This window comes from Panicum virgatum, chromosome 7N (genome assembly GCF_016808335.1).
Source record: "Panicum virgatum strain AP13 chromosome 7N, P.virgatum_v5, whole genome shotgun sequence".
Classification (NCBI taxonomy): Eukaryota; Viridiplantae; Streptophyta; class Magnoliopsida; order Poales; family Poaceae; genus Panicum; species Panicum virgatum.
Window position 1 is genome coordinate 7,322,325 of NC_053151.1, and position 72,089 is coordinate 7,394,413.

Genomic DNA, 72,089 nt, shown 5'->3' on the forward strand with positions numbered 1-72,089 from the left:
TAAGTGAAATTAGTTGTAACAATGTAATATTGAAGTATGTTTTCTAGTTAATATTCTAAATTTTAAGTATTCAAGATTTCTTTAAGCCTATATTGAACAATCCAATATTTTATTACCTATCAACTTATTTTTTATATAGTATTCGATTATTGTAAATAGCGATGAAAATGGACAGAAAAAAGCCTCTACCGTTTCCATTTATATATTATATCAAATCGGAAGGGGGGTTGAAAAGATCAGAAACGGGAGCTTGTTTGGAATATACGGATATCCGAAAACGGGCGGGAGGCAACACCAATGAAATTTAGTGAATTTATTTTATAACTTATATGATAGTCACCAAAGAAAATAACTAAAAATAAAAGGTTGTAATTACATATTTGTATCATTTATTAAATTATATACTTTAATATGTTGTTGTACATATCCCATATAAAATAAAAATAGGACAAAATGGGTTTATCCCATCTAAAAACAGTATATCCGAAAACAGACGGAAAATAACCCACCCGTTTTCAACCCTAATTGTAATTACCTGTTAATCCAAATTTTACATTGATAATTATTGAAAATGTCTTTTGCAACTTCACAAAATTTAAACAATATAAACAAGATTTTTATAGCTCAGCCCACTTCTTCATCCCATACCACCCGCAAAAGCCCAGTCCAGCCCCTTTTATCTATCATCCACTCTATGGTGCCCTACCTTATCTGTTCCTCTCGCAACCTTCTCAGCAAACCTTCTCAGCTAAGTGTAAAAAAAGGGCTGTGGCCGCCGGTCGCGTCTCCGAGCATGCTTAATTTGCTTATAGACAATTAACTTTAATACAATAGTTTAAGTCATAAAATAAATTATATAATCAACAGCTATGAAATTCACATTATTCCACTACTTGATATTGTATTTGCCATAATATAAAAGCAAACTATAGTTACGTGGTGACCCGACGGCAGCAGCACCAGAGCCCAGCCCCTTAGGCCATCCTCACCCGCACTGTGGGAATGGACTTGCAAAGGACGCTTTTGCACTGTAGCTGCACTGTTCACAGAGTGGAGTGTGGGGTCCGTGGTAGGATAGAAGGTGTGGGTGAGGATGGTCTTAGGTCATCCACACCCCTCTCCTCCTAAATTTCAACTCTAAAAGGAATATTTCTGCCTGGTCAATGCTATTCTCCCCTCTATACCAACTTCTCCCGCACTCCATCTACTTGAAATTTTAACTCCATACCCCACCACTCAATATTTTACCCATTTATCATCAACCGCCCCCCATCCCACCCCACGAGCACTTCGTCTTTCTCAATCCCCTGCCCCGTGCCGCGCCGTGCTCTCCTCCCTCCGCTCCGCGCCGCGCATCCTCCTCCCCGACATCCGCTTCGCCGTCGCCTGCTCGCTGCCGTTTGCTTCGGCGCCGGAGCCGACGCTGCCGTTCTCCTCCAGCTTGGGCTTCTTCTCCGCTTCGCCGTTGCCTGCTCGTCGCCGGAGCCAGCGCTGTCGTTCTCCTCCAGCTTGGGCTTGTGCCTCCTTCCCCGACCTCGCGGATGGCCGGCTGCTAGACATCGTGGATGGCCGGCGAGCTGCACCCTGCCATGGCGCCTGGAGCCTTCTCCCCCACCTCCGCTGCCACGCATCCACCTCCGTCCCCGTCGCGCCATGGCTGCACCACCCGCCGGCGCCCCTCCACCTGCCGCCCCCCACCACATACTCCTACTCCGCCTCTGCCCGCCCGCTCGAATCCTCCCTCTCCGCCTCCCCTCCCCCCACCACCTCTGCCTCGTGGTGGCGGCGACCGCACGGTGGCCGCGGCCTCCGTCGCCCTCCCCCTTGTCTCCCCACGTGGACACCGCCCAGGCCGAGTCTGCGGTTTAGCCTCCGCCAGCTCCACGGGGAGGGAGGCGAGGACGAGGCCAACGGCGGGGAGAGCATGAAGAAGGGGTTGGTGGCGGGGAGCTCGCTCAGGCATCGGGTGGACCCGCGGGAGATCAAGCCTAGCGAGTACGTCGTGCACAAGAAGGTCGACGACGGCGGTCCCTCCCCGGCGAGCTCCGTCTCTCCTCTCTTTCCGGACGCTAGCCGCGCCACCCTCTCCGCGCTCTGGGGCCGAATCCGTGCGCTGGCGAGCTCCACAGCGGCTCCCGCACCTCGCCGGCCTCCATCGCCCTCCATCTCCACGGGGTCGCCTCGTCCGTCGTCGCATACCTCCGTCCCGCCCACAGCGCGCGAGGGAGCTGCCATGGGGCCCACGAGCGCGGTAGAGGGGTGCCTTCTGTCACCACAGGAATGGAGGGACGGAGGCCCTCCCCCACCGTGGAGTGGACGGTGGAGTGGTGGGCTGCACTCTTTTTTGCTACTCCAAATGCATGAAGGGGAGATGGAGGGGTAGGGTGCAGATGGTCTCACGGCCTCCCCCTGGTGGCCTAACAACCACATGGATGACTTCTCCTTTTCGGCCTGTGATGACTGGATGACCCGCAACACCTGTGAGGCGGCCTGGCTACCGAAGTCCCGCATCCCATTATTCAGCCCAGCTCACCGCATGTGCCCAGTGCCCTCAATACAGACGGCTCAAATCGCACCGTCTTCGGATCATCATCTAATATAAAAGACACGGCTGCAGCATGGCAAAAGCGAAACCCTAGCCCACCGCATTCCCCAAATCAACTCTCTCGCTCATTGTCGGTCTTCTTCTCCCTCTCTCGGTCTCTCCCCATTCTGCTCATAAAGCCGCACTATCCGTGTTTGCATCCCCTAGCCACGGCCTCCTGCTGCGGTCAAGGAGAGATCCAGCCACGGAGGCCGGCCTTTTGCGGTCAAGGAGAGATCTGGCACGGAGGCCGGAAATCTGAAGTGAGCCGCCGCCGCTATGTTTTAGCGGCTCTCGCCAATCTTGCTCGCTATGTTTCAGCGGCTCTCGCCAATCTTGCTCTCATTGATGCGCTTCTCTTTTTGCTGGGCGTGAATCTTTTTTTTTCAAAGAAGTTCTCAACCATGCGCTTCTCTTTTTGCAATATGCTTTTAACACAAGATTTGCTTTGAGCAGATTCACTCTCTTTTCTGAAGCGCGCCTCCCCCAACCCTCTTCCGGGATCTGATCCAATGTGTTTGTTGATGATTTATGAGTAGGGTAATTCAATGTTCGATCAACGATTTGGTATCAGGTCAACCTCACCAGTGACTTGTATATGGACTTGCAAAATACTGTTCGCACTGTAGATGCACTGTTCACAGAGTGGGAGCGCGGGCCCGAGTGAGGATGCAAAAGTGGATACACAAAGATGGTGAGGTTGGTCTTATTGTATGGTGGTATTTGTATTTTGTACCATATAATTATATACTGTTAGGCTGTTAAATTATTGGCAGAGTTATCGGGCCGTATTTTTGTGGACTAGTTTTGTTTTCGATCTTTTTCTTTTTTTGAAACTGGAAAGCGTTCCATTAAACTATCCTCTAGTCCCAATCAAATCGTTGGAAACTAAGGAGAAACAAAGTCTGGCATGTGGCTCTTATAGAGGGATGAGCCATCATCCAATTAAAGTACACTCATAACTAGCTAAACAGCCAGCGATGCTAGGCAAAATATTCAGTGCAAACCATCTTCTCGGTGGAAACGTGAAAAGCCTTTAAAAAATTATAGTTAGAAGTTCCTAAAAAAATTCAAACGATGCACATCCATAGTGCATCATTAAGTGTGCTTTGTATCAAAAGTTGAGATACAAAGTCGTTTTGGAAAAATTCATATGAAAATAACAAATTTCATATGCAAGTGCACTACAGGACAAAATTGTCTTCTAGTGCTTTATGCACTTTGAGTTTGTCGTTTTTGTTTGAATTTTTATAGATTGAGTATGCATCTCAACTTTTGATACAAAGTATATCTAATGATGCACTATGGATGTGCATCGTTTGAATTTTTTTTGAATATTCCAACTATGTTTTTTCACAGGGTTTTCACGTTTTCACCGAGAAGGTGGTTTGCACTGAATATTTTGCCGCGATGCTATTACATACTCTTGAGCAAATAGATACATAACAGTACTGAAAATGGAACACAATAAACTCCCGAATCTGTCTAAACAAGCATCCATTAGAACTTCTAGCTAAGCAAGAAGAAGTAAGCGCCTTTCCCAGTGTTACTGCATCAGTTTCAAGGATAATCCTTGTCATTCCTAGATCAGCCGCACGTTGCAGAAATTTTTGGACTCCAATAGTTTCTGCTTGTAGAGCATTTGCCACTCATACAATTTTCCCAGCTCCTCCTTCCAGAAAAGATCCTTCACTGTCTCGTACAATGAAGCCCCAACCACCCTGCTTTGTGGAGTCAAAAAAGGAAGCATCTTGTAAACATCTATAGGAGGAGGTTTCCACTCTGGGGGTGCAGCACCACAATCAGTTCTACCTTTTTGAGCTAGCTTCCACTACTGGAAAAAGGCCCTTAGGCACCGGTTGAATAGGGCCTTAGGTACCGGTTTTTCCAACCGGTACCCCGCAACCGAGACCAAAGGCTCTTGGCTTTAGCACCGGGTAACACAACCGGTACCAATGGCATTCATTTTTGTCAAAAATATGCATGCGGTGGTGGCTGGGATTCGAACTTGTGACTTCTTGCGTCACGTGCACTTTTCTTACCATCTCACCTACACATCACTTGTGATGAGAAGAGAGATATTTTCCTTTTGAAGTAACCATTGGATGAGCCTTAGGTACCGGTTGGTAACACCAACCGGTACCTAATGCTCTTAAGGTACCGGTTGGTGTTACCAACCGGTACCTAAGGCTCATCCATAGATTCCATCAACCCCAAAAGTATCGGTATGAAGATGAACCGGTACCTATGCTAGCATAGGTACCGGTTCATTTTCATACCGGTACTTTTAGAGTGGACATTTGGCTTGTTTTCTACTAGTGTTCTCAAACTCCTGGATGTAGAAATGGACGGAGTTGACAATCTCTGCATTGGAGGCCATTTTTTCACCTGAATTAACTTTGTTGCGCGCCGACCACCACCTCCACATCCATATACATACTTTGTACAACTCCTTTTCTTTCATCTTAAGATTGTCATTACAGTTTCCTTTCCAGATTTGCATGCCTCCAAAATAGCATGAACATGCTCCAAATTCATCTCCTCCCAGCATTCTTTAGATCTCTTTCATTTAAAAAACACATGACCACAATCTTCATCTAACCGGTGACACATAGGGCAAATTGTGTCAATTTTAACTCCTCTCCTAGCCAAATTCCTTCTCACCGGTAGGCTATTATGATCTAGTCTCCAAATGAACATTTTAACTTTGTTTGGCAATTTTAGCTGCCATAACTTATGCCACATAAATTCATCATTATTACCTGATACAGCAGCAGCAGATGAGGACGCATCCTTCCCTAAATCCCGGTCCCGGATGTGTACAGCAAGCTTGTAGGCCGATTTCACTGAAAATTTTTCCGTCGAGTCGAAGTACCAAGCCGGCCAGTCGGCCACATCAGTATCAACTGGGATTGTCAAGATTTCTTGCACATCTTCCAGCCAAAAGGTATCCCTATCAACTGCTCATCCCAAGACCCTGTAGCAAGATCAATTAATTCTGAAACTTTGGTAAGAAGTGATGATCCACGTGGTGTGATTGGTTTCCTTGTAATTCCTCGTGGAATCCATGGATAAGACCAAATATTAATGTTAGTTCCATCTCCAATGCGCCAAATCAGTCCTTGTTTTAGAAGCTAAATCCCTTCCAAGATGCTACGCCAAGACAAAGTCACAAGATTGTTCTTGGATGCTTACCAAGACAAAGATTTTTATATGGCAAGGATGATAAGGGATAGAGATGACTATGAAGAAATGACCCCTCATCAACTATTTGCCAAGCTCAACTCAAATTAAGTAGCCGAGGCAAGGAGAAAGGCCGTAGGACAAGATCAAAATGCATTAGTTGCTCATGCTAGTGCATCCACCAAGGAAGTGGCTTTCAAAGCCGTAAAGGATGATAGTCAAGTCAAGACAAGATCATCCAAGCACAAGAAGGCGGCGAAAGATGATTCATCAAGTGATGACTCAAGCTCAAGTGATGATGAGCTTGAACATACCGCCATGTACATGAAGAATGTGAGAAGATTGGTGAGAAGTGAAAGATTCCTACGCAAGAGCAAGAAGAGGCCATGCTATAGGTGTGGGAAGGTGGGCCATTTCATTGCGGATTGTCCTTTCCAAGAAAGCAGTGTGAACAAGAAGGAGGACAAGAAGGAATACAAGAAAGATAGAAGCAAGAGGTGGGACAAGAACAAAAGCTACTTCAAGAAGAAGAGTGGAGAAGCTCACATTGGTCAACAATGGGATTCTGATGATGAATCCTCAAGCTCCGAAGATGAAGGGGTGGCAAGCATCGCCATCCATGAATCACAACACCATCCCTCTTCACCAACCTCTCCGACAATAAGAACGACTACTCTCCTATTTGCCTCATGCCAAAGGGAGCAAAGGTGATAGACGATTCCCCTCCTCCAACTAATGATAATGAACAAATTGAACTTAAAGAACCAATGATAAAAGAATTTGGTATAAATGGCTATAGGATAATCACTAAACTAACGGAGAAGCAAGAGAGAAAGAAAATGACTGTAGTGGCTCAAGAAGACTTGCTCATCCTTGAGAAGGAGAGAAACCTTGAGCTACAAAAGTCATTAGCTAGTGAGCGTGAGAAGATGGAGGCTTTGACTAAAGAGTTATCTTTAGCCAAGGCCGCCATGGAAGCTAAGGATGTTGAGCTTGCCAACACTAAGGCTTCCATGGTTGATCAAAACAACGTCAACGATGTGCTTAAAGCAAGCATTTCATGCTTAGAGGTTGATAACAAGGACCTTAAAGCACAAGTTGACTCTCTTTCGACCATCATCTCCTCATTCCCAAAAGCTAAACTTGACTCTAGACCATCCACAAGTAATGGTTGTGCTAAATGCTATAATCATAATATGGATGCTTTTTAGGCTAACCTTGTGAAGCTAGGAAAGCTAAAGCAAGAGAACGAGATATTGAAGATGTCCATGAACATGGACATGTTTGTGAATTAGGATGGGTTTGTGAAGGAAAGGTTGAACATGAAGTACCCATCAAATGGAAACAAGAGCAAGAAGGGGTGTGGCTACAGTCCACACACAACCCAAAAGACCAACCCTTTCATACAAAACAACAAGGGTTGGAAGTCACCCAAGTTTGTCAAGGGACTCAACTTGTATGACGTGTTGGGCAAAACTCATCACTCCACACCCAACACGCCTACTCCACAACCCAAGGTGGAAAAGAAGGAAGCAAGCAAGTCTATCACAAGTGCACAAGTTGATGAGATCACAACTCCTATTTCTAGGTCTTACTTGTGTGACTATATGTTGACTTGGGACCATGGTATGATGGTCGTCAAGTATGTGGGCACTTGCAAGAAAAGGGAAATCATAAGGAAGAGTGTTTGGGTGCCCAAAATGCTCACTACTAACACTCAAGGACCCAAATCTTTTTGGGTACCTAAATCCAAAGCTTAAACTTGTTTTGTAGGCTTACTCCTCCGGTGGATCAAGTTGGGTACTTGATAGTGAATGCACAAATCATATGACCGAGGAGAAAAGCATGTTTACCTCCTTGCAACTTAATGATGATGCACAAGAGATCGTATTCGGTGATAGTAGCAAGGGGGATGTCATTGGTGTCGGTAACATTCCAATCTCAACTGACCAATCCATTGCTAATGTTTTACTTGTTGATTAGTTAAGTTACAACTTGTTGTCCGTTTCTCAACTTTGTGGGATGGACTACAATTGTCTCTTTACGGATGATGTCACACCCGGTTTTAAGGACAAAACCAAATGCATAACTATATGTATGCCAGGATCAAGTTTCATACATATAGAGATATTATAAGTGAATAATCAGTAACAGTATCACGAAAAAGGGAACTAAAACAAATAAAAGACTACCAGAGTTATACAGCTTATCCTGGAAGCGAAGACTCCAAACTTCACAGGCAATCGACTGGGGGTTGCGTACGCCTAGAACTCAGCATCATCTTCAAAAGACTTCACAACAACTTTCTCTTCTGAGCAGCAGTAAGCAAGAGTGAGTACACTTATGGTTGGTACTCAGCAAGGCCACAAGAAATAACCAGAATATAATTTATATCCATCTTTAAGTTTATTAATCATGTGAGGGTCCAAGCCGCTCTTGACCGTGAGCATGGCTAACCGGTTAGTTTTAACTATGCAGAGGTTGTACACTTTCACCACAATTCGCGTAAAAGTTCCGAAGAACTTTGAACCCAACCATGCAAGTGCGGGCCAAGCACCATATCACACTTCCTTAGGTATGACTGCATAGGGATGCTACGAGCCTTTTCCAAAGAATCACTATATGTACGCACTGGTCCCTTGTTTTCTGCGGTACCTCAGAAGACGAAGCTTCCTTCACCCGCTCCTCAAAGCTCGATAACCCAAAAATCCACCAATCAAACGCCCCAGGCACGACATATAGATCATCTAGTTACTTAGCCAAGACCAGAGCCATATGATATTGTGGTCATACGGTTTTCTTGGGTGGTTCTCCATGTTCTAATTAAACATAAAATTATTGTATATAAGCATAGAAAGAAAGATGGTTAGGGTCACATGCCTTTCACCAATGAAAAGCTACTCTTACTGCTCTTCACTGCTCTTCAGTTCTTGCTCAATTGGAATTCTTGATTCTTCAAGCTTCAAACAACGATCCTTCTACTCAAAACAATCATCGGGCAAACATATAAAGCAAACAACAAGTACAACTAAGAACAATACACTAGACAAAAGAAAAGCTTAAAAGAGCACACGGAAAGATAGGGCTCGTTGCTACGGTTATGATAGCGCAAGAAATACGGAAAATGGAGTTATGGTTGAAAAGAAACAGCTATCGGAAAATTTGTATTGATAGAGAAACAAAATAACTACAAACTTCATTTATTGTATTTGAAAAATAAATGTAAAGGATATTTAAAAGAATTATCCTAGATTATATTTATCTCATATTACACTTGCATTTATAAGAACAAAGTAAGTCAAATTTTATATATAATTGTCTATGTAGAAATTACACTAATTGAACAATTAATTAGAGAACAGATATGTGAGAGCATCTACACATATATTTATAGGATTTATGTGAACTAACAAATTAAATTACAAACACTTTTGAGTTCATATTAGTCAAGTTAACATTAATTAGGAAAACAGGAGTAGAACTCTAGTTTTCTTTTAATTAGAAAAGCTAATTGGAATAAACAATAATCAAATTAAATCTATATTTAATTTTAAAAAATAAGAACTACGATACAACGATCCTACTAAACGATAGCTTAGCCTATTAGAAGACTAATGCAACAAAAAACGAGTCGAAACAGACCTAAAACTGTGGAAACTGTGGAGGAAACTAGTTTTCAGGGACCTAGTCACGATTAACTATAGACTGCGAGGGCTAGCAGCTGATTTTTTTTCCATGCACATCAAACAGTGTTAAAAAAAAAGTTAGGGTTAGATCTGAAAAAGAATCGATTAGGATTTATGTGCAGGAATTGAATAGATCTAGGGGGTTGTTGGTAAAATTTACAAGACACAAGAAACTGAATAAAAGATTATAGGCTTCTATGGGGGTTTTGCTCAAAAGCTCATGGATCTCCCATGGCGTATAGAGCATTTGGTGGCTCTAGCCACTGGCGTTCCCGTGCACGGTGGACCTCGGCGCGTGGGGGAAACGAAGGAGGAGATGGAGGGGGTTCCGTTTGATGTCTTACCCAGGGCGGAGACTCACCACGGCGATCGGGAGCGAGGTCGGAAGAGGAGCTCTGTTCTTGGAGATCGGGGGCGCGCAGGGCTGGGCGTCGTCGGGATGGGCACATGGAGTCGCGTGCAGGGGCATCGGGTGGCCTGGGCACACAGCTTCCTTTTGGCGGCACTGGGTAGGGGCGGCGTGCTGGCGCAGGGGACGAAGGTGCTGCGAGAGAGGCGACGCGCAGGGAGGCGATGAAGGGAAACGGGGGCTCATCTCGTGGAAGCTAGGGCCGGCGATGCAGAAGGGCGACGCGTGGGGCCTGGGTGCTCGGCCAGGTTTTATAGGGGGCTCGAGTCCCCGGCTTGGGTTGCTGCACATGCCCAGAAAGGTGGTATGCTGGGCTAGGAGCTTGGGACTCAACCTCGAGTCCAGGTCGGCCCACGAAAGAAAAAAAAAGATTGGGTTGAGCTATGGGTGGGTCAGTTCAGGATCTTGCATCCGTGATGCAGGTCACCACAATGGGCATTTACGACACTAGAGATATCATCGGAAAACATTGAAATCGGGTTACGACTCCATTGCGAGCGGATTGATCGGGAGACAAATTAGAGAACGGGAACTTGAACGGACATTTTTGGGCATCGAATACGATAAATAAAAAGAGTGGATGGTGATATAACGGATCAGTCCAACTATTTATGACAAGAATTTGAGGGCACCAGAATGACAAAAAGATAGAAAAGGTAAATGTCCTTTGAAGTTTCTTCATATCACAGGGAAACCACTGGATAACTCCACCTTGGTGAAGGAAAATGATCGACGTTGATTGTGGGTCAGCTATCTTCGACAAGAAAGCGAACTTCTTGAAGGAAAACAAAAGGCAAACGACGAAAATAAGAGTGTTTGCTTCGGACCTTCGGTACATCACGAGAAGTTTTGGTTGTACTTTTAGTGGTGAAAACGCGATGGATGATGAGATCGTGGTAGTGGCCAAGCTCAAGCTTGCGCGCGGCACGATTCTGGGATTTAGGGCGGACTAGAGCCAAAACAAGTTGAATCTAGCCGGAGGTGAAAAAGAAAATGAATTTGTTTTTCATAATATATTTTCAGGCTTAAAATAAATTTAGAAAAGTCTAGATAAATATTTTAAATTAAACCGTGAAAAATATAATCCGAAGATCCGCAAATTTCCTAACAATTGTTGAAGATAGTTCGGGACACAAGAGTCCAAATAAAATATTTGAAACTCTTGGCAAAGATTTTAGAGCCATTCAAATAAATGAAATTAGCTCACAGGAAAATGAGAATAAGTGTCAGAAAAAATCTGGAAAATCTCAAAAACTCCAAAGATGGATAAACTCATTCTAAAAGATACTCACATCCTAAAATTAAATATTTTAGGGTGTGACAGATGAGGTTGTGCAAATCCTTAGAAGGCTGGATTCCTCTGTTGCATTTACGGTCGCTTGAAGGGCAAGCTCTATCTAGTTGATTTCACCACTAGTGGAGTAACGCCCGAGACTTGTCTAGTGGCAAAATCAGACAAGGGATGGCTTTGGCATTGCCCGCTAGCCCATGTTGGCATGAGGAACTTGTCCAAACTTCTAAAGGATGAACACATCCTTGGACTAACAAATGTTATTTTTGAGAAAGACAAAGTTTGCAGTGCATGTCAAGCGAGGAAGCAAGTTGGTGCTTCCTCATCACGCCAAGAACATCGTCACCACCAAGAGGCCATTGGAGCTACTACATATGGACTTATTCGATCCGGTGGCCTACATAAGCATCAGCGGTAACAAATATGGTTTAGTTATTGTTGATGATTATTCTCGTTTCACTTGTGTGTTCTTTTTGAGTGATAAAGGTGAAACCCAAGAGATTCTCAAGAAATTCATGAAGAGAGCACAAAATGAGTTTGATGTGAAGATCAAGAAGGTGAGAAGCGACAATGGATCAATGGATCGGAATTCAAGAACACCGGCGTTGAAGAGTATCTTGATGATGAAGGCATCAAGCATGAGTTCTCGGTTCCTTACACTCCCCAACAAAATGGGGTGGTGGAAAGGAAGAACCGAACACTCATTGAAGTTGCTAGGACCATGCTTGATGAATACAAGACGCCGGACAACTTTTGGGTGGAGGCCTTCAACACGACATGTCATGCAATCAACCGCCTCTACCTCCACAAGATCTACAAGAAGGCTGCCTACGAGCTCCTAACCGGTAACAAACCTAAGGTGGACTACTTTAGGGTTTTTGGATGCAAGTGTTTCATACTTAACAAGAAATCCATAAGCTCTAAGTTTGCCCCTAAGGTTGATGAAGGTTTTCTTCTTGGTTATGCCTCAAATGCTCGCGGCTACCGTGTTTTCAACAACTCCGATTTAGTTGAGATTGTGGTAGACATGACATTTGATGAATCTAATGGCTCGCAAGGGCATTTTGATGGCAATGTTGTAGGAAATGAACAACCACCTTGCGACACGATCAAGAAGCTTGTAATTGGTGAAGTCAAGCCACAAGAGGGCAATGAAGAAAATGATCAAGCTCAAGTTTGGGTGCCAAGTGTGCAGCCATCATTGGTTGTATTGTACCACAAGCTAGAGATGAGGTTCCTCAGGTGGAGGTGCCAACACCACTTGATGGATCGTCTGCACCTCATGTGGACGCCCAACATGAGCAAGATCAACATGAACACCAAGATGCAGCCCAAGGGTTCGATGATGGCGATCAAACCGCAAGGATGGTACAAGAACAAGAGGATGATGGGCCTATTCAACGCCAACATCAATTACCCCATCCTCGTGTTCACCAAAGCATTCAACGTGACCACCCCGTCGACAACATCCTTGGAAGCATAAGGAGAGGGGTAACTACTTGTTCACGTTTAGCAACCTTTTGTGAATTTTACTCATTTGTATCCTCTTTGGAGTCAATCAAGGTTGAGCAAGCATTAGGTGACCCGGATTGGGTGATGGCCATGCAAGAAGAGCTCAACAACTTCTCTAGGAATGAAGTCTGGTCCTTAGTGGAAAGACCCAAGCAAAACATCATTGGAACCAAGTGGGTCTTCCGCAACAAACAATATGAGCATGGCGTGGTAACAAGAAATAAGGCACGGTTGGTGGCACAAGGTTTCACACAAGTGGAGGGCTTGGATTTTGGAGAAACTTATACACCGGTGGCTAGGCTTGAGTCAATTTGGATTTTGTTAGCCTATGCCACCCATCATAATTTCAAGCTCTACCAAATGGATGTCAAGAGTGCCTTCCTCAATGGGCCAATACAAGAGGAAGTATATGTGGAGCAACCACCGGGCTTTGAAGACCCCGAGAAGCCATACCACGTCTACAAGCTCCATAAGGCGCTGTATGGGCTCAAGCAAGCTCCTAGAGCATGGTATGAATGCCTTAAGGAATTCCTTCTCAAAAATAGTTTTGAAATAGGCAAAGCCGACTCAACCCTCTTTACTCGCAAGCTCAATAATGATTTATTTGTGTGCCAAATTTATGTCGATGACATAATATTTGGTAGTACTAACAAAGTGTTTTACGAGGAATTTAGCAAGGTTATGACTAAGAGGTTTGAGATGTCCATGATGGGTGAACTCAAGTTCTTCCTTGGTTTTCAAGTGAAGCAACTCAAGGAAGGGACTTTTCTATGCCAAGCCAAGTATACATATGATATTCTCAAGAAGTTTGGCATGGAGAATGTAAAACCCGCAAAGACACCCATGGCGGTAAATGGACATCGAGAACTCAACAAGGAAGGTAACAATGTCGATCAAAAGCTTTATAGATCCATGATAGGTTCTTTGCTTTACCTTTGTGCATCTAGGCCTGATATTATGCTTAGTGTGTGCATGTGTGCAAGATTTCAAGCTAACCCGAAAGAGTGCCATTTGATGGCCGTTAAGAGAATCTTGAAATATTTGATTCACACCCCTAACCTTGGCTTATGGTATCCCAAAGGCTCTACTTTCGATCTCATAGGCTATTCAGACACCAATTGGGCCGGTAACCCGGCCGATCGATAGAGTACATCGGGGACTTGTCAATTTCTTGGTAGGTCTTTGGTGTCTTGGAGTTCTAAGAAACAAAATAGTGTTGCACTCTCCACAGCCGAGGCCGAGTACATAGCTGCGGGTGTATGTTGTGCCCAACTGCTATGGATGAGGCAAACATTGAGTGACTTTGGTTGTGAGTTTAGGAAGATACCACTTTTGTGTGACAGCAAAAGTGCTATCCAACTTGCTAACAACCCGGTGCAACACTCACGCACCAAACACATAGACATCCGACACCATTTCTTGAGAGACCACGAAGCCAAGGGAGATATCGCCATTACCCATGTGAGCACCGATGACCAACTGGCTGATATCTTCACCAAACCCCTTGATGAGACAAGGTTTTGTGCATTAAAGAGTGAATTAAATATTTTGGATTCTCGTAATGTCTTTTGAAGTCTTGTGCACACAAAATTGTATGTTATAGTTTTTTGTAGAGATCTAGATAACCCATGCTTTATTCATGCTAAAATGATAACTTGTTGCTTGCTAGGATCCTCGATCCATTAATCAACTAAGTGTTGCTATTGTGATTGTTTATTGATTTGTGACTAGCCACATAAGTGTTTGAATACAAATATGTATGAAGTCCCTATTTAAAACAACTTTAAAATAGATTTCGAAAAATGCTTCAAAATGTGTTTTAAACTCGTTCTCTGGTGGGCGGCCGGTCCATCCGGCGGATGCACCGGCGGCCACCGCCTGGGTCCGGTGTTCGGTCTCTGCGTAAGTTTTCCAGGGACACTGGACAATCCGGTGGGCCGGCGGACCATCCGGTGGGCCAGCGGACCCCGTACTTCTCTGTCCTGCCTCTGTCTCGCACACTATGCGCGCATGGGAGAGAGGGTTGGCACGGTCTTCGAGGCCTGGATGGGGGCAGGGGGAGTAAAGGGAGTTTTTACTCCCCCCCTCTCTCTCTCACCCCTCATTCTTTTCACCTACCTCTCTCTCTTCTACCTCTCCACTTTCACCTCTCTCACACTCCATTGGAGAGTTCAAGCTTCTTCCTCCAAGATTCGGCGCACGTGGTGGGGGACCAGGTTGCTGCTCAAGAGGACACCTTCACCACGTGCATCTCCACGAGTTTCCCCTCGAGTTCCTCATCTCCTCGTTCTCTAAGGTATATAAAATGCCCAATCTCTCTCTCTAGACCGTGCTAGATTATTTCCTTTGGTAGAAGTACTCCATTATGGTCTAGCTTGCTACTCCTAAGAGCACTTTTACAATGGACTTCTAGTTTGGTAGATCGGGTAGTTTATTTTTGGATTTACCCTTGCCGGCGGCTCATCCGGCGGTGGCCGGACCATCCGGCAGCTCTGCCGACCGTTGGCCTGGGCGCGCGCGCGTGAATTTGACTGCATGGTTGCCCTAACTGGCGCCGGTTGCTCCGGCGGCAAGTGGTCCATTCGGTGGCTGGGTACTGCTCAAGCAGTTTTCTCACCTCCACTTCTTGGTCATCCATTCTTTTATCTATTATCTCTTGAAAAATGTTTTGTGAACCTATTTTGAGCGTATGTATCTCTTTCATACCAGCAATGGGAGATCGTCCTCGCCGTTCCTCATCAAGGAGACCTCCTCCCATTGATCTTCCGTCCGACGATGAGGACTTGGGAGGGGCTGAGATACAAGAAGAGAGAACTTCTCGTGGCGGGAGAAGAAAGGTTGCTGCAGTAAGGGTAGCAAGGGGCAGGCAAAGCAGAGCCACTTTTGAAAGAGGGTAGTCCAGCAGGAGTTCCCGTAGGCAGCCGGCCTACGATATAGACGAGGACACACAGTTACCGGGTGAGGATGCTGAGGTGATTCCTCTCCTTCAGATTAGACCGATTGCCTTCACTGTGCCGGTCTTTCATAGTCCTCTTGTTACAAACCTCTCTCGCCAGAACACCTGCAAAAGTCAGAAACTCCAAACTTTCAGAAATTCAAATCCTTTTGAGTATGAAGCTAGTGATGAGTTTGAGGACTAACGGTTCTACCACAAGATTCAAGTTGTTTATTATATTGAAGTCATCAAACGAAGGAAGAATCCAATCATTGCTCAGAAGTTTGTCAATTGGGCTGGGTGTAGAGACTTGGGAGAGCGTCCTCTAAACCAAGCTCTTAACACTTTGGATGATTTGAAATTCAGTGACATCATGGAGTTTAAGCATAGTTGAAACGAGGAGGTCATTGGCCAATTCTATGCAACTCTATGGTACAACAATGAACAGCTTGAAAATGATGAATTCAAGAGGTACCTCAACCTTACAATTGAGGGTGAGACATACAAATGCAGCTACAAAAGGTTTGCTCGCATTCTTGGATTTGATGATGATGACTTGAAGAAAGAGTGTGTGCATGCCTACAATGAACCCAAGCTGGGAGAAGAGATCGATGAGTTTCATTTGGATTTGGGTGGAAAGGGATGGGTCACCACAAATCTCAAGCTAGTGTCTCGCTACCTCTACTTGGTATCGAAGAACACCCTTCTCCCCAAGGGTGGTGATGCACAGGCCATTACTAAGGATGGACAAAGGTTTCATTCATTCCTCAGGCCTGATTCCGATCAGAAAATAAATGTCTTTGATTGGATTTGGAATGAGATTTATGATGTGTCAACCGACACCAGGAGGAGCTGTGTCTTTCCTTCATTCATCATGAAGATGATTGAAGTTTTATCCTAGAAAGTCTTTGAGAAGGATGGAAAGTGTGAGCCATACACTCCCAAAGCAATTCCGCTTCCTGGCCAAGCAGATGCTCAGGAGTCCAGTGATCCCTTCCCTAAGCCTCCTCGTCATGTAGAGTCCTCCAGGGCCACTTCAGCTGGACGTCCTTTTGTTCGCACACGTGACCGTCACAGTGGTCGACGTCATGGGGGCGCTATGGGTACTATGGTCAGAGGACTCAGGGCCATTTTCAAGATTTGTCGGGACACCTCTGTTGAATATGCTGTTTATCAAGCCCGTCAAAATGTGCTAGAGCAGAACTTTGAGCGTCATCGTCAAGGACAGGAACTTCTCCCTGTGCCTCCACCTCCAGCACCTAGAGATCCACCACCCACCACCTTGGATGACTACTATCAGGAAGAGTTGGGACAGCCCTGGTTCACCTTAGATGATTATGATGAAGGTGTGGGAGATGTAGGGGAAGTAAATCAACCTCCACCACCATTTCAGGCTAATGCAGACGAAGCTCATGAGGTTGTCTCTCCTCATCCTCATCTCAGTTGTTCACATGTTGCTCAGGAAGCTGGACCCTCCTATCCTCCTCCGCCACAGGATCAGGATAATCTAGCTGAAAATTTGTCTCAATCCATCTTTGGTCCTCTTGGAGATCTTCCCGGTGGACCATCATATTTCTATTGATGTGTGGTGCTTCCCTTTTGGGTGCTTGATGCCAAAAGGGGGAGAAAAGAAGATGATTGGTGGTCAGTGATTTGAAGCAGCAAGCTCTATCTATCTATTCTATTTGTTGTTCTAGTCGTATGCGAGTTTGAGTGAAAAACTATTGGGACATGAACCTTGGCTTGTAATAGTAATTAGGAAGTACCTTTATTTCCTATGCATGACTTTGTTGTGTGTTGTGGCATGATGATTTGCTTTATTTATGCTGTTCTTATTTTATTGTGCGAATATCCTGCCATATGCATCACGTACTTTATATGACACGTTTGTTGCACCCCTCGATTGCATGCATATAGTGTGGCTCATCACATCCCTTATGTGTGTTTGTTGGCATTTGTGGCTAAGTCCTTCCTATTCCAAAGGATGCACACATTTAGGGGGAGCTATATCTATATGGATGCTTTCAAAAGCCTTGCATTATATTCTTGCTTAAATCACTTTGAGTGTTTTTCATCAATCACCAAAAAGGGGGAGATTGTAAGTGCAATCAACCTCGTGAGGGTTTTAGTGATTGGTAGCAAACACTCAAAGAGCTACTAATACGTTTCATTGAGAATATGCATATATCAAGTGATGCAAGTGTGAATTAAGATGCTAAAGGCCTATTGAACCCCCCATTGCCTCTACTCAAAGTGATTGCGCTACAACGACAAATTAAGCTTGAAAGGATATTTTCTTTTATCCTTGAATTAGGAAAAACCGCACTATCAAGGGGCATCCAGTGGGTAATGCTTCATTCGCCACAAGCTCTCTTGTTCCTTGATGTTTTTCTTCGCAACATATCCACTACCTCATCAAAATGTCATACACATACTTCATATATACTCCACAAAGTCACTTCTTCACTCTAAGGTGTTCTGTGCCTAGGACCGGCGGCCACCGGTCCATCCGGCCGCCAGCCCCTAGGTCCGCCCTCCACTCTCTGGTGGAATTGGCACTTGGTGCCGGCAGGGCCACCGGACTGACCGACGCTGCCCCCCTAGGTCCGGCGTCCGGTCTCTGGTGCCCTAGGTCTTGCTCCGGTGAAGCTGTCGGACCATCTGGCGCCGGCCTCCCTGGCCCGCCGTCCACTCTCTGCGTAATTCCTCCCGGGCGGCCCTCGGGCCACTGGTCCATCCGCCCGCCACGTGTTTTCTCTGTAACGGTTGGATTTCGAGGGTCCGAGTATATATATTCCCTCCCCTCTTCCTCTCTAACTGTTCAAGCACTCCTAATCTTCATTCAAAGCTGAGACACTTGCTCACACTCACTCCCTCTCTCCTGAGCTCAACTCAACCCTTGCTTTGAGAGATCTCATGAGACATCAAGAGAAGCCTTGATTCACATCCTTCATCTCTTGATCCTTGAGCTCCATGGCTTGTGAAGCATCTCGGCGGATTTGTTACTCTTGGAGCTTCGTGATCCTAGGTGGCTAGGCGTTGCCGCGTGCCTCGCCCCCCCTCTTGTGTGGAGAAGACCCCGCAAGTTTGTATCACCCACGAGGATGTAGGGACTCCTTTGTGGGGTGCCCGAACCTCGGGGTAAATCTTGTGTCTCGTGTGCTTTGTGCTTGTTCCCGTTGTTCATATTGTTCTACTTACTTTTGTGGTAGTTTTGTATCTTGTCACTTGTGTTGTAGGTTGCTAGTGAAGCCCCTATCAGATCTACTGCTGGGTACATTCTTAAGAAGATCACAAGTGATGGTATTGTTCTTGCTTGCATAGATTTGGAGATCAATTCGTGCCTTCATCCTGTCCACCGGCTAGTTCGCCGGCCACCGGTCCATCCGCCGGCCACCGTACCAGCAGGTGTTTGTGCTCTAATCTTGGATTAAGTGTCTTTGGTTGTAGTTTTAGCCTACTCAGCCCCCCTCTAGGCAACTTTCAGTGAGCGGCTAAAATCATGGTGCACTGTTACCGTGTTATGGCTATGCGTACTCGTCGTACTCTATATTCATACTCTATCCATCCTGGTCATAAAAAATCCATACTCTATATCAACATCTGTATTTTTTTATTTCTTCCATTTCCTCCTTCCGCTCTCTATCTCTCTCCTTTCTTCTCTTCCCCTGCTCCCACCCCTGCCATCGAGCCTTTCTCCCCCATCGGTGTCGCCCCCACTCCCCACCCCAGTGCTGCCCTCCACAGCACGCCACCCCCACCCCTCCTCTCGCCTCCCCTAGACCCAGCTGGCCAAATCTCACCGATACAGAGTCCTGATCCAACTCAACTACTAGAAATCCTAACTAATCAAACCGACTTATAAATCCTAAACAGATTCTAACATATCCCTGAAAATCCTAACCAAAAAACAACCAACTCCGAATCCTAAACAAAACTCTAACTTATCTTGAATTCTATCTAATCTCTATCCCTTCTTCCTCCTTTGGTACCACTGTCCCCACATAACAGCTTAAGTGTTGCGCGCTGATCTCGGAGTTGGCCAGTTGGACATATGAATGGATCAAGATGTCCAAGGGGTGAATTGGACTTCTAATTTCGAAACTTGAAATTAAAACTATCGTCCAAGTCCCAATTCACCCTAGTGCCTAAACTAGTGTGTCTAGAGTTGCTACACGAAAACAAAAGTTTTGCAACCTAGAGCCAAGTATGCAATTCTAAGAAAGTAAAGTGCGGAAGGTAAATTGCATGAAAGTAAATGTAAAAAGTAAAGTGAAGAGATGACTCGACGATCTTTTTCCCGAGGTATCAAGGAGTCGCAACTCCCCCCTAGTCCTTGTCTGGTACCCCTCGCAAGGCCCCGCTCACGCTTAGCCCTCGCAAGGACTAATGCCCCGTTCTCGCAAGAAACCGGGGATGGCAAGATGACTCTCGCAAGAGTCAAGCAACCCCCATGACCTTTGCAAATATAAAGTGCTCGCTTCTTGGATGTCCTTCTCCGGTCTGGCGTGGTGGACTCCTAACCACGCACAATGCCCTCGCAAGGACCTTTTTGCGCTTCTTCCACAATATTTGGGAAGCTCGCAGAAGGCACGACTCGCAAGCCGTCTAGGTGATCGCGATCACCGAGTAACAAGCCTTGGTCTTCACTTGATTCAACCTCTCTTTTTGGTTCTCTCTCTCAAGTCTCTTGACCCAAAGCTCAAAAAATGTGTGGATTTTGGTGCTCAAGTGACCTTTGTGTGTATATGTGTTATGCCTAGTCTCAAAGGTGTGGAATGAGGGAGGGCGGTTCCTTTTTATAGAGGAGAGCTCAAAAACTAGCCGTTGGGAGCTCTCAACACAATTCTGCGAGACCATCGGACGGTCCGATGGTTGGACCGTCGGACGATCCGATATGTGTTAAATTTGAAAACCCCAATTTCACGCCACTGCTCGAAGGACCATCGGATGGTCCGATGTGTTGAAAGCTTGGAGAAGGTCAACGACATACCTCCCTGTCTAGTTAGTCCGATGGAGCATCGGACGGTCCGATGGTCCCAACCATCGGACGGTCCGCTGCACGATTAAGCACATGGATGCCCTAGATTGACTCCCTGTCTAACTGGTCCGATGGTGCATCGGACGGTCCGATGCACACTAAAACCTTGGTTTGCATTGTTTTTTAACCGTATTGATTTGGAATGAAAACAAGGGAGTTTCTTTGGTTTGTTTGAGAAAAGGTGAGCGTGTTTTAGCACATTTTAAGTGTTTGAGCTTTAGGACCAAGATGCACTCGAAATTGAGTATAACTTTGGGAAAGGTCTATCAAGCTACTTACCTCGATCCCCCTTGATAGTATGGATTATCTAGAAACTAGCAAAGCAAACTCTAAGTGTCCTTCTTTTGACTTTGCAACACTTAGAGCTAACAATCCTTGATCTTCTCGCTAGATGATCCAATCCATAGCCATCCTTTACGAAATCGAAGTTGAGGGGCCTCCTTTGGTCAACCAATGAGCACGTTCATAATAAATGTATCCTTCATGTCATGAACTCATTAGTAACACAATTAGGGTTGTCATTAATCACCGAAACCATTACCTCTAAGGGTCATGTTTCTCACAACATAAACCAAAGAGAAAAATAGATTTTGTTCTTTTTTCCATTTTGCTCGAACAAAGTAATTTATCAATTTATAATGATATGGATCTGGGCAGAGTAGTCTTTCTTTTTCTGCAAGGATATCAACCAAATAAATAATAGGTAATATGTTAAAAGATATTTACATTGTTACAATTACAACAGTTGTCACACAGAAACTTTAAAACAAATTGGCAAGAAACATGTCCATTTCATAATATCACTCTGATGCTTTTTGCTTAAATCACAGGTGTCGCCATGCATATTCTTGCCAGACTATGATTACTACGAGTGGCCAACAAGTAAATAATATTAATTTAGAGATACTAGATCTTAGTACTGGCAGCATTCCTATTCTAACACATAACCCTAATAAAAGTATAGAAAGTTTCTCAACTAGTGTGGGAGAATAGAGGATTGTTGTTGAAACAACCACCACAAAGATTGCAATCCAAGTTATAGCAGCAACTGGTGTAACCATGACATATAGAGCAATCATGAAAGCCGTGGCCAAGGATCCTACTGCATTCAAAGCTAAAAATATGGATAAATTATACTGTGTGTAGCGCATCTGCAACTCAACTGTAGGTGTTCCAGCGAACGAAAAGACTTATGATGGCTAATGTTGAGCACAAAAATGCTAAAGCATTTGCCATCAAGAAGCCTTGAAACTGTTTTGTGCGAGCAAGAGCCGGTGTTCCTTCATCAGCTTTGTAACCCCCGGGCAAGGCAAAAGTAGCACCAAATGCCATCGTTATAACAAGCACTATGCCAAAGCTAAGAAATTGGGTTGAATCTGATACTACTTTAGATCCTTTTTCGTCATTTGCTGCTTGTAATTCTGGATTATGTTCTTCTTCCACATTGTCATCCCGGCGACAAATATCACAAGTAGCATTGGCTGACATTAGTGCTTCTTGTATTAGAATTCGTGAATTCTACAAACAGGATAAAGCAATATTACTTTTCCTTTTTTTGCTCAAAGTTTATGAAATATGTTAGAACAGAAAGGAGGAAATATTACCAGAAAACAGTATAGCCCTGTTGGAATAGAGCTCATTGAAATTTCCCGCGGAGTATGCTGCTTGTTGTTTAGTAAATTTAAATTTACGTGTTTGTTCACAAACAGACAGGCAAAAATCCACAAATTCCCGGTCTCCACAGCTAGGTGTAGAGCAGAGTTGCCTTCGTTGTCTTGTGCGTTCAAAATTGATGAAAACATAGGTGTCTGGCAGGCGTACAGAACTATATCAAATCTCTTCTTCTTGACGGCAATATGAAGAAAAGTTCTTCCATCAGCGTCGCGCAAACTGGCACAACCGGGATACCTTGTGACTAAAATAATAATGGCTGAAAGTCTATTTGACGATGCAGCGATATGTATGGGGAATGACCCTTTTTTATCTGGTTCATATGCTGAACGTGCATCTGCTTCTAATAGTAGCCTGGTGACCTCCAACGGCGGTTCTTCTATATTCAAAAATGTTGTAATACCTTTTCCTTTCATAACTGGCACAGCATATATGGGAAGCATTCCATGTGGGTGACTTTCCAAAACTGATAGCGCAAAATGTAGAGGAGTGTTTCCATATTGATCTCTTTGTTTAATAAGCTGCGTGTTCCATCCTATTAATAATTCCACCATCTCTGCAAGTTCGGCCATGTCTGTGTTAAATAATACTATTGAGAATATACAAAAACAGCAACAACATAGCCTTTTGTCCCAACCTAGTGGAGAAAATGCAAGTATAAAGTTACAATCGTTCGATGGATATGTACGGTAAGAGAGATTTCCATTATTGTGCAATTGCTGGTGAAACTGATTTCTACTATTAATATGGATAATGTTTGTATTTGGTGAAACATGGTGGGATATTTACCCGCCAGATCATGCGTAACCAAGGATGGATCTGGGACGGATGTAGACTTATCATAAATACTAGATCAGATTAAGAGAATTTGATATTCATTACATACAAACTCAGGAGTCAGGACCATATATTGGGTGAAACTTCACATCGTATATCGGTAGTATAAAACTAATACTCCTACATTTTAGCTTGGAAATGTATAGCAAAAATCTCACAAAATATAGAAAGAAATAAGGGATGACTAAAATTTAAGCATTTGAACTAACCAAAGTATATTGTATCAAATGCTGGGATAGGGGCGTTGGTATGCCTGTACCTTTTTGATATGCTTATGTATGAACCTATCTGTTAGATATGTGTTGAATATGTGTACGGTTAGGTTATGACTGGACTTTGAGTTGTAATAGGGGATAGGTGGAGTCCTAATCTAACTCTATCCTAGGGGGCTATAAATATGAGGCCAACCCCTGCTGTAACCGAAAGACGACTAGATGGCTTGGCGTGGGCGTGCGGCGTTGCCATGGTGTGCCCGGGTGCCGGCATAGCCATGGTGATGGGGAGGAGCACCCATAGTCATGCCCCGGGGATGTAGGTTTCGGCTGAACCTCGTTAACAAACATCGTGCCTTCGGTGTCGTCTGTGATCGTCCATATTCGTCTCGGGTAGATCCAAAATACACTTTCGCATGCTTGTTTCCTAACAAGTGGTACCAGAGCTATGATTGAATTGGATCTTGGAGATTATTGCGGGTGATCACGGTGGAAGCACAAGGATCATGCTCGAAGGGCGCCAGAAAGACTACTGGATTTAGTGCAAGGTGGAGCATGGCGGCGATCGACGATTCGATCGGTGAAGTCGGACACATTAGGCGGGTGGCTTGAACCGTTCGATGGGCTGCAGTTGGCAAGGATTGATCAGACATGATAATCAGGCTGACAAGGTGCCCAGCGAGATCGTTATAGGCGACGACCTCGGTGCTCGCAATCAGACCGACGGTCTAGACGTGGGAGAAGGTCGGAGAGATTGGAGTGGTAGGAGCAGCGATGTGACCGGATGTTACATAGGGGTAGACATCATGACACGTCGAGTAGAGGTTGTGACATGGATGCCAGGCTAGGGTGTGACATGGATTCACCTTTAGGATTTACGTAAAGTTTGGCGAAGGATTACGAAATTGGTTTTGGCCCAGCGGGAAAACATGAACGAGGATACCGGAGTACGCGGCAGATCAAGAATCTGATCTGACTCCAGGGCGGTCGAGCGGCATCTGACATCGGTTGTCCAGGCGTGGGACCCACAGGGCATGAGTAGGTGGGCAGGCAGTGCCTCCAGGCTTCCGCGGACCTCGGGTGCTCAGACTATCCGCACCCCACACCTCCACCACTCCCCCACCCGTTTAGAGCTGTTATTTGGAGTGGAAAACGCTGCAGCCCACACCTCTACGATGAACTCCATGGTGGGGAGAGAGAATGGACACCTCCACGCTTGGAGTGAGAGAAAGACACCTCCACTGCCCTGGCGTGGGCCCTGCGAATGGTGCCATGCCGCACGCGCACCTGGACGGAGAGGTGGGGTGGTTGATACAAATGTATAGAATATTGAGTAGTGGGGTATGGAGTAGAAATGTAGAGTTGATGGAGTGCGGGAGAAGTTGGTATGGAGGGAAAAATCTCGATGACTAGGCAAGAATATTCCTTTTAGAGTTGAAATTTAGAGGGGATGGGGTGGAGATAGCTTCAGGGGGCAGCACGGGCAGATAGGGCGTTCGGCAGGGAGGTCTCCAGGAGTCTCACGGGCACAGAAGTCTGGTGGACAGGCTTGGGCGGGCCCGCTAGTCAACATGGGAAGCCTGCAGGAGCGCAAAACGGAGGAAGTCCGATCTACTCCCTCGGTCCCAAATTACAAGTCATTCTTGATTTCAGTGTAGTACTTTCAATCTTTCGTATTTTTCAAAAAAATTTTATAAATATCATTAATTTTTTTATGATTACATCTGTAACCTTAAGTACTTTTATATAATTAATTTTTTTAATCTTTGAATTAAATTTTTGAATAAAACGAGTGCCGGAACGTGCACGGAATTCAAAATGGGCGATTTGCTTTTGGGGACAGAGGTAGTAGTTTCTTGTTCTTCTCAGTACTGTTCAGGATTCTAGGTGGGAGAAGGTGTTTAAGGGAGTACAAAGCCAGAGGTAATCAAGCCAAAGGAAAAGATCAAGTCAAAGCGGAAGTCTAGAGGAAAGACATGGAGGAATGCAATGTTCAGAACAGGGCGGTCATGCAGGTTTTGAAGGACGGCGTTCAAGCGTGATTTCTAGTAATCATCTGTTCGGGAGGCAACTTGTAACGGTTATGGCGAACGATGGGCGACGATCAAGTGGATTGACTTCATCGTGTGCGAGCAATGGGATGGTCAACAAGGGCTTGCGAGGGATGCCAGGTGCAGTGACATACGGTGGAGTATAGTACAGGCAGCGTGTGCTATGGTGAAGTGTGTGCTGCAGAGGCGTCCAGGCGAGGTTGCAAGTGGGATGGAGACACAGATTTTTCCGACAGTTAAGCTATGGCAACATGCAGTTTGGCTGGTACGAGGTCGGCGGTTGAAGTCGATGACTGTGACAATTTCTAAAGGTTGACTCGGGCAGCAGCGGTGGTGTTTTCTCAGTGTCGGAAAACAGTCGGTTGAAGCAGGAATAGTTGATTCAATAAGCTATTTTTAATGTGACACGGAAGGAATTTGCTCACTTCGGACTGGGCTGGTGATTTTGGTTCGGACTATTTGGTGATAACATGATTCATCGTGTTATTGAAGTAGGTGATGTCAAGATCAAGATGCAGGAAGGAGTTGAGCGGATACTTCAGGTTGTGAAGCATGAGGTGGAGCTTGAGAAGAATCTAATTTTGCTTGGTGCGCCAGATGATGATGTTAGTGTTCTGAGGTGAGTCGGATAGGAATAACCATGAAGATCATGAAGGGAGGCACGACTGTTTTGATAGGAAGAGAGAAGGTTACGCCAGGGAGAAGCTGCAAAGTACACCATTGAAGGTGGATTCATGAGAATGAAATTGTGAAAGCAGTGTGTTCTGAAGGTGACGGGTCACGCACATGCTCGTGGGCTGTGTGACGCAAGCAGTGAAAGGAGAAGACTCAAGTCGGTGCACGGAGGTTCGCGCATGGACGATTTCAAGGTGGCGGGCATATTCGCCAAAGTGGAGTTTGTTAGATATGTATCGAATATGTGTACGGTTAGGTTACGACTGGACTTTGAGCTGTATTAGGGGATAGGTAGAGTCCTAGTCTAACTCTATCCTAGGGGACCATAAATATGAGGCCAACCCCTGCTGTAACTACAAGATGACTAGATGGCTTGGCGTGGGCATGCGGCGTTGCCGCGGTGTGCCTAGGTGCCGGCATAGCCATGGTGATGGGGAGGAGCGCCCATAGTCATGCACCGGGGATGTAGGCTTCGGCTGAACCTCGTTAACAAACATCGTGCCTCCGGTGTCGTTTGTGATCGTGCATGTTCGTCTTGGTTAGATCCAGAATACGCTTCTGCATGCTTATTTCCTAACACTATCATTGTTATGTATTAATATATGATTGGTAGAACTTATATACGCTCATGTCCAAGCTAGCTAATATGTAATGCTAAGAAAAGTGTGATGTTCCTCGGATTGCAGCAAAATCCCCTGGCTCACCCGCCGCTCGAGACGTTAGATTAGCAGGCGGCAGGGGCAGAGGAGGGAAGCGGGAGCGAGGCGGCCAGCACGGACCTTGACGATGCAGTGGAGTTAGGGGCTGAAGAGCGGCTGGGAGGAGCGGCGGGCCAGCGCCCCTTGGACGCTGTCATCGCCGCCGCCCCGGCCACTTGCCATCTCTACTCGTGGGATCCACCGCTCTTATGGATGGCTCATGTTGCCTCTGATCCGGCGAGGAAGATATTTGTCGCTGAGATGACAAGTAACGCTTGGAGGGCGCTAATGCGCGACCTGGTCGCGCGATCCCTCCCGCCGCCGCCACTAACGCGTGTCCCCTCGCCCCTGCCGCCTCCTCCTCCCCCGGCTTCGGCGGCTCGAGCCGCCTCCGCCGCCGCGAATGGGCCTCCCTGTCTCCCCCGCCTCCACCGCCGTCCTCCGCTGCCCAGCTCCGGCGGCCTCCCTCGAAACCCCCTATATGGCCGCCGGGCACAGATCCCCCCACAATCCCCACCCCGAACCCGCCTCCAGCTTGCGGCTTGCAGCGGTGGCGGCAGCGGGCGAGAAGAGCGAGCGAGCGAGGGAGAGCGTGGTTGCGAGGAGGAAGAGGCGGGGTCGCGCGTTTAATGGGCCGGGCGGCAGCTGTCAAGCAGTCGCGCTTCCGTGCAACCCCGTCACGGATAAAGTTTTCGTAACGCTTCCGTCGCTGAGGGAGCGCACGTCTCCGTTTTTTGTTTCTTGGCCCAACAGGTGCTCTTTCGGCCCATTTTTACCATTCTGCTTCCAAGCATTTCTTTGTCTTTTTTCTAATTTTCCTTTCGTTCGGTTTCCTTGCTCCCTTCTTCTTTCTACAATTTCTCTCTTTCTTTTTTCCTATTGTTTTTTTTTCACTTTCACCTACCATTTCCTTATTTTTTTCTCTTATTTCTCTGTGTGTTTTATTTTTATTTCATTCTCTCTTTCAATCCTTTCCTTTTTCCTTCTATTCCTTTATTTCATATTTATTTTTATGTGTTTTGAAACTTATAATACTACTTTATGGATTATAATATTTTTATGTCTATAGCTGTTCTAAATATGTAAACCTTATTTTTATAAATAATATATTTTTGTAATTGTTTGGTTGTATTTTTTAAGTTCATATAATTGTTTCTAGGTGTACAATGTTTGTTCTAAAAGTTGGTGTAGTTTGTTCTTGTTGTTCAATTTTTTGTTCTATGAGTTAACGCAATTTGTGATGTATATATTTTATTGTATATGTGTAGCGAAAATGGCCTCTCATGTCATGTATTCACATTTTTTATTTTGGTGATTGAGTGACAACCAAGACTTGGACTAATGTTATCTATTTAGATGTATAATTCTCAGATTTATAGGTCCAAGGGATGAAAAGAATATTAGCTCAAAGAAACGACGAAGTTCGAGACCAAGAACAAGACCTAAGTTCTTAAGAGCAGTAAAACTCTTAACACCGGTTCAACCGGTGCTATACAAATTAACCTCACCGGTCCATCACTAAGAACTTAGGAGACTGGCGTTAAATATGTTCTCAACGGTTTTACCGACGTCCAGCCAACCTTTAACATCGGTCCATTTATCAAGTACCAACCCCGGTTAAACCGCCGATCAATATTATGCACACCGGTTGAAGTATACAGTGCACGAGCTGCTAAAGCCTAGGGGGTTTGTTCTCACCGGTTCAACCGGTGTACACGTCGGTATATGTAATGGCTAGGTTCTCAGTTCAAACTATAAGAGACACAGGTTCAACCGACGTGTAGTAAAAAGCAAGCACCGGTTCAACCGATGGATGCTGCTTTTTCTGGGTATATTTTCCCAACGGCTCTCTACGATGGTGGATCCTATATGTACCCCCCCCAATGGGTGTTGCTAAGTAGAATTGGAGTCCCAGGACCCGGAGGTGCTGCCCAATTGAAGATCTACTCCAACCCTCATATTAGTGTATAGAGCCACATCAAAGCTTAGGATAGCTTAGTGAGTGTGCTTGCGAGCGTGCTTAGGGCTTAGTGTAACACCATAATTTAAATTTCAGCATTTAATAATAAATTTAATTGGCTTTATTTACTTTTCTAGGATTTAATTGGCTTAGCCTTGCATTTATAATTTATTTTTGCTTCATAAAGTAATTAAAATTTATCTTTGGTTTAACTTGTTTGTGCATTCATGCTAGTGCATAAGTTTTAATTGGTTGAGTGGATAGGGTTTGAATTCAAAATTTAGTTTGAATTCAATTAGATTTGGGTGTAGTTTGGAAAAGAAAAAGAGAAAAAGGAGAAAAGATTAGAAGAAACCAAACCCAACCCAGCCCAAAACTCAATTTCCCAGCCCAACCCGCGCTTCAGCCCAGCCCACACTCCCTCTTCCTGCGGCCTGCTCCTCTCCCCTCCCTTTTTCTCAGCCCGATCCGTGGACGGCCCGTTGGCGCTCAGCCCAGCGCGCGCCCTCCTCCCTTCCCTTTTGGCCGGCCCAGCTCCCTCCCGCGCACGCGGCCCACGTCCAGCGCTGCTCGCCAGCTCGCTCTCTCCCGCGCCAGTCAGCCCAGAGCGCCCCCTTCCCTTCCCGTGTGACCCACCGCTCAGACTCGGCGCGTGACGCCCCGCACTCGACCCTGGCGGCCCACCCGTCAGTGACCGCCAAGGAACCCAGCGCTACCCCGCACGCTCAGCTGGGCCCGTTTGTCGGCGCGACCCGCCGTGGACAACAGCGCCCTCTCTTTCAACTCAGGCGCACTGTCAGCTCCCCCTCTCTCACTGACACCAAGACCCCGCCGGTCAGACCCCCTTTCCTATCTTCCTCCTCGCACCGCGCCCCTGCTCGCTGGACCTCCACGTCCGAGCTCCCCTCTCGGTGCGCCGTGGACCGCCTGGCTCCTGCCGACCCACTGGTCAGCGCCACCGCACCTCTTTTCCTTCTAGAAGTCGCACCCCGAGTCCGGTATCGCGCCGAATCGTTGCGTGATCCGGTTTCCTCGCACCTGCCGCACCCGAGCCCGCCGCCGAGATCTCCGTGATGGCCTCCCATTGCGCGCACGCCGAGATCTTCGGCGCTCTCCCTTTAAACATCACCCGCACCCTCTGCGCACGCATCTTAGCCCTCCAGCGCCGCCCAGGAGCCCCCGCCCCATGCATCTCGCTGTGCTACACCACGCAGAGCCGTTGCTCCGCCGTGGCCACGCCGCACCACCGCATCCCATCCCCTGCAATCCACCGCAGAAACTCTGCCGTGCATCCAGGAGGCTTCCCGAGCCCTCTGCACCGGCCCTAGAACCCTGCCTCGCCAGAATCGGGCCCGAGCTCTGCCGTGCTGTTTCCACCGGATCTCGACGCCGGCGCTGCTGCGCTACGTCTCCATCCAATTCCAAGCTCGGTGAACACCGCCCCAGCCTCCTGATTCTTTTGCGCTAGATGATGTAGGCCATAGCGCACCCTAGGTGGCCGATCACCGGCCGCCGGCGCTGCGCCGCCGCCGCGCCATGATCAGAGCCCGCCCTGCTGGATGAACACCAATGCTAGGCGCTGGAGTAGATCACCCATACCCCGTTGACACTCCTAGTAGCAAGAACCAACCCAGAACGGGACCGGGAGAATGCGGCTCGCCGGCGACCCAGGGCCGCCTCTCGCCACGGCGAGCCACGTCTGAACATAGACCCGCCATCCTGCGTGCTCCAATAAGTTACGCGTGTCACGCTTGTTCTTCTAGACCAGATCGCAGGCCAAAAGACCCTCGGTAGCACCCGAATCATCGAACTCCGGTGACCCCGCCGTCATGCGCCGCCACGCGCCAGTGCTCCCGCCGCCGCCCACGCCCCCAAAACGCCTGCGTCGTTCGATCCGAGATCTGCGCCCAGGATTAGAAGTCGCGTACCCTTTCGTCCTTAATCGTTAGATCTAGATCCGACGGCCACCGTCCTTAGTACCTGTTCGGCCTGGAAAATTTGCTAAAGAGCCCTCGGGCTTTTGCAATGTCAACCCGCGGTCCTAGACAGTTCAGAAATAATTAAAGTTAGGTCCAGTTTTTAGCGCTTTAGCCCCTGAGTTTTCCCAGATTTGAACCCGCCATCCACCCCTGGCTTTTTCATGTGTTAGCCCCTGGATCTTTTCAGTTTTTATGTATAGGTCCCTGGTTTTTGCAGAAACCCCCCAGAAACTCTGTTTTTCTTACAGTTAAGCCCCTGGACCTTGTTTTTGCTCTAGTTTTCGCGTTTTAGCTCCGTTTTAGGTGTTCTTTATGTCCACGCGATTGTTGTAATGCATAGAACAGTTCTAGCCTAGTTTTGTTTGTTGTTTTTTTGTATTGTTGTGCTGTTTCTTAGTATATGCCATTGTTTGCATGTATGTTTATGTTGTGTATTATTTTTGGCCATGTGTTCGTGAGTAGACGTTGATCCATCTGAGGAGCCCCAGTACTAGTACCCGGAGCAGCATCCATCTTCAGATCAGTTTGAGCAGCAGCAGGAACAGTTTGAGGAAGGAAAGTATAACATGAACAACCTATCACTTTTAAATACACTTTCATACTGCATTTTAATACTGTATGCCTATAAGGATTTCCTAGCCACTTTATATCCTTTATATATCCCTTGGGTTGCATTTTGGTTAGTTGTGCTAGGTTGCTGCGCTATAACACACTTGGTCCCTTTTAATTAATTTGATTAATGGTATATGCAACTTAATTCTGGGAGTGGCCCGTTTGAGTGGCTGACGTCTCGTTAAAATTAGTTTTTCTAGAAACTTGGTTTATGGGGCTCGCACTGTGTTTTGTGCTAGCTACTCTCCATAAGGACCGTACATCATTAGAGTGACAACCTGGGACAACCACGCAACCACAAGACTGGAATGGGACGGTCTTGGCTTACTAATTAGGTCATTTTGGTTCGGGAGTAACTTACCGACGGGGCAGGAGGGGTGGTGACCTTCAATGGTCCCTGTGCTATGAGGCTTGGTCTGTGTTATCTTGTACTCCCTCGAGGTGGGCTCCATCGTTGTGGAGCCTGAATCCTTAGCGGTTACCCCTTACCAACGTGGTCCTTTGTAACAGCCTCGTAGTGAGTTTGCTAGTCATCTCACCTAAGGAAGTGTGATGAACAACTAGCGTAGCTCACGACTTGTGGGTAAAGATGTGCAACCTCTGCAGAGTGTAAAACTGGTATACTAGCCGTGCTCACGGTCATGAGCGGCCCGGATCCTCCTTTTGATTAGTGGGGTTACCTTGGTGGTTTCGGTTTGGTTCTCAGTAGTTCATGGTTAATTTTGATTAATCACTATGTAACTGGGGTATGGTAATTCATCAACTTGTAGTAAATAGCTTTAATAAAATTTTGAAAAGACTTAAAAGATAATGCAGTTGAGTCAGCCAACCTTAGAGCCTCATAGTTTGCGTTATACTTGTTGAGTACAAGTTGTGTACTCACTCTTGCCTACTCTACTCTTTTTCCTCTTGGGACACTCTACTGCTGCTCAGTTCCTGCCAACGCGAGGGAGTTCACTGAGCGCTACCAGGACTATGAGGACTTCTAGGCGTTCGTCTCCCAGTCGACGTCCCTGTGGCGCCCTGCTCAGCTTCCGACGAGAGTTATCGTTTATGTATTACGCTTCTGCATACTCTGTACCAGACTTTTATCTTTATAGTAATAAATAATATTCGTACTCGCTTTATTATATCTTTTACGTGATATGTGCTATGATATACTATTCATTTTGTTGTATATACGTGTGACTTGATCCTGGCACGTATATGATTGCTCTGTTTATGTCCTTTTGTAAACCGGGTGTTACACTTAGTTCTTGAGAGAACTGGCCAAGGATGAAGTCTTGCTGCGGCAAGCAAGCTGTACTCATCGTCGGACCCTCCGACTTGGTGTGGAGAGGCGCGACACATTGTGCGGGGACAAGGAGACCCCTTCTTGGTGACGAAGCTCCGAGGAATAAAGGGTTGAGCCGTGGTGATCGAAAAAGACGGTAGCGGTGACCAAGCTCATGGTGACTTGGTGGCATTTAGCCTTTACTTACCGGGAGCCTTGGTGGCGTGGGCAAGACGGTGATTGGAAGAGACTCGGTGTTTTAGGCTTGTCTTGGTGACTTGCTACCCTGGACGTAGGGAAGGTTTTGTTGGCCTAACCGAACCACATTAAATCGCTTGTCTCTCAGGAGTTTGCTTCCCTTTGTCCCTCTCCTTTACTTACCGCATTTACATTTCGGCTTTTACTCTTGTTTGTGTTTGTTTTGATTGCAGGTAGAGTAAAGATTGCGATAGATGAACCCTAGTGTCAACTAGCATGAGTAGGACGAATTAGGTTTATCTTGGGCACTAGTTTGAGCCATAGGGTTAGAAAGCGATTATTGACCCAATTCATCCCCTCCCCCTCTTGGGTCGCCATACCCCAGATTCCTTACAATATGATATAGTATATGCCACCTAAATATTTTTCATTTCATTAATGTGTATAAATTATTTGAGATGTATAATTTTATGTTTCATAGTTCATATAATTTGCTTTAGGTGTATAAATATTTGTTCTATCAGATAGTGTTCCAAGTGTATAATTATTTATTCTATATGATTTTGTAAGAAAAATTCTAATTTAAAAAATGTTTTTTGAAATATTATATATTACAATCCATGTTCTTCTATTTCCTTTCTCTTTTCTCTCATTTTGTTTTTCTGTTTTCAATTAAAATTCCCAACGTTTGAACTTTCATATTGTAAATAATGTATTATTTTCTATTAAATATGTAAAACTTTTGTTAGTTTGAAACAAAGATCTATAGATTTATTAGATAATGAAGTTTTTGATATGTTTATTAACGATGTAATGTTAGAACTTATAATTTGTTGGAAACTATTTTGAAATTCATGCCACTCAGAAAAAGTTGTCATATGTTTAAAAGAAGTTTCTATCTCTATAACAATTTGTGTTCTTCTACTTTAATTTCAATTCTTAGTTGTTTTTTATTCTCTTATGTAATCCTATTACCTAGCATGCATATCATTTTATAATGCACGTAGAGCATTTCATTTAGTGCATAAAAATCTCTTTGTGTATTGAATTTTTCATTTTACGTGTCGAACTTTATATTTTTTTTTTGCACAAAACAACCAACATTGCTTGTAGAACAATTCATATTGCATATAGATAGTCATTTTGTGCATGTACAGCTTTTATTTTGGGTGTAGAACAACAAACATTGTTCGTGTAGCCTTTTTTATTTTTAGTGTAGAACAATTAACATTACCCATAGAACAATTTATAATGCACGTTAGAACAATTCATAATGCACATAGAACAATTATATTGCGTGTAGAGCAATTTATTAAGCACATAGAACAATATATAACGTGTGTAGAACATTTAATAATGCATGTAGAACAATCTATTTTGCATGTAGAACTTATCGTTTTGGACGTAGAACAACTAACATTGCATATAGAACAATTCATAACGCATGTAGAACTTATTGAACATGTAGAACAATGTATAGTGTGTGGATAAAATTTTATAATGCATGTAGAACTATTTATTTTGGGCATAGAACATCTAATATTGCTCAAAGAACAATTCTTTGCACGTAAAACCACTAACTTTGACGTAGAACAATTTATATTATGCATAGACCAATTTATTGCGCATGTAGAACAATTAATTAAATGTGCAGAACAATCTACTTCATACATAGAACTTTTTATTATGTGTATAGAGCATTTTATTTTGGACTGAGCCACTAATTCTGTCAACCCAACTACAGAAACATCTCAAAAGTCACAATCAAATGGAGGGGAACGCTTTGGCCCAACAGCAGAAACAGCCCAAGAGGTAGAATGTGGTAAAAGGAAGCTCTTTGGCGACGGAACTTGGAAAGGTCGCTCGAGCGACACATATGCGTGCCCCTGATCCGGTGGTGTGGTGATGGTAGCTGGCAGCCGCGGAGGTGGCTCGTGAGATCTGCCTCGTTTCGGTCCATATCCGGCCCGGCCCATGTATCATTATCTACCTACTCCGTCATAGCGCATTGGTTGACTCGGCCTGGCCCAGGTAAGATGTAGGTCTGGCCCATTTGGTAGAACGCCGGCTAGTGGCGGGTGAGCTGGTAGGAGGCGAAGCGAGGGGCCCAGGGATTAGGAATTAAATAAAAAATAATAATTATGTAGGGGTTGCTTTAAGATTCGCATAGGTTTTTCGAAAAAGCCATGGGAGCACGTACCTACCTCTTATATTCGAGTATCTAGAATAATTTTGTACATAACATATAAGGGGAAAAAATCTCAAACTCCACTATAATTAGATCAGTAGCAAATATGAGGAACGAGAGTACTCTATCCTGCCTGTGATAAGTGAATTGTCAATCGTGCGGTGTAATCGTGCGCTTGGTCTTTGGATTGCAGGTACACGGGCGTCGAGTGTTGACGGAGAGTTGCCGTGGAGGAGCTCAGGCCGGGCGGTAGCTGTGGCGTCCATTCCTGGATCGAGGGCGCAAGCAGCGACGGAAGGCGGGTTTCTTGGTTTGCGCCACAAAACCAAGCAGGCGGACGGCGGTTGAAGACGCCAAGTCGTGGAGGCACGGGCGTCGGTCTCGGGACTGACGTAGGCGACGGGCGTCGACGGCGTCTAGGGCCGTCAGAAGGCCGAGGCAGGAATGACGTCTAGGGCCACGGTGTGGAGGCGGGAATCTTCTCGCGCGTGAAGTTTTGGCGGTTTTCTCAAAACTGGCCACCTACCCTGGTTTCGCGGACCCTCAAAAACCGCGGACCGAAACTTCGTCGACATGGCGGCATCGCAGCAAAGACTTCGAGTCGATGAAAGAAACTCCGCCGTCGATTTAGTCTGTATAGCGGGCTGCTGCAGACCCGACCGGTCTGACTGGTCCCATGGACCGGTCTGGCTGCGGCAACCGAGTATTTAAGTCGCCCCTTCTCCAGGTCGTGGGCTTCGAGTCTCTTGAGTCCTTTTCGGTTTTTCCTTCCCCTTCCCCCTGCTCCAGGTTAGGGCCAAGGTCTCCAACGCAAAGAAAGGTTAGATTATATCTAATCTCTCCAATCTAGAGGGTGGATGATGGTGTGGTAGGCTCTAGCCTTTGTATAGGTGAATTCCTCCGAGATTAATGAATGAAATTCGTTTGAGATTCACCTTTGTGTGCTAGCGGTCAGACCGGTCTGACTCAGCAGTGCTGCTGTTTGGGGAGTTTTTCCCGTTTTGCTTCCGCGAAGTTTCCTAGGGTGTGCTGCTGTGAGATAGCTAGTCCTTAGCTATTCTCTCATACCTTAGGTTGAGGGCTTGCGGTGATTTTTGGGATATAGGCCGACGGATCGATTTCGAAAGAAATTTTGATCGGCTCCCATTCACCCCCCCTCTGGTCGCCTGTTTCGGTCCCTCAATTGGTATCAGAGCTTGGTTGAGGTTTTCAGTACCTTAACCGTTTCGAAAACCACTTGGCGACCATGGCGAGTCTTGGTAAGATCCCTGTGTTTACCGGCGAGGACTATGCTTATTGGAAGGTGTGTATGCGAGCCTTCTTGCAAAGCATGGGAGCCGAGGTTTCGGAGATCACCAAGAACCAGGCTTACGAGGTGCTTTTCGTTCGGACCACGCCTCTTCAGGTGTTCGAGCACGAGGCTAATGCCAAGGCTGTCAATGCCTTGTTCACTGGCGTTTCTCGTGTGGAGTTCTCATGCGTCCAGGGTTTTCAGGACGCCCACAAAGTTTGGATGTGCCTTAACAACTACCACGAGGGCACACCTCAGGTGAAGGCCAGACTGTTCGAGACTCACCGGCGTGAATACGAGAACTTCACACAGGGACCGGGAGAGAGCATTGGCGATATGTTCAGTCGGTTTCAATCGATTGTGAACAAAGTCAATACGAACAGATCTGCTGATGCCCTTGAGTACACAGAGCATGAGAAGGCCCTCAAGCTGCTCTACGCACTTGACCGCTCTGTGTGGGATCTCAAGGTGAACACGATCATTGAGTCTGCTGGATATATGACTCTGACCGTGAATGAGCTTTTCAGCAAGCTCAAGGCCACAGAGGTGGATAACCAGACACGAGCCAAGCTCAATGGTGTCTCTCCTTCCAAGAGCATTGCTCTTGTGACTGGCCCAGGTGGATCGAGCTCTAACGCTAACTCTGCTCTTGGCTTTTCTCTTGCCTCTTTGCCTTCTGTTACAGATGAGCAGCTGGAGACGCTGGGGTGACGACGACTTGTGCCTCCTCATCAGCAAGTTCCAGCGTGTCTACCACAACAGGCAGAGGAAGAAGAACCCCGGGTGCTACAACTGCGGCGATTTGAACCACTTCATCGCCGATTGCCAGAACAACCACTTCGACTACTACCGCAACCGCGACCGCGACGAGGGAGGCTCCAACATGGAGCGTCGGCGCCACAAGCACCGCAGTCGTGACTAGGGAGGACGCTTCGACAAGGAGTCACTCAAGAAGCGCTTCCAGTACAAGGCCAAGAAGCGGGAGAAGGCCTTTCTGGCGCAGCTCAGTGATCTCGACAAGAGCTCCGACACCGACCGCTCTTCTTCACCGACCTTCGACGACGACGACAAGAAGAAGAAGAAGCGGGACAAGGAAGCCACCGGCTTCATCGGCCTTTGCTTGGCGGCCGGTCGGCGCAAGGGCTTCTACACCATGGCGGGTGAAGCCGATGGTGCTCATGCGTCTTCAGGTGGACATGCTACACCGACGCACGTCGACTCTTCTCCTGGATCCGAGAGTGATTCAGAGGTAAACTCCACGATCGACCTGCTAGATACAGAGGTTAGGGAGTTGTACGCTGCTCTCGACAACCAAAAAAGGCTGCTTAAGAAAGCAGCTAGAGAGCGTAGAAAGCTTAGGGCTGAGCTGGCTTGTGCTAGGGAGAAATCTAGTGAGGATGAGTGCGCTGGCTGCATATCTCACATGAATGGTCTTGTTGCTCTCCGTGCCAAGCATGATGAGAACGTCGCAAACTTAGATGTTGCTAAGACTTTGCTTGCTGACATGTCTCATGAGCTCGCTAAGGCCAAGCATGAACTAGAACTGGTTAAGGATGCTCCTATTGTTAGCGATGTGCTTGAATGTGATGAGTACCCTATCTTTAAGTCTGATCTAACTTCGTTGCAGTCCAAGTTTGCTACTATTGTGTGCGAGATAGAGGAGATGAAGTCTAGGCCAGTTCTGCTTGGTGCTTGCAAGCTTTGTCCCACACTTAGGTCGGAGCTAGATGAGAAAAACGCTTTGATTAAGTCTTTGGGGAAGACTAAAGTTGTGGAGTCTAGCTCACCTATTGATTGTCATGTTTGCCCTGGTTTAATCTCTGATTTGGATAATCTTGCGGTAGAGAAAGCCAACCTGGAGAATGAGAATACCTATCTTAGGGAGATTCTTAGTTGGGTTTCTGCTAGTGAGCCGCAGTTGGGCATGATGATCAAGCAGTTCAAGTGTGGTGATGGGTTTGGGGTCGGTTACACATACACGAAGTCAGACTATGACAAGTTGTATGGTAAGATCGGGAAGGCTGCTGGAAACACTGCTAGTTCGAGCACGCAGCCTCCGCTTGTTGACCCCGTGGATGGTGTGCTGAAAGAATCACAACAAGCACCTCCACAGAAGCAGGTTTGGGTTCCATAGCCCGATGAGCTGAGGAATCCCCTCGATGCGCTCCCTGCTGCCACAGCCCAGGATGCCCAGAAGAAGAGGGCTGCTCCTCCCCGTCCGCAGGCTAGGCCTCCACCTCCCAAGAGAGAGGTGAGGTATCACTGCGAGTTCTGTGACAGAGAAGGTCACCTGGAGGAGTTTTGCTTTAGAAGGAAGCGAGATGTGAGACGTGAGCAGGAGAGACATAACGCGGGCATGTACTCTGCTCGGGTGCATGGTCCTCCTCGGCGTGGTGGTAGGCAAGATGCTAGGGCGCGCCGTGTAGGTGGAGGTCAGGGAGACGGTGGTGCTTATCGTGCTCCAACGGGTGGTCACTTTGCCGGTCGTGCTCCTGGTCATTTTCAGTACGGCTATGGACCACGGGACCGAGGCTTTGGAGGAGGTTTTGAGGCACCACGCTTTCCTCGCAGTGGTTTGCGTCAGTCACGCGGTAGACGGGACGGGGGATACGCTTTGCCTAGTTTTGCTAATCCTTCTGTAGAGCAAATGGCTCGACACTGGTTTGCTTCTCACTTTACTAACCCCAGTGTTGAGACATTTGCTCACCCTTTGTCTCACTACTGATGTGCAGGTCGGAGGCTTGGAGAACAGGTGGATCATGGACTCCGGTTGTTCGCGTCATATGACTGGGAATGACAAATGGTTCTCCAGCCTCACCCCGATGTGCTCAAAGGAGTACATTGTGTTCGAGGATAATGGAAGAGGAAAGGTACATGGACTTGGCGCTGTTCGAGTTTCTGATCGCTTTACCCTGAGAGAGGTTGGTTTGGTTTCGAACCTTGGGTTCAATTTGCTCTCTGTTTCGCAACTTCTTGATGAGGGGTTTGAGGTTCGCTTCAAGGAGGGTTGTTCGCGTGTTTTGGATTCCAGAGGAGATTTGGTTTGCCGGATTACACCACGCGATCGGGTTTTCTTGGTTGACTTCTCTGGAACTCCTCTTGGCCCTTCTCGTTGCTTGTTGGCTAGTCCTTCTGATTTGTGGAAGTGGCATAGGAGATTTAGACATTTGAGCTTCAATTTGTTGTCGAGACTTAGCTCACTTGGCCTAATCCAAGGATTGCCCAAATTGAAGTTTGAAAAGGACCTTGTTTGCCATCCGTGTCGCCACGGGAAGATGATTGCTGCTTTTCATCCGCCTGTTAATCAGGTGATGACCGCTCACCCTAGAGAGTTGCTACACATGGACACAGTTGGTCCTTCTAGGGTGATGTCTGATGGTGGGAAGTGGTATGTTCTTGTGATCGTGGACGACTTCTCTCGCTATTCTTGGGTCTTTTTCATGAGAACCAAGGATGAGGCTTTCGAGTTTGTTCGAGACTTGTTCTTGAGGTTGAAAAACGAGCTATTGGGCCATGCGAGTGATTCGCAGTGATAATGGCACAGAATTAAAAAACGCTCGTTTTGACGCCTTTTGCAGTGATCAAGGGCTTGAACACCAGTATTCTTCTCCCTACACTCCACAGCAGAATGGAGTTGTAGAGCGGAAGAATCGGACGTTGGTTGAGATGGCGAGGACGATGCTCGATGAGCATAGGACTCCTCGCAAATACTGGGCTGAGGCGTTTAACACCGCTTGTTATGTGTCCAACCGCATTTTCTTGCGTGCTTTCATGCACAAGACTTCTTATGAGTTGCGATTTGGATACTAGCCCCGTGTTGACCATCTTAGAGTTTTCGGATGTCGGTGCTTTGTGCTGAAAGATGAAAATCTTGATAAGTTTGAGTCTCGCTCGTCTGGCGGCAATTTTCTCGGTTATGCTTCTCATTCTAGAGCGTACCATGTGCTGATTGTTGATACTAACATCGTTAGAGAGACTTGTGAAGTCACTTTCGACGAGACTGCACCGTGGAATTCTTCTGTCTTTGAGGTTGCAGGAAATGATGAGCTCGGCACCTCCATCTTTGAAGATGAGGAGGAAGAAGTTGCGGAGGGTGAGGCTGAGGCTACCACGCGTGCTGTGGACCCAGTTGCCTCCACCACGAGCTCGGACGATGATGACGGCCCCGATCCGACTACGTCTACTTCACGGGGGCTGATCGAGCAGGTGACTCAGGCTTCACCAGTTGCTCCAGAGGAGACACCAGATTTCATTGAGGAGGAGGCGACTTCGACAGGGGAAGCACCGCGACACATTCAGCGTCGTCATCCACCTCAACAGATGCTAGGTGATCTCAACGAGCGAGTCACCAGGCCCAAGGTAACAAGTATCGCTGGCTTTGCTCATTCAGCATTTGTTGCCTCTTTTGAGCCCAAGGATATCGGACACGCTCTTTCTGATTCTAATTGGGTCAATGCCATGCATGAGGAACTTGAAAATTTTGAAAGAAACCAAGTTTGGGTTTTGGTCGAGCCTCCACCTGCTTGTAATCCCATCGGAATGAAGTGGGTTTTCAAAAACAAGCAGGGTGAGGATGGTTTGGTTGTTTGAAACAAGGCTCGTCTTGTTGCCCAGGGGTTTTGACAAAAAGAGGGTATTGATTTTGAGGAGACTTTTGCCCCTGTTGCTCATTTGGAAGCTATTCGAATCTTTCTTGCATTTGCTGGTTCCAAGGGTTTTAAAGTTTTCCAAATGGATGTGAAATCTACCTTCTTAAATGGTTTTATTGAAGAAGAGGTTTATGTGAAACAACCCCCTAGTTTCCCAAATCCCAAGTTTCCAAACCGTGTTTACAAACTTCAAAAAGCACTTTATGGTTTGAAACAGGCACCCAGAGCTTGGTATGATAGATTGAAAACATTTTTGCTGGCTCAGGGTTTTAAAATAGGATGTGTGGATAAAACTTTGTTCCTCATGCGGTCTGGCAATGACTTTCTATTAGTTCAGATATACGTGGATGATATTATCTTTGGTGGCTCTTCTCACGCTCTTGTCTCCATGTTTTCTGAGCAGATGTCCAGGGAGTTCGAGATGAGCATGATGGGTGAGCTGCAGTTTTTCCTCGGGCTGCAGATCAAGCAATCTTCCCAGGGCATGTTCGTCCATTAAGCCAAGTACACCAGGGACTTGCTGCGGAAGTTCGACATGAGCGACTTGTATCCTCAGCCGACTCCAATCAGCACATCGACGGCGCTTGATGAGGACTTGGACGGTGAGGCGGTGGACCAGAAGGAGTACAGGAGGATGATCGGCTCTCTCCTGTACCTGACGGCGATGCGGCCGGACATTCAGTTCGGCGTCGGCCTTTGTGCGCGGTACCAGGCTTCTCCGCGCACCTCCCACAGGCAAGTGGTGAAACGCATCTTCAGGTATCTCAAATTCACCCCTGAATTTGGTCTTTGGTACTCTGCGGATTTTTCTCTGGTTTTGGTGGGCTTTTCTGATGCTGATTTCGGTGGGTGTTGGTTGGATCGCAAGTCGACATCCGGCACTTGTCAATTTCTCGGTACATCTTTGGTGTCTTGGTCCTCTCGCAAGCAGGCTAGCGTAGCGCTTTCTTCCACAGAAGCTGAGTATGTTGCCGCTGCTAGCTGCTGCTCCCAGATACTTTGTATGAAACAAACCTTGCAGGATTATGGTTTGAGTTTCGGTAGGGTTCCCATTTTTGTAGACAACATGTCAGCCATTAGCATTGTAAAGAACCCTGTCCTACACTCCAGAACCAAGCACATAGATATCAGATTCCATTTCCTGCGAGATAATCATGAGAGCGGACACATAGACCTGATCCATGTCCCTTCAGAGAGGCAAACTGCAGATATCCTCACAAAACTGCTAGAGCAGGACCCCTTTTGATCGCTGACTTTTCTTTGGTTAGCTGTGTAGGTCTTGTTTGCTCTTTTCTTTGTTTTCTAGGTTTGGTAGTTGCACTGTGCATTTGCATTGTACATGTTTGCATTTTGCATTGCCTCACTTGCACTAGCATTCTTGTATACATTGCTATGATCTTCTAGTGCCTGCTAGTGTGAGTTGATAAATTTGATCATGTATAGCTTGCTCCGCTGTGTATATGACATCATCTGAGTTAAGCTATTTTGATTTGAAAATCTGAAAACATGATCACTCTGTCTTGGCTACTAGCATGTTAGGGCGTGTTGATATGCTTTGCTATCTTATTCATGCTATTGTAGCCTTTCATTCAGCAATTCATACTTGAAATGATCTAAATTTGATAAAATTGCTTGAACTGTTCTTGAAATGGATTGAAAAGATCCAGGTGGGATTGCTTGTCGCACTGATCAAGTTTTCGGGACGGCTCACTTTGCACTTGTGAGAACCCGGGCAAGGCTGTGCATGACTGAAACGAGTGTCTTAAGCTTCTGATTGTCTTTGGCATAGGCTTGGCCTCGTTGCTAAGTAAAGCATGACAAGTTTTCAACCCCTGGCATTAAGAATTGCTTGATATAATTTGATTAAAAAATGAATGTTTGCAACATGCTTTGGCTGGTTTGGCTCACCTGTATGAGTTTGATTAGCACTGCTTTCCTTCCCCTACTTGTTAGTGCTAGATCATGGGTGATGCTTTTATTTGTCCTAAACTGAACTTGCCTAGCTCTAGACTGATTTGATATACTCTGTTGAGCTAGATGCAGGTCTTGTTTATGGATGCACACGTGCTTGTGACTAGATGTTGCTCATATCCTTGTATCCCTGAATGCTTTCACTTACACCTCCTGCATTGCATTCATTGCATAGCATCTGTTCAGGGGGAGTCTCAGCTTCAGGGGGAACTTTAGGTTTGTTTAGGCTTGATGTGTGCATGTCACAACAAGGGGGAGAATTTTTGGGAGAAGTGATCGAACAAGGGGGAGACTTGTTTGATTTTTGAAAAACTTGTTGTGCACAGAGCTTTGAGAGTGCATCATTTTGGGAGAGTTGCACTTGTGAAAGGGAAAATGAATTTTAGGGGGAGTTTCTGCTTTGGTTGTGGCTCCTGGTTTCCTCGTTTTCCCTCTACTTCTTGCATGACTGCGTCGAGCGTTACCTCTGTCTTTGAGGAGTCATGTTTTGGCTTTTGATCGATTGCGTCGAGCCGTTGCCCTTGTCTTAGGGGATCGATGTGTGCTTGAGTAAGTGACTGGTCTTGCCTTTCTGAGCTTTTTGTCACTTGCTTGAGTTCTTCACTATCTTGCTTCTATTTTATCACTTCTCTGGTTTCAGGTGGTGTGTTGACAATGCACTCATCAAGGGGGAGATTGAGGAACGAGAGTACTCTATCCTACCTGTGATGAGTGAATTGTCAACCGTGCGGTGTGATCGTGTGCTTGGTCTTTGGATTGCAGGTACACGGGCATCGAGTGTCGACAGAGAGTTGCCGTGGAGGAGCTCGGGCCGGGCGGCAGCTGTGGCGTCCATTCCTGGATCGAGGGCGCAAGCGGCGACGGAAGGAGGGTTTCTTGGTTTGTGCCACAAAACCAAGCAGGCGGACGGCGGTTGAAGACGCCAAGTCGTGGAGGCACGGGCGTTGGTCTCGGGACTGATGGAGGCGACGGGCGTCGACGGCGTCTAGGCCCACACCGCAGGCGAGGAGGTGACGGGCGTCGGGCGGTGTCTAGGGCCGTCAGAAGGCCGAGGCGGGAACGACGTCTAGGGCCACAGCGTGGAGGCGGGAATCTTCTCGCACGTGAAGTTTTGGCGGTTTTCTCAAAACCGGCCACCTACCCGGGTTTCGCGGGCCCTCCAAAACCGCGGACCGGAACTTCGTCGACGTGGCGGCATCGCAGCAAAGACTTCGAGTCGAAGAAAGAAACTCCGCCGTCGATTTAGTCTGTACAGCGGGCTGCTGCAGACCCGACCGGTCTGACCGGTCCCATGGACCGGTCTGACCGGTCTGGCCGCGGCAGCCGAGTATTTAAGTCGCCCCTTCTCCAGGTCGTGGGCTTCAAGTCTCTTGAGTCCTTTTCGGTTTTTCCTTCCCCTTCCCCTTGCTCCAGGTTAGGACCAAGGTCTCCAACGCAAAGAAAGGTTAGACTATAGCTAATCTCTCCAATCTAGAGGGTGGATGATGGTGTGGTAGGCTCTAGCCTTTGTATAGGTGAATTCCTCCGAGATTCACCTTTGTGTGCTGAGTTCTCGTCCTCTCCCTCCTCTCTTGCGTTTTGGGTTCGAATTCTCCTCTTTTTGTGTGTTTTGTGTTTGGAGGAGACAACCCTTTGAATTCGTGGTTTGTTGAACTCTTTGTGACGATTCCGATGCATCTAGCCTAGTGTCAAACCCCCTGGAATCATGAGTTCTCACGAATTGGAGTTTTTGTGTTTTTGAGAAAACCCCAATCCACTTTGATCTTCCCCCGAATTCTCAATATTCTTTAATCTTTTGGGAGAGATCTCTTGGGGATATGTTCACGGGACAGGTGTGAAGGTATCCTCCAAGTTTCGTTGATTTTGACTTTGTTTGCTCGAGATTTACCATTTGAAGCTTTGGTTGCGGGCTGTCTGGGAGCGACCGGTCTGACCGGTCTTGGTAACCGGTCTGACCGGTCTGGAAATTCAATTTCCAGCCCAACCGGTCTGACCGGTCTGTGCTAGCGGTCAGACCGGTCTGACTCAGCAGTGCTGCTGTTTGGGGAGTTTTCCCCGTTTTGCTTCCGCGAAGTTTCCTAGGGTGTGCTGCTGTGAGATAGCTAGTCCTTAGCTATTCTCTCATACCTTAGGTTGAGGGCTTGCTGTGATTTTTGGGATATAGGCCGACGGATCGATTTCGAAAGAAATTTTGATCGGCTCCCATTCACCCCCTTCTGGTCGCCAGTTTCGGTCCCTCAAAATACACTAGTACAGTTTAGAATTTAGATCCGTAGGAACGTACCTTTACTCCGAAGAACCGCAGCATGCAAAGCATTCTGTCCAGCAGGTCCAGAATAGGACAGCTGGTCATCTCTCTCGTACAGCTTCCGCGCCATGCCGTACCGGCACAGCGAGACGGCGAGGAACAGAGGCGAGGCGGTGTCGACACGATGGTGACAAGCCAGGCGCGGATCCGCCGCCATCAGCACGTCCACTGCGCCCGCATGATCTCCGCGGATCGCCTCGTGCAGCGCCGTCTCCCCGACACCGTTCTGTGTCCTCAGGATCGCCTCCACCCCGTCCGCTCTGGCCAGCTCGACGAGGAAGGAGAGCATCTGGACGTTGCCCGCCCTGGCGGCGCGGTGCAGCGGCGTGCTCCCCGCTCTTTTGCGTGCTCCCAGGAGGAGGTGCCTGGCCCCGGCCTCGGTGTGGATCACCCTGGCGCTCTCCAGGTGCCCGTCGCCGTCCCCGGAGGCTGCTACTGCGTGGAGCGCAGAGTCGCCGTCCGGGGTGACGCCTTGTAGGATCGCGGAGCTCGTTGTAGCGCGGCGGCCGATTTTGACGACGCTGGCTTCGGCGGTGGCTGGAGATGCCAGGCTCAGACTCTCCGCCAATGCAGCTTGATCTTCCCAGCCAATAAGGCGCCGCAAGTGCCTGTGATCGCCGTTGTTTGCCGCCATGAGAAGCTCGGGATCCATGGCGGGGTGTGTAGTTTGAGCGGCGGCTGCGTTTTCCACGGCAGCCTGCAGGCTGCTGTCGGATTGCCTTTTGTTGCTAGACGCCATCGTCGATGAGCACGCTGGCCTTGGTCTCCTGGCCTGGTCACCATCTGTGTATATATATATATAGAGAGAGTGTGTGTGTGTGTCAGTACATACGGACCAACTAAAGATCGTTACCACTAAAAAAAGGAGTATTTCGTCGTATCTTGGGTTGCCGTTGCTCCAATTCAAGTAAGGAATTATTCCTGTGTAATATATTGATGGTGCAGTATCGTCACTGTTATCTTTTGGGGTTGCATCCAAGAGAAGCAATGCCTTATTTGCATCACGCAAGCAATGGGCAAACCTTATTTAAATGTTTCTAGGGAAAGATATAGACGGTAGGGAAACTCGTTGATTCCAGTAGTGTTCCCTTGAGCTAAAAGAATCCTATTCCGAGAAAAATATTAGTGAACATCTCCAATCTTTGAGAGCAAATTCTTGCTGAAATCCTTCAACAAAGCCGAAGTAGCTTCATGTGTTGAGCTTGCAACAATGATATCATCTACATAAAACAACACAAAATTAATGGCACCTCATCATTTATTATAAAAGACCAATGATGTGCCTGCCTTGGACGACTTGAAGCCCCAGCTTGTGTAGTTTGACACTCAAATGTGAATACCACGCACCTGTTGCCTGTTTCAACCCATAAAGAGCTTGATCAAGCTTACAAATATAATTGGGATGAATTTTGTCATCCTCATAACCTGGTGATTGATCATATAATTAAACCTCCTCTAGAACACCATGAAGAAACACGTTCTAATAGGTGAGGACTGTAAGTGCAATCAAGCCTAGGATTTTGGTGGCTAATGACACTGACCGTTCAAAAACTCATGAAACTTTGAGGAATGTGTGTAGGGTTACTTGATCCATAGATTATTCAAAATACACACAAGATTCAAAGTGAACCCAAGTGAAGACATCGAATGTGGCACTTGCAACTAGCAAGCCACATATGCATCTCACTAAAATGACTCCGTTCCTAGGACATATGTTTAAATTTGCTTCCATGGATCTGTTAGGAAATTATGCACTTTATAGATGTAAATAATTCCTAAAACAGATATTATATGAACTAGGGATAAACCACATATCGCAAATAACAGCATGTCCATATAACAGATCAAAACTAACTCGAAGCATCTGAACAAAACGAAAGAATAGAACTCATCATGTCTTACAGTGCGAATTGCTCCAAGATGAACGAGTCGAGTTTGTCGATGGAGTCCGTAGAACGTTGCAGGTCAACTCGGTGAGCTGTCGCGTCATCGCTGCCAAAAAACCTGATTCGTCCCAACCCATGCAGGTTCTTCAGCGGAGAGAGATTTTGGAGACACTATGCTCCACGTACACTATTGTCATGCCGGTGTCAGGGATGGAGAAGCTTGAGGTCGCACAGCATTGAGGAAAAGAGAGCGTGCTCGCCAAACCCTAGATGGATTTCTCTCGTGTGTGGAGGGGAGAACGCCCCACCTTATTTATAGACGAGCAGGGCCCAGGGTTACTGAAAGGATCAAGATGTCCAAGAGGGGGGTGAATTGGACTCTAATTACAAACTTGAACAATTAAAACCTAAGTGAAACTCCAATTCACCCTCTAGGTGCGGAAACGTGAATCCTAACACATGTTGCTAGTGTAAGGGAATCTAAGGCAATATGATCACACAAACAAGGCAAAGCTATGATCTCTAGCAAGGTTACAAGACATAGCTCAAGCTCTCTTCTTGTCATTGGCCTCAAGTTGACTTGATCATCATGAAATTGCTTTAGCTTTGCATCTTCATCTTCAACTTGCTTGATCTTGATGTTGGTTGCTTCAATGTATTTGAGCTCAAGCTCCTTGTGGTCTTCTTGTAGCTTGGTGAAGGAACTTTCAATCACTCTAAGCTTGATGAGAGATCCTTGTGCTCTTGACTCACAACCTCATGAGCTAGCTTGAATTCTTCAAATGTGACTTCCAAGATCCTAGGTTCTTCATTAAGTGAAGTGAAGGTTGTCTTCAACTTGTTGTATGACTCATCTAGTATAGACAAGTCATTCTTGGAGGACTTATGCTCAACCTTCAATTCCTTGTACTTGACTTCAAGTGAGGTATATCTCCCACACATGTTATCATACTTGAGTGTGGCTTCTTCACTTTCTTGCTTGAGTGATTCGTTTTCTTCTTGCAATGCTTGAAGCTTGGTCTTGAGAGTTGAATCTTGTTCATTGCCATTGACTTTGCTTGCAAGCACCTTGATTTCTTTCTTCAACCTCTTGAGTGCATTGTCTTGGTCTTTGATCAAACTAGCAAGTTCTTCATAGGACGGTGCATCATCATCATCACTAGAAGAATAATCAAATGTGCTCACCTTGTTACTTTTAGCCATTAAGCATAATGGCTTGCTTGATGTAGTGCTTGGTGAAGCTTTGGCCTTAGTTGGTGTAGCAATTGCAAGGCCGGCGATGATCTCTTCATCACTTGAATCTTCACTTGATGAGTATACTATGGATGACACTTCACTTGAATCATCATCGGTCACCCATTCTCCAACATAAGCTTTACCGCCCTTCTTATTAAAGAATTTCCTTCTTGAGAAACTCTTCTTCTTGTTGAAGCTCTTCTTCTTCTTCTCATCATCACTTGATTCATCACTTGAATGATGCTTGCTATCTTTCTTGTCCTTGGACTTGCTCTTGTTGTGGCGACACTCATTTGCCAAGTGTCCAAGCTTGCCACACTTGAAGCATTCCATTTCCTCAATGTTCTTCTTCATCACAAACTTCTTCTTTGAGGTGTTGTAGGTGATGCCCTTCTTGCCCAAGCAGTTTAGTGTGTTGGCCGCTCTTCTTACAAGGAGGGCAATCTCTTCATTATCAATTTCCTCATCTTCATCATCGTCTTGAGCTTTTCTCTTCTCAACAATCACCTTCTTCTTTGTCTTCTCCTTGTTCTTGCTAGCCTTGAGGGCAAGATGCTTATTCTTGGAGGATGATGAACCTTCATCGAAATTGAAGTCCATATACATTTCATGAGCGGTGATCTTGCCCAATACACTTGAAGGAGTAGCATTTGAAAGATTTTCATTATGAAGCATGGTGATGATGGTGCCATATTTGTCTTTGGGAAGCAAACCAATGATCTTTCTTGCAACATCAGATTTCTTCATTTGTGTCAAGCCAAGACCATTGAGTTCCTCTACAAGCACATTCAAGAGAGAATACATGTCATTAGCTCTTTCATTGGGACGCATGGAAAGCGCATTGATTTTCTTAGTCACGAGATCGTAATGGAGTTCTCTTTCCTCGGCGTTCCCTAGGTGCATGCTACACACCTCCTCCCAAATTTCGTGGGCGGAGTCTAGGGTACGGACTTGGTTGAAAACGTCCGTGCCCAAACCGCGGAAGAGAACATTACGAGCTCTTGCATTGAACTTCTCATATTGTTTCTCCGCGGGAGTGGGGGCATCCTTTTTTACGACCTCGGGAAACCCTACAACCGCAGCGGTGTAGATTCCCTCATCGATCACCTCCAAGTATGTCTCCATGCGGATCTTCCAATATGGGAAGTCCTCGCCATCAAAAACGGGTGGGGGGCCCTCACTAGACATCTTGCTCGAGGCGATTAAACCTCACAAAAGAGCAACCACGCTCTGATACAAATTGAAAGGATCAAGATGTCCAAGAGGGGGGTGAATTGGGCTCTAATTACAAACTTGAACAATTAAAACCTAAGTGAAACTCCAATTCACCCTCTAGGTGCGGAAACGTGAATCCTAACACATGTTGCTAGTGTAAGGGAATCTAAGGCAATATGATCACACAAACAAGGCAAAGCTATGATCTCTAGCAAGGTTACAAGACATAGCTCAAGCTCTCTTCTTGTCATTGGCCTCAAGTTGACTTGATCATCATGAAATTGCTTTAGCTTTGCATCTTCATCTTCAACTTGCTTGATCTTGATGTTGGTTGCTTCAATGTATTTGAGCTCAAGCTCCTTGTGGTCTTCTTGTAGCTTGGTGAAGGAACTTTCAATCACTCTAAGCTTGATGAGAGATCCTTGTGCTCTTGACTCACAACCTCATGAGCTAGCTTGAATTCTTCAAATGTGACTTCCAAGCTCCTAGGTTCTTCATTAAGTGAAGTGAAGGTTGTCTTCAACTTGTTGTATGACTCATCTAGTATAGACAAGTCATTCTTGGAGGACTTATGCTCAACCTTCAATTCCTTGTACTTGACTTCAAGTGAGGTATATCTCCCACACATGTTATCATACTTGAGTGTGGCTTCTTCACTTTCTTGCTTGAGTGATTCGTTTTCTTCTTGCAATGCTTGAAGCTTGGTCTTGAGAGTTGAATCTTGTTCATTGCCATTGACTTTGCTTGCAAGCACCTTGATTTCTTTCTTCAACCTCTTGAGTGCATTGTCTTGGTCTTTGATCAAACTAGCAAGTTCTTCATAGGACGGTGCATCATCATCATCACTAGAAGAATAATCAAATGTGCTCACCTTGTTACTTTTAGCCATTAAGCATAATGGCTTGCTTGATGTAGTGCTTGGTGAAGCTTTGGCCTTAGTTGGTGTAGCAATTGCAAGGCCGGCGATGATCTCTTCATCACTTGAATCTTCACTTGATGAGTATACTATGGATGACACTTCACTTGAATCATCATCGGTCACCCATTCTCCAACATAAGCTTTACCGCCCTTCTTATTAAAGAATTTCCTTCTTGAGAAACTCTTCTTCTTGTTGAAGCTCTTCTTCTTCTTCTCATCATCACTTGATTCATCACTTGAATGATGCTTGCTATCTTTCTTGTCCTTGGACTTGCTCTTGTTGTGGCGACACTCATTTGCCAAGTGTCCAAGCTTGCCACACTAGAAGCATTCCATTTCCTCAATGTTCTTCTTCATCACAAACTTCTTCTTTGAGGTGTTGTAGGTGATGCCCTTCTTGCCCAAGCAGTTTAGTGTGTTGGCCGCTCTTCTTACAAGGAGGGCAATCTCTTCATTATCAATTTCCTCATCTTCATCATCGTCTTGAGCTTTTCTCTTCTCAACAATCACCTTCTTCTTTGCCTTCTCCTTCTTCTTGCTAGCCTTGAGGGCAAGATCCTTATTCTTGGAGGATGATGAACCTTCATCGAAATTGAAGTCCATATACATTTCATGAGCGGTGATCTTGCCCAATACACTTGAAGGAGTAGCATTTGAAAGATTTTCATTATGAAGCATGGTGATGATGGTGCCATATTTGTCTTTGGGAAGCAAACCAATGATCTTTCTTGCAACATCAGATTTCTTCATTTGTGTCAAGCCAAGACCATTGAGTTCCTCTACAAGCACATTCAAGAGAGAATACATGTCATTAGCTCTTTCATTGGGACGCATGGAAAGCGCATTGATTTTCTTAGTCATGAGATCGTAATGGAGTTCTCTTTCCTCGGCGTTCCCTAGGTGCATGCTACACACCTCCTCCCAAATTTCGTGGGCGTAGTCTAGGGTATGGACTCGGTTGAAAACATCCGTGCCCAAACCGCGGAAGAGAACATTACGAGCTCTTGCATTGAACTTCTCATATTGTTTCTCCGCGGGAGTGGGGGCATCCTTTTTTACGACCTCGGGAAACCCTACAACCGCAGCGGTGTAGATTCCCTCATCGATCACCTCCAAGTATGTCTCCATGCGGATCTTCCAATATGGGAAGTCCTCGCCATCAAAAACAGGTGGGGGGCCCTCACTAGACATCTTGCTCGAGGCGATTAAACCTCACAAAAGAGCAACCACGCTCTGATACAAATTGAAAGGATCAAGATGTCCAAGAGGGGACTGAATTGGGCTCTAATTACAAACTTGAACAATTAAAACCTAAGTGAAACTCCAATTCACCCTCTAGGTGCGGAAACGTGAATCCTAACACATGTTGCTAGTGTAAGGGAATCTAAGGCAATATGATCACACAAACAAGGCAAAGCTATGATCTCTAGCAAGGTTACAAGACATAGCTCAAGCTCTCTTCTTGTCATTGGCCTCAAGTTGACTTGATCATCATGAAATTGCTTTAGCTTTGCATCTTCATCTTCAACTTGCTTGATCTTGATGTTGGTTGCTTCAATGTATTTGAGCTCAAGCTCCTTGTGGTCTTCTTGTAGCTTGGTGAAGGAACTTTCAATCACTCTAAGCTTGATGAGAGATCCTTGTGCTCTTGACTCACAACCTCATGAGCTAGCTTGAATTCTTCAAATGTGACTTCCAAGCTCCTAGGTTCTTCATTAAGTGAAGTGAAGGTTGTCTTCAACTTGTTGTATGACTCATCTAGTATAGACAAGTCATTCTTGGAGGACTTATGCTCAACCTTCAATTCCTTGTACTTGACTTCAAGTGAGGTATATCTCCCACACATGTTATCATACTTGAGTGTGGCTTCTTCACTTTCTTGCTTGAGTGATTCGTTTTCTTCTTGCAATGCTTGAAGCTTGGTCTTGAGAGTTGAATCTTGTTCATTGCCATTGACTTTGCTTGCAAGCACCTTGATTTCTTTCTTCAACCTCTTGAGTGCATTGTCTTGGTCTTTGATCAAACTAGCAAGTTCTTCATAGGACGGTGCATCATCATCATCACTAGAAGAATAATCAAATGTGCTCACCTTGTTACTTTTAGCCATTAAGCATAATGGCTTGCTTGATGTAGTGCTTGGTGAAGCTTTGGCCTTAGTTGGTGTAGCAATTGCAAGGCCGGCGATGATCTCTTCATCACTTGAATCTTCACTTGATGAGTATACTATGGATGACACTTCACTTGAATCATCATCGGTCACCCATTCTCCAACATAAGCTTTACCGCCCTTCTTATTAAAGAATTTCCTTCTTGAGAAACTCTTCTTCTTGTTGAAGCTCTTCTTCTTCTTCTCATCATCACTTGATTCATCACTTGAATGATGCTTGCTATCTTTCTTGTCCTTGGACTTGCTCTTGTTGTGGCGACACTCATTTGCCAAGTGTCCAAGCTTGCCACACTTGAAGCATTCCATTTCCTCAATGTTCTTCTTCATCACAAACTTCTTCTTTGAGGTGTTGTAGGTGATGCCCTTCTTGCCCAAGCAGTTTAGTGTGTTGGCCGCTCTTCTTACAAGGAGGGCAATCTCTTCATTATCAATTTCCTCATCTTCATCATCGTCTTGAGCTTTTCTCTTCTCAACAATCACCTTCTTCTTTGCCTTCTCCTTCTTCTTGCTAGCCTTGAGGGCAAGATCCTTATTCTTGGAGGATGATGAACCTTCATCGAAATTGAAGTCCATATACATTTCATGAGCGGTGATCTTGCCCAATACACTTGAAGGAGTAGCATTTGAAAGATTTTCATTATGAAGCATGGTGATGATGGTGCCATATTTGTCTTTGGGAAGCAAACCAATGATCTTTCTTGCAACATCAGATTTCTTCATTTGTGTCAAGCCAAGACCTACAATATGTTGCTAGTGTAAGGGAACCTAAGGCAATATGATCACACAAACAAGGCAAAGCTATGATATCTAGAAAGGTTACAAGAGCAACAATATGAAACTATGAGCAATTGTTGGCAATTCTTATGCCTCAAGAATACAAGTATTCTGCAAGCGCACGGAATCACCACTGTAGCACTTCACCGTGGAGTATTCCAGGGTATTGTATTTTTCCTCGGGGAAGCAATGGTAAAGATAACTTCGATAGAATAAACCTTGCTAAGTAAATAACCAAGTAAGTACACAACCAAGTCTATGCAAGACTAACTTTATATGTGGAAGTGTATGGGGTAGATAGCTATTGACCCAAGGGGTCAGTAGAAAGGTAGGTGCCTAGGTGGGAGCAAAAGAGATAAGGTTTCCCTACTCAACTCAGCTAGTCTGTTAGACCGGGATTCAACTAGTGTCTTGCCTTGGGTGCATGTGACAGGACCGCTGCGGTAAAAGGGATAGAAAGAAACCGCCCAATGGAGCTCGCTCACTCACCTACAGGCCTTCCCTACGACTGGGTGGAATACAGCGGACACTCACTCGCTGTCACCAAGTGGGCCTACCACCTAAACTGCAAATGAAGGATAGCATGCTACACTGGACAAAATAAGCCTAAGCTTAAGTGCCAAAGTCTTCTCCTGGTACCAAGGAGGAGGACTAATCCACCTAAGAGCAACGCTTAGGAGGGGTTTGTGGCTACCAGCAAGTCTTATCAAGAGCCAAATAACTCGCGGCAAAGCCCGAGCGACTAGCCTTAGTTGTTATACTATGATTGATATAACAACTAAGTAACTGAAGATGAGCAAAACACTTTGAATATGTGGAATGAAATACTGGGCTCTAAGTGAATTCGAAGCGCAGGAATAAATATTCGGAAATAAAGATACAAGACCTTTACCAGGACTCCAAACACTATTCCGGAAACCCCGAGGCAAAGCTCGACTCTTTTTAATCAACTCCCAGGACACACTAACCTAACTACAAAGAAAGAGTGAGAGTACTCTTGGGTATAGCTAGCTTCACATCTCCTCTCCACCTCGAAATGAGCTCCAGGGGTCCTTTTATAGTGAAATAAGGTTGGTACTTGAGTGGGGGGGGGGGTACTTGTAGGCAGTGTAGGTCGGCGGGGGTGGGGGGGGGGATGAAGTCGGTGGCCAACAGGCCAAGTAGGTGGGCCGGCCGGACCATGCCTTGGCCGGCCGGCCACTGGCTTGGCTGCCCGGCCACCCCCATGGTCCGTGAGCCGTCCGATGCGCCGCCTCTTCCCTTTCAACGCATGGGATTGCTCCTAGAGGTCGGTATTAGTTACTTGACATGCACACCAAACCGAAAGGCCACACGTGCTTGGCCGGGCGGCCAAAGGATGGGCCGGCCGGCCATGTGGGGTGACCTTCGGATGCACCGCCTTGCTTCTTCAATGCCTGGGATGCTTTCTCGAAGTCGGTTTTAGTTGAGGCACGTGTTGAACATGTCTGGGTGACCAACATGGTAGCCGGGTGGCCAAAGGATGGGCCGGCCGGCCAAGTGATGGGCTGGCCGGCCATGCGTGGTGGCCGGCCGGCCAACCTCTTCCAACCGTATCCCCTTTTCTTATCCGTATCAAGGCCTTTCGACATTGGATTCAACTTGGGCTTGTTCCCTCAAGTGTATATGGGACCTTGGTGACTTCCTTGGATGAACAAAGTGAATAATGGGGCATTTTGGGAGAGTTCATGGCCGGCCGGCCATGCCTTTGGCCGCCCGGCCAAAGTCCTGGCCGCCCGGCCACTCTGCCTTGCGCCGGCGGTGTTGATTTTGTGATGGTCATAACTTTCACATCCGGACTCCAAATTGAGTGAACCAAACTCCATTTCGATTATTTTGATGAGCTCTTTGCAATGGTTTGGTTCTTGAGGGAATTTGAGATAATTCATAATGATGTTATTTGTAATCCATTCTCAAGCTCTTTTGTGCCCTCTCTGATACACTCCATATGATATCACTTTGTTTGTGATTTGGGTGCCTCCCTGCAAAACCATGAAGACCGACAAAACTTGTGGAACTCATTAGTAGTTAGGTTAGTGATGTTGTAATCTCTCTCTTTGCAATGGACGTTGACGGTCAAAACTTGACAAATAATGACCGTCAACAGCCCCCCAAGCTTAGACTTTTGCTCGTCCTCGAGCAAAACAAAAACTTAGGTAAAAGCGGATCAAGAGCTGCTACAATGTTATTAGTGTCATAGAGAAATCCTATGCTTAGCTAGATACTCCACCCTCGGCCTGAAGTAAAGTGGCAATTGAAATATACATCACCTCTTACCATGATGCTTCTATTACCTGCATATCTTTGAACTGTTGAGAGATAGAACAGTTATTAAAAGCCAATACTCTTGCTCTTTTCAAGGTTGACCTCAGGTGTTTTCAAAGTTTTCAAATAGAAAGCCAAATCTTTCTTTTGGAACTCTCAATCGCTCAAAAGTGTTTACCTCACCGGTGGCATTCTTTTTGCTGAGCCACTTCTTTTCCTACGCTAAGGCTTTTGTGGAGCTTTAGGTGGGGTAACAGATGGCTCACTTAGATTGTGTATGTTGCTCAATCAAAAATTGGACCAAAGCAAATACTCTATCTTATCACATGCCGGTCATCGGGTATTGGAAAGTGTTTGGTGTAAGAAGGGGGATGATGAACTCACACATGTATGGTCATGGTCTTTTTATTTATTCCATGTCATTCCTCCTTGTTATTTTGAGTAGTCATGGAGCTTATTTCTTTCACTCTTTCTGCCATGTCAAATGAGACATGCTTTTCTCTTCTTTTCTCATTCACCATTTTTTTAATTGCTCCCTGATTCTACTCTCTTTTTTTTTTGAATGAATGGAGGTGACAGGAATTTTTTTTAGACCTTATGATGAATGACTCACACTGAAATGAAAGAATTGGTGGAATATCTGGCGATTTTCCAGACTTTGTTTGGCTAGCAATGGATGGTGTAGGTAGATGACCGGTACATGATAGATATTTCTTCGCAAAGAGACTCAAAGTTTGAGAGAACTCAACACAAAACCTAAGCAGCAAAAATTCAGGTTTCATCATGTGAATACATATGGCACTGGTGGATAGGATATGTCCAAAAGAGAGACTTGGTTTTTTATTGTTTTGAAATAAAAGCTGAAGCTTTCCTTTTATTATGAACAAGAGCAAGACTTCTTCAAACTATATCATTTCTCTCAGCAATGTAAGATAGCAAGTATTGGCATCCACGTTGTTCGAGATTATGTATAAACAAAGCACTAATACTTTAGTTTCAGAGGGAGTATAAACTGTGCATAAACTTTTTGAATCACACTAATAGAGCATCTATTCATCATTTCCACAAAGAGGTGATTACAACTTATCTTGGGAGAGATCTTTATTCATTACTAAAGACATTTTAAATTAAACAAACACATTTTTTTTATTTTATCTAAGGAAATTAAACCAAACTAAGATACATGTGGCATTCTCTGACTTGCACTGCTAGCCGGGCTGGCAAACTATTAGGTATGACGGGTGACACAGGTAGGACGGGAGAGACTTACTGAGTTCTAGTGCACGGGTGAGGCTGATGAAGGACAGGGGACGACGTGCCGGACCGTGACGGTGAGCAAGGCTCCTCCCCCAAGCTTAGCGTGAAGCTAAGGCTCAGGATCATAAAAACCCTAGTACCTGAAGAACATGAGTTTCGTCGGCGGCTTGCTGAAGTCGTTGACGTTGTCCACATGTCATCACCCCGGCGGAGCTATGTCGCGCCGGCTCCATAAGCTGCATGGTTAGGCTCTCCACATGGTATATATGAAACTGGGTGCCGGGAGCGGCAACTCCATGTTGTATCCCTTATAAATCATGCTAAGAGTGCCATCTGCCTTCTTACGAAGGAAATGGCTCTGCACAAAGTGGTCTACCCGTACGAGCGAGTATGGGTTGTATGGGAGGTAAACTAGTTGTGCCACCACCAGAACGCCGAGTCCCCTGGCAATTCTGGTCACAAGTAATTGTGATGGTTGCACTACTGTTTACCAAGCCCATTCAATAATCCACCAAGTTCTTAACGGGTGACACTTTGAGCTTCTTATACATGGCATAAAGAAGTTTAATCTCATGAACTTGGATACAACGTGTGTCATCACGTATATGATGGGGCCAGCCGGCTAGGCACAGGGCCGGCCGTCTGGGCGACGGCGAGCAGCAGGAGACAGAGAGGCAGCTGCAGCAGGAGATAGAGGGGCGGTCGGCCGTAAGCAGGGGCCAGCCGGCCCCTCATTTATTATTTTTTTTTATTTTTTATGCATGAATGTAGAAACAAATTACTCAAATAAAAAAAATTTGGAGGAAATTAAATATGCTGTGGAGGTGGGTGATAATTATAAAACGGTAAGTAAATATGTATGCAGATAACGCCAGTTTACCTCCTGGCGAGGGCATTCCATACCTTTAAGTTTTGGAGCTGGCACCGTGCGTTGGAGATGCGGACGCTGGTGCTATGGCTTTATCACGCCACACCTTGATGTGGAGTCTTTTTACTGGTGCAGTGTTGGTTGCAAAAGTTTGACGTTCCGCTTTCTCCACTAGCTTAGATTTATGCTCTAATGTTGGGGTGACCTTTTTAAACGGGATCTTTGCATCCCGCATCCTTCGTCTTCGAACGCGCCTTCCAAGCACGCTTTTGTGCTCTTCGGTACGGTTCACTGAATAGGAAAAGTTCTCTTGCGAACTCTTCTTAATAGTGATTCCGGGTTGTGGTGATAATTCTCCGGTAGGTCGAAACCGGACATACACTTCTTTGCATCTCCCACAAAAGAAACAGAGCAAGATATGCCTGATAGAACCTAGCGGTGTACTTCCCAGGTTTAAACTCTTCAAGATTCAAACTATGAATTTATCTTTAGCCAATTGCTTCCACGGCAACAGCACCAGAAATGCTTATTGGCGATTCTTATGCCTCAAGAATACAAGTATTCCGCAAGCGCACGGAATCACCGCTGTAGCACTTCACTGTGGAGTATTCCAGGGTATCGTATTTTTCCTCGAGTAAGCAATGGTAAAGATAACTTCGATAGAATAAACCTTGCTAAGTAAATAACCAAGTAAGTACACAACCAAGTCTATGCAGGACTAACTTTATATGTGGAAGTGTATGGGGGGAGATAGCTATTGACCCAAGGGGTCGGTAGAAAGGTAGGTGCCTAGGAGGGAGCAAAAGAGATAAGGTTTCCCTACTCAACTCAGCTAGTCTGCTAGAAGTCTGATGGCAAGGTTAAAGTTATCCGGGATTCAAAGTGTCTTGCCTTGGGTGCATGTGACAGGTCCGCAGCGGTAAAAGGGATAGTTAGAAACCGCCCAATGGAGCTCGCTCACTCACCTACAGGCCTTCCCTATGACTGGGTGGAATACAGCGGACACTCACTCGCTGTCACCAAGTGGGCCTACCACCTAAACTGCATATGAAGGATAGCATGCTACACTGGACAAAATAAGCCTAAGCTTAAGTGCCAAAGTCTTCTCCCGGTACCATGGAGGAGGACTAACCCGCCTAAGGGCAAGGCTTAGGAGGGGTTTGTAGCTACCAGCAAGTCTTATCAAGAGCCAAATAACTCGCGGCAAAGCCCGAGCGACTAGCCTTAGTTGTTATACTATGATTGATATAACAACTAAGTAACTGAAGATGAGCAAAACACTTTGAATATGTGGAATGAAATACTAGGCTCTAAGTGAATTCAAAGGGCAGGAATAAATATTCAGAAATAAAGATACAAGACCTTTACCAGGTCTCCGAACACTATTCCGGAAACCCCGAGGCAAAGCTCGACACTTTTTAATCAACTCCCAGGACACACTAACCTAACTACAAAGAAAGAGTGAGAGCACTCTTGGGTATAGCTAGCTTCACATCTCCTCTCCACCTCCAAATAAGCTCTAGGGGTCCTTTTATAGTGAAATAAGGTCGGTACTTGAGTGGGGAGGTACTTGTAGGCAGTGTAGGTCGGTAGGGGGGATGAAGTCGGTGGCCAGCCGGCCAAGTAGGTGGGCTGTCCGGCCCATGCCTTGGCCGGCCGGCCACTGGCTTGGCCGCCCGGCCACCCCCATGGTCCGTGAGCCGTCTGATGCGCCGTCTCTTCCCTTCCAACGCTTGGGATCACTACTAGAGGTCGGTATTAGTTACTTGACATGCACACCAACCGAAAGGCCACACGTGCTTGGCCGGGCGGCCAAAGGATGGGCCGGCCGGCCATGGCCGCCCGGCCAAGTGATGGGCCGGCCGGCCATGTGGGGTGGCCGTCGGATGCACCGCCTTGCTTCTTCAATGCCTAGGATGCTTTCTCGAAGTCGGTTTTAGTTGAGGCATGTGTTGAACATGTCCGGGTGACCCACGTGGTAGCCGGGTGGCCAAAGGATGGGCCGGCCCGCCAAGTGATGGGCCGGCCGGCCATGTGGGGTGGCCGTCGGATGCACCGCCTTGCTTCTTCAATGCCTAGGATGCTTTCTCGAAGTCGGTTTTAGTTGAGGCATGTGTTGAACATGTCCGGGTGACCCACGTGGTAGCCGGGTGGCCAAAGGATGGGCCGGCCAGCCAAGTGATGGGCCGGCCGGCCATGCATGGTGGCCGGCCGGCCAACCTCTTCCAGCCGTATCCCCTTTTCTTTTCCGTATCAAGGCCTTTCGACATTGGATTCAACTTGGGCTTGTTCCCTCAAGTGTATATGGGACCTTGGTGACTTCCTTGGATGAACAAAGTGAAGAATGAGGCATTTTGGGAGAGTTCATGGACGGCCGGCCATGCCTTTGGCCGCCCGGTCACTCTGCCTTGCGTCGGCAGTGTTGATTTTGTGATGGTCATAACTTTCACATCCGGACTCCAAATTGAGTGAACCAAAACTCAATTTCGATTATTTTGACGAGCTCTTTGCAATGGTTTGGTTCTTGAGGGCATTTGAGATAATTCATAATGATGTTATTTGTAATCTATTCTCAAGCCCTTTTGTGCCCTCTCTGATACACTCCATATGATGTCACTTTGTTTGTGATTTGGGTGCCTCCCTGCAAAACCATGAAGACCGACAAAACTTGTGGAACTCATTAGTAGTTAGGTTAGTGACATTGTAATCTCTCTATTTGCAATGGACATTGATGGTCAAAACTTGACAAATAATGACCGTCAACAGCAACCTAGCAAACGAAACAAGTGCGGGTAAGAAATGCGGAATGTAAAGATGAGAGCAAGGAAGACAAGCCGAGTTTCTCCCGAGGTATCAGGGAGTCGCGACTCCCCACTAGTCCTCGTTGAAGCACCCTCGCAAGGGCTAGTCTTCCCCTTTATCCTCGCAAGGACCAAGTGCTCTCTAGAGGTTGATCTTCTTCACTCCGAAGCGGTGATCACAAAACCGTGCACAATCCTCTCGCAAGAGCCTTCACTTGAGGCAGCCCACAGCTTCTTGGGCGCTCACCTAGTGGATCCGCCTCCCGGCTGGCTAGGGGATCGCGATCCCCAAGAGTAACAAGTAAGGTCTTCTCTTGAAGGATCCCTCGCAAGGGCTCTCTCTACTCAAGGAAGATGATCCTAGCTCACTCTTAGATGAGTTGTATTTTGATGCTCAAGATGACCCTTGAATGTGTGTGTGCTGAGTTGAAGTGCCAAAGGTTCCAAATGAGGAGTAGGGGGGTCCTTTAAATAGAGGAGAGGCAAATATAGCCGTTGGGCCTCTCTATGTGTTCACGTCGGACGGTCCGGCGTGCACAACTTTCAAACCTCAGGAACTCCCGCCACTTCGGTCTGCGCGCACGATGTACACGCCGGACGGTCCGTCGTGTTCACGCTGGACGGTCCGTCGTGTGCTAATGATTATTTAGCGCCAAGAAATTAATGTTCTGTCGTTGTCGTCCAGTGCACGCGGCGGACGGTGCGGCGTATAACGCCGCACTGTCCGGCGTGTGTTAACATTTTGAACCCGGAATATTTTCACGAAAACAAGAGCTCTGTCCTTGTCGTCCGGTGGTGCACACCAGATGGTCCGTCGTACACAAAGTTGAAAGCCAGACAAGGAACAGTCGAATGGCGAGCGTGTTTGTACACGCTGGACAGTCCGCGTGTTACGCCTGACAATCCGGCGTGTGTAGAAAATTTCAGTTGCGCCGTTTTAAGTCGTTTTGAGAAACCATTTGAAGTTCTATCGGCTCGGGGTTGTTCCAATGATAAGTGTGTATGATTTTGAGCATGTTTTATGTTGAGTGAGCACTAAGACCATAGACCTCTAGTATTTGATAGTATTTGAGAGAGTAACCGAGCTAAGGTCTTCAAGGTACTCACCCTACCCCTCTTTATAGTACAGCCATCTACAATAGATAAAAGAAACTCCAAGTGCCCTGCTTAACTTCTTTTACGGCACTTGGAGGCTAATGATCTATTTCTTCAAGTTCTTCGCCCTTGAATAAAACCAATCGAATTAGGGGCCTCACTAGACAATATCCATGAGCACGTTGTATAATCTATAAATTCTTCAAAGTCATGAACTCATTAGTACAACAATAAGTGTTGTCATTAATCACCAAAATCAAAACATGGGATCATGTTTCTCACAGTTACCAAACTCAGAAGGAAAGGAACTGACTCGCCCACGATCTGATCGGTTACAAGCTTAATGCGCAAGATGTGGTCGAATTTTATTAAAGGAATTGGCAAAAAAAGTAAAGGATAGGAAATTCGCTAGTCACAAGTCACAAGTCACGGGGATATTCACACAAGTCACAAGTCACGGGGATATTCATGCGAAAAATCTACGAATACACATGCGCGCACGTGCGAGTCTAGCTCCTCTCTCATTCTTCCAGTCAAGGAATGCCAAGAGGCATGCTATATGAGTAGGTTTCCTTCCTTCTCAACTTCCCATATGGGACTAAACCTATGCCATCCCCCTCAAATGTAAATGGGCATTTGAGATTTATTATTGCAAGTGTATGGGCCAAAGCTCATAAACCCCAACAATCCCCCACCAGATCTCGAAGGCACAACACGTCTGACCCTTCAAATGTCCTCAAATGTTGTTTAATATACTAGCTTGCGATGAAGACTATTAAGTTGAACATCTATCTAGACCCAAGAACTACATTAAGACAAAAAGTCAACCTACCGTAGAGACTAGAGAGTATTGCATCTTCACTAGAGTGGGTAACATAATATGTACTCTCCTAGTTACACATGCAGCTTGTTTACCCAAATCCTAATTCACGTGATCTCCGATCACAAAGGTTTGGGTTACCACCGTGTGCAACTCAAGTGGGTCTCAAACCCATCTCCTTTGATGCATTGTCTATCACATTCCTTAACAGACCTTTTGTAAACTGATCTGCCAGATTTTTAAATGTGTTTACATAATCAATAGCTATCACTCTAGAGTTTCACAGTTTTCTGATAGACTTCAACCGTAATTTCACATGTCTTGAGAATTTGAGATTATCCTTTGAACTGTTCACTTTCCCAATAACCGTTTGATTATCACAGTTCATAAGAATCGCAGAAATAGGTTTTTCCACTATCGGCAAATCCATCAAGAGCTCTCTAAGCCATTCGGCTTCAACGGTAGCTGTATCTAATGCAGCAAGCTCTGCTTCTGTGGTTGACCTTGTCAATATGGTCTGCTTACATGACCTCCATGAAACAGCGGCCCCACCATAAGTAAAGACATATCCACTAGTTGCCTTTATCTCATCTGCATCAGAAATCCAATTAGAATCACTATATCCCTCAAGTACCTTAGGATACCCATTATAGTGAAGCCCATAACTCATTGTACCACTCAAGTAGTGCAACTCGCTCAAGCGTGTGCCAATGACCACCTCCTACATTAGCAGTAAACTGGCTCAATTTGCTGACCACAAAGGAGATATCAGGTCAAGTAGCACCAGATAGATACATGAGTGAACCAATTATCTAAGATATCTCAGTTGGTCCCTTCCTAATCCTTTGTTCTTCCAAAGAATTAAACTAGGATCATATGGCGTTGGAGAAGGCTTGCTGTCATTGTAGCCAAAGCGGCTCAAGACATTCTCAACAAAATGAGATTTCATAGGAGTAATCCCATCCTCATTCTTTATTAGCTTGATGTTCAGAATAACATCAGCCTCACCCAAATCTTTCATATCAAAATTCTAGGACAGAAAAGACTTCGCCTCATTTATGACATCAATATCAGTCCCAAAAATTAATATATCATCAATATATAAACACATAATCACTCCTCACCCGCACCATAGCGGTAGTACACACATTTATCAGCTTCATTAACAGCAAAGCTTGCCTGTGTCAGAGTATTATCAAATTTCTCATGCCACTGCTTTGGTGCTTGTTTCAGCCCATATAAGGACTTCAATAACTTACACACCTTACTCTCTTGTCCAGGTTTTACGAATCCCTTAGGCTAATCCATATAGATTTCCTCATCAAAGTCTCCATTTAGGAAAGCTGTCTTAACATCCATTTGATGAACTAAAAGACCATATGAGGCAGCCAAAGATAGTAGTACCTGGATCGCAGTCATTCTAGCAACAGGTGAGTATGTATCAAAGAAGTCTTCTCCTTCTTTCTGTGTATAATCTTTAGCTACAAGCCTGGCCTTGTACTTGTCGATAGTACCATCAGGCCTAAGATTCTTCTTGAACACCCACTTACACCCAATCGGTTTGCAACCGAATGGACAGTCTATGACCTCCCAAGTCCCATTAGCCATGATGGAGTCCATCTCGCTACGGACTGCTTCTTTCCAATCATCTACATCTGGAGATGCAAATGCTTCTGGAATAGACTTGAGCGTGTCATCAATGAGGTATACAGTGAAATTGTCACCAAAGGACTTAGGAATCCATTGTCTCTTGCTCTTTCGAAGAGGAATCCTTTGTCTCTTGCTCTTTCGAAGAGTTGTTTCACTAATGTCCTCCTCACGTGGTTGTTCAGTGTTTTCAATTGGAGTAGATTGTTCATGCGACACATCAACATCTTGACTAGATGTAATTTGTGCATCTTTCATAGGGAATATGTTCTCAAAGAATGTAGCATCTTTAGATTCGATTATTGTATCAACAAATACATCAAGTGATTCAGATTTAATCACTAAAAATCTATAAGCGGTGCTATGAAAAGCATAACCAATAAAGACACCATCAACAGTTTTAGGTCCAAGTTTGCGCTTCTTAATTATGGGTATGCTGACTTTCGCCAAACACCCCCACGTGCGCAAATAAGAAAGAGATGGTTTTCTTCCTTTCTAGCCTTCATATGGAGTTTTCTCACTGCTTTTCGCGGGAACTCTGTTCAATACATGATTCATAGTTAGAATAGCCTCCCCCCACCATGCCTTAGATAAACCCACAGTATACAACATAGCATTAACTAAGTCGGTAATAGTGCGGTTCTTCCTTTCGGCAACCCCGTTTGATTGGGGCAAATAGGGAGATGTTCGTTCATGCATAACTCCAATCTTGGCATAGAATTAGGACAACTCATTCGAAAAATATTCACCACCTCGATCCGACGTTAGCCTCTTAATGCGCTTGTCTAACTGGTTCTCAACTTCGGTCTTATAGATTTAAAGTAATCTAGTGCTTCATCCTTAGTTTTCAACAAGTATACATGACAAAATCTAGTTGCATCATCAATAAAAGTCATCATATATTTCTTCCCCCTTTTTGTCAACACACCATTCATCTCACAAAGATCAGAATGTATGGGTTCTAAAAGTGTCGAGCCCCTTTCCTTCACTGCAGAAAAGTGAGGTTTTCTCGTTTGCTTAGCTTGCACACAAGCCTAACACTTCGAACCTTTGACTACAGGAAGTTTAGGAATTAAACACAAGGTAGATAGCCAAGACATGCTGCCAAAATTAATATAACATAAACATGAGTGACACACAGCAACCTCATCATCACCACTTCAATGATTAACCTGGTTCACAACCGAATTATTAAAATCTGAAAGGGACAAGCGGAACAAGCCTCTGCTATCATAGCCTTTACCAATAAATAGTCTAAAACGAGACACGACTATCTTATTAGACTCAAACACCAACTTAAAACCATCTCGACATAGCATGGAACCGCTAACAAGATTCTTGTTTATTGCGGGGGGCATGCTGCACGTTCTTCAGCCGCACGATCTTTCCCGAAGTAAGCTTCAGATCGACCGTACCAACACCATGAACAGAAGCATATGACTCGTTCCCCATCAAGACGGAGGCACCTCAAGTGAACTGATAAGAAGAAAACAAAGATATGTCAGCACAAACATGAATATTAGCCCAGTATCAACCCACCAATCAGTAGATTGACATGATGTAAGAACAGTATATGTATTACCATACCTTGCTGTTGCAACATCACTTACAACCATGTTGACAGACTTATTCTGCCCCTACTGATCTTTCTTGCCTTTCCTGTCGTGGCACTTCTTGGCAAAGTGCCCGTTCTTGCCACAGACATAGCAGACAATCTCCTCCATATTGATCTTCTTCTGCCCTTTCTTCTTGAAGTTGGTGGTCTGTTGGACCTTGGGCTTCCATCCCTTATTCTTCCCACCATGCTGCCCTTGCCCTTGCATGATGTTAGCATTGGACTATGTCTCCCGCACCTTGGATGCGGTATCCTTTGCACGAGCTTTCTCCTCCACATCAAGAGAAGCAAGCAGATCCTCAACGGACATGCTGGCCCTCCTATGTTTCAGAGTCGTGGCGAAATTCCTCTAGGACGGAGGCAACTTGGCAATGATACCCCCTACAACGAACTGAGAAGGCAGCTCGTGTCCAAGTTGCTAGAGCTCACCAGCTATGTACTGTATCTCATGAGCTTGTTCAAACACAGGGCGCTTGTCAACCATCTTGTAGTCATGATAACGCTCAAGGACATACATCTCATGCGAGACAACAGAAGCATCATATTTGTGCTCAATTGCCCCCTAAATCTCTCTTGCGTTTCTCATATGCAAATACACATCACAGAGCTTATCAGACAGCACACTCAAGATGCAACCTACTACCACCACATTAGCCTTATCATACTCTGCCTGCTTTTCAGTAGTCAGAGGTCCAACAACAGGCTTAAGGACCCATGCGATGTTATGGCAGTAAGCCACAAATCAAGTTTATTGGCCCATCTCTTGAAGTTCATTCCACCAAACTTCTCACTAGGTTTCATTGAATCAGCAAAGCTATTACCCATCTTAAAGTGCCTATCAGGTTTTTGGATTGTTAGGAAATTATGCACTTTATAGATGTAAATAATTCCTAAAATAGATATTGTATGAACTAGGGATAAACCATAGATCGCAAATAACAGAACGTCCATATAACAGATCAAAACTAACTCTCATACGCATCTAAACAAAACGAAGAGTAGAACTCAACATATCTTACCGTGCGTATTGCTCTAGGATGAACGGGTCGAGTTTGTCGATGGAGTCCATAGAACGTTGAAGATCAACTCGGCAAGCAGTTGGGTGATCGCTACCAAAAACCTGATTCGCCCCAATAGATGCAGGTTCTTCAGCTAAGCGAGGTTTTGGATACACTGCTCTCCCCGCACACCGTCGTCACATCGGCGTCGGGGATGGAGAAGCTTGAGGTCGCACAGCATCGAGGAGAAGCTTTAGGGATGGAGAAGCTTGAGGATTTCTCCTGTGTGTGGAGGGGAGAACGCCCCACCTTATTTATATACGAGCGGGCCTAGGATTATCTCACGCAAAAGGAAAGGAACTGACTCGCCCACGATCTGATCGGTTCAGTTCTGAGCTTAATGTGCAAGATATAATCGAATTTTATTAAAGGAATTGGCAAAAAATAAAGGATTGGAAATTCACCATTCGCAACTCGCAAGTCACGCGGATATTCACGTGAAAATACGCGAATACGCGCGCGCGTGCGAGTCAAGCTCCTCTCTCATTCTTCCATTCAAGGAATGCCAAGAGGCATGCTATATGAGTAGGTTTCCTTCCTTCTCAACTTCCCATATAGGACTAAACCTATGCCATCACTCTCAAATGTAAATGAGCCTTTGAGATTTATTATTGCAAGTATATGGGCCAAAGCCCATAAAATCCAACAATCCCCCACCAGATCTCGAAGGCATAACACATCGGACCCTTCAAATGTCCTCAAATGTTGTTTAAAATAGCAGCTTGCGATGGAGACTGTTAAGTTGAACATCCATCTAGACCCAAGAACTATACCAGCTCATAACTGCTCAATGGACTACGCCTTGAATTGGCAATTTTGCGCGAACTGGTTTCACTCAAGAATCCAACTGATACTAGGCGATCGTTATGCTACCTCCGCAAGTGGAGCTTAGAAGTCAAACTCCTATGTCTCTTCTATGAACTCCTTAGAAACCCCCCACATCTCATAGACTGTGACCAACAATCAGCTCTTATAGGTGTGTCCGTACAAGAATATCCTGTTGGACAGTATCTCGCTGTTAAGCCTCCAAACACATTAAGACAAAAAAAAGTCAACCTACCGTACAGACTAGAGAGTATTGTATCTTCACTAGAGTGGGTAACATAATATGTACTCTCCTAGTTATACATGCAGCTTGTTTACCCAGATACAATCCTTGATAGACCTTTTATAAACTGATCTGCTAGATTTTTAGATGTGTTTACATAATCAATTGCTATCACTCTGGAGTTTCTCTATTTTCTGATAGACTTCAACCATCATTTCACATGTCTTGAGGATTTGAGATTATCCTTTGAACTGTTCACTTTCCCAATAACCGTTTGATTATCGCAGTTCATAAGAATCACAGGAATAGGTTTTTCAAGAATCGCGGGAATAGGTTTTTCCACTATCGGCAAATCCATCAGGAGCTCTCTAAGCCATTTGGCTTCTATGGTAGCTATATCTAATGCAGCAAGCTCTGCTTCCTTGGTTGACATTGTCAATATGGTCTGCTTACACGACCTCCATGAAACAACAGCCCCACCATGAGTAAAGACATATCCACTAGTTGCCTTTATCTCATCTGCATCAGAAATCCAATTAGCATCACTATATCCCTCAAGTACCTTAGGATCCTAGTATAGTGAAACCCATAACTCATTGTACCACTCAAGTAGTGCATAACTCACTCAAGCACGCGCCAATGATCATCTCCCGGATTAGCAGTAAACCGACTCAATTTGCTAACCGCGAAGGAGATATCAGGTCGAGTAGCACCAGATAGATACATGAGTGAACCAATTATCTAAGATATCTCAGTTGGTCCCTTCCTAATCCTTTGTTCTTTCGAGATGTGGAGGGGCCCCCTCCACCGCGCCATGCGGATAGTGGAGGGCCCAGTCTCCTTTGGATCCATTGTGGAGACGGTAAGTCTGCGTCCTAGTGGTATGCCACCACCGTGGCACTGATAGTGGCCCCCGGGACCATCGCAAAGTTGAACCTTCACGGTGGGCTCACTTTTTTCGAAATTTTCAGCCAAAATGCCATGGCGCAGCGCGCCCTTTCGGGGATCGCCGTCTAAGGCCACCACGTCGCTTCAACTGTTGTAGTGGTGAACTCGATGGAGGCAGGAGTGGGGATAAATTCATTGCACCCTGCCCCTTCGATTTTTTTATGCCTTCTTGCATTTGAGTGCTAATCTTCTCAGTGTTGGTGGTCGTTATAACCCATTTCGACAACCAACATTTCATGTCTCTAGAGTGATTTTTATGCAAGTTTCATACTTCCTAACCGGTTCCATGAGTTTTGTACAAAGTTTATGCAGGAACATACCTTACATAGGAAACATGGCAAGACTCGGCAAAAGATGGCAAAACTAGAGGAGAGGAAGGCACCTAGGACAACCCCTGGCCGCCCGGCCAGCTAGTTAGGCCAGCCAGCCAGGAGGCTAGGCCGCTCGGCCTCCCTCTGCCCTCTGGCAGGACTAAGGGCCAGGGCACCCGGCCTGCCATTTCCCCCAAATGCTACCTCCTTCGACCTGCATGCAAGTGACAATGTGTCAAACACAACTCCACAGGGGAAATCACGAAGCACACATAAAACACCCTGGAAGGCCTACACCTCATCGATCTAGACCACGAATTGGTGAAGTCAGCAATCTAGGGGGTGTCATCTGATGGCTAAGGAAGAAACACAAAGCAAATCCAATGATCCAAGGAAAAGCACACATGCATAACTGTCAACCGCCTTCAACAAGTGCTCAGGAGTGTCAAATGAAGATAGGCAGTGCATCAGCGAGGTGCCATGCTGAAGAGCATGGGCCTTATGGCTTCTAGATGATGAGTGATTGTCAATGGATAATGAAGGGTGGACGCCACTGAAGAGTGGTGAAAGAGCTGCTGAAGAGCGGCGGTGAAGTCCCCTGAAGAGGGGCACCCTAAAGAGGGTCTGGACCTACCATGGTGGACGCTAGTGTTTGACTTAGGTACACAGACGTGCGGTGGTTGAGCTGAAGAGTTGCGGGGCTGTGGTGGTCCAATCCGGGTGCACGGCGACGGGCGGTAGGTGTTTTGGTGGTTTCAGCGCAAAACCATCACCTTACTTGGGAAAGCGGGATGCTTCGGTGACTTGGATAGAGTTGCCCAGAAGGATGGGCCTGTGGGCCGGCAATGTTCACAGGCATCCCAGTTTGGTGGTTTGGGCCTCAAAACCACCTCCTGTCTTCTCCGGGTCGGCAGAGACCGTGTAAGTGCAATCAACCTCTATGAGGGTTTTAGTGATTGGTAACAAACATTCGAAAGGTTACTAATGACGTTTATCGAGTATGTGCATAAATCTATAAGATGCAAGCATGTATTGTAAGAAGAAGGGCTTATTGAATATCAAATTTGATAAACAAAGGAGGATGGAAACCCCCCTTTGCTCAACTCATTTTGATGGTGCTTCCATGACAAATCAAGCATAAAGGCTTTTTCTTTTTATCCTTGAGTTAGGAAAAACCACACTATCAAGGGGGATCCAATGGGTAATGTGTCATTCGCCACATGCTCTTTCATTCCGTCACTTGATTCCATTTCTATACACTCACAAAGTCATAAAAGATCATCAAATACTTATTCCATACACTCCACATTGTCCAAAGATCATTTACTCCAACTCAGCCCCGACTTCTGGTGTCGACCAGTACATCCAGTGGACCCTGCCTACTACCGGCGTGCAGCCTCGGCCAAGCTGATTTTTTTTAGCCCCGACCTCCGGTGTCCACCGGTAGTACCTGTGTGCAACTACCGGTGTGCAGCTTCGGCCAAGCTGAGTTTTCTAGCCTCAACCTCCGATGTCCACCGGTACTACCAGTGTGCACCTCCGGCGTGCAGTCTCGGGTTGAGTTTCTTAGCGTGTCTCTGCACACAGGTACCTCCGGTGTCCCACCGGTACCTCCGGGGTGCACGGGTTTTTCAATGTAACGGTTGGATTTCGGGGGTCTGAGTATATATACTCTTTCCCCTTCCTCTCTACAGGAAAAAAAGCTCTCAAAACACCATTTCAAAGCTGAGACACTTGCTCATACTCTCTCCCTCTCTCTTGTGCTCAAATCTATCCACTTGATTGAGAGATTGCGTGAGACATCAAGAGAAGCTTCAATCTACACCCTCCCAATCTCTTGATTCTTGAGCTCCGTGGCTTGTGAAGCATCCCCAGCAGATTTGTTACTCTTGGAGCTTCATGCTCCTAGGTGGAGAGGCCCCCCGAAGTTTGTATTACCCTTGCTCTTTGTGTGGAGAGCCCCCCGGAAGTTTGTATTGCCCTTGCTCTTGGAGCTTCGTGTGCCTCTCCCCCTCTTGTTTGGAGAGGCCCCCGGAAGTTTGTATTACCCTTGCTCTTTGTGGGCTTTCCTTAGTGGAATCGTCTCTCCTTGATCTTTGTGGTCGGAGAGAAGGGTGGTAAGGGATTCGTTTTAATCTCGCTCTTCGTGGGCAAGCCACAACAACGAGGACGTAGGGTCTCCTTAGTGGGGCGACCGAACCTCAGGTTAAATCATGTGTCTCGTGTGCTTTATTGTGCTTGTGCCTAGTTCATCTTGTTCATATTGTTCATACTTACTTGTTGCATAGCTTGTTGTATATCCTTTGTTATTGTAGGTTTTGTGTAGTACCCCTTTCAGATCTACTAGTTTACTCCATTCTAAGTTATTCCCCGAAAGATGGTATATACTTTGCTTATCTTGATTTAGAGATCAATTCACCTTTTTCGCTGCACACCGGTAGCTCCGGTGTCCGGCTGTTTTGTTGCCCTAATTTTCGTTAAGTGTTTTTGGTCTCAGTGTTAGCCTATTCACCCCCTCTAGGCAACTTTCAATTGGTATTAGATCCTAATCCTCATGATTAGTGCTTAACCATGTGAGGATAAGATCATGGAAGGCCAAGATTCATGTTCCGGTGAACCCAAGTCCTCTATCTCTGACAAGCTCAAAAATCTCGATCTTGAGGTTCAAGAGTTGGTCAAGAGCCTCGCCACCGAGATGTTCACCTCCTTGAAGATTTAAGAGGAGAAGGACAAGGTAGAGAAAGCAGAACGTGAGGCGGCCACACTTGAAGCCGAAGAGGAGCAAGGTGTAAGGCCAAGGAAGCGGAGGGAAAAGACCGTGGTGACTCCGCGGTTGCGGAATTGCTCAAGCAAGTGTTGAGCAAGCTCAACACCAACCAACCCGACTCTGGCTCTGTAACACCCTAAATTAAATTTCAGCATTTAAT

The 72,089-nt window shown here is 45.9% G+C and overlaps 1 pseudogene; it reads right to left on the minus strand.

The window, feature by feature from the left end:
• Nucleotides 1-21,400: 21,400 nt before the first annotated feature.
• On the minus strand, nt 21,401-45,953 carry LOC120680888 (annotated as a pseudogene).
• Between the last annotated feature and the right edge of the window lie 26,136 nt (nt 45,954-72,089).